This window comes from Lycorma delicatula, chromosome 5 (assembly GCF_047948215.1).
Source record: "Lycorma delicatula isolate Av1 chromosome 5, ASM4794821v1, whole genome shotgun sequence".
Taxonomy (NCBI): domain Eukaryota; kingdom Metazoa; phylum Arthropoda; class Insecta; order Hemiptera; family Fulgoridae; genus Lycorma; species Lycorma delicatula.
The window spans coordinates 31,053,221-31,125,309 of NC_134459.1; positions in this window are offsets into that span (position 1 = coordinate 31,053,221).

The following is a 72,089-nucleotide window of genomic DNA, read 5'->3' on the forward strand; positions in this document are numbered from 1 at the left end:
GAAAAATAAAAACTATATATATTTTTACAAGTACAAGAGTTAACTCTATATAAATACATTAAAAAATAAATGTAGTAATATAACTTTGTATAAAAAATGCAGTGCAAATTTTTACTTTTATTAGGTTATTAAGATCAATCAAAAATGAAACCTTTAGAGGCTATTCTGAAAATCTCTTATCAGAGATGATTATTCCTTGTACAAAGTCATGATGAGTTCTAAGAGACCTCCACTATCATCTCCACATTTAATATTATCTTATGGGTGGGATTATTGCGAAAGCTGAAAGGCGGAATAATTTGCTACGCACCTGTGCAAAGCCTTCCAACCAACATGAAACGAGAGGAGCCGATGAAGAAGAAATTTTTCAATTCTTAGATAGTCCGTTCCTCTATGCCTCTCGATGAAATCCATTTCAAATGTAGAGATATCGGAGGAATTTAGAAAAGGCACCGGGTTTTTGGCTTAATATTTGGTAGAATATTTTTATGCTGCCGCCTTTGGCATTACTTTACATAACTTACTTTTTAATGTAATCCTTCATCTGTAATCGAGTGTCTTCATACAGACCTCTAAAAGTTTACTTCCTGTTCATTCTAAGGTCTTTGAGAGGCTCTTTCTTCGGAGATTACGGGCGATTTTAATAAACAATAACATTATACCATATCATCTGTTTGGCTTTAGAAGCAGCCACTCAACCAATGAGCAAATTCACAGAATTGTTAGTATTATCTACGGAGATCTAGAAATGAAGAAATATTATTCAGCGAGTTCTTTAGATGTGCAGCAAGCTTTAGATAAAGGTTGACTTCCTGGTATTCTTTACAAGTTAAAGTCAAATCTTAACCATTTTATTTAGTGCTACATAGCGTCAATATAGACGTTTTTCACAAGTTCGGTATAACCAGGAATTATCTAAATATATAACCAATCAGTCAGGGATTCTACAAGGTTCATTTTTGGGTCCGATTTTACACTTTATCTTCACTACAGACCTTGCCAGTCAGGAATTTGTCACAACTGCATCCTTTCCGGATGCCACAGCAATCTTAGCGGTTGAAGGCGACACGGCTTCAACTTCAGGTAAACTGCAATTTTCATTGGATCATATCATAGTATGGCGATGTAAATGGAATATACGAGTCAATATTGCTAAAGTCAAATGACGTGATGTTTACAATGAGAAGAGGTGATTGTCCTCGTGTCCAGATATAAATATTATCCAGATAATATTTATCTGTGATAAAATTTATTTGTCTTTTATGTGAAACCTCAAAGAAAATAGGAAAACAATTAAACGTTAGGTTTATGCGTATGACTATAAAATAGGTTAATGACTATAAAATCTCATTTATCTTGTTATATAGATATTCCAGAAACTGATATGGAACTACACTGTACAATTATGGGGAACAACTTGTAACAGCAACATTAAGGTCATCCAGCGATTCCAAAACAAAGTACTTAGGATCACAACGGAGGTGACGTGGTTCGTAAGGAACAACGAGGTCCACGACTATTTAAGGATACCATATATCCGTGAGGAAATCCAGAAGGATTTCCTCAGACTAAATACACTTGCGACGATGTAACGGTGAATTTTTAGGACAATAATGGGGATGTTAGACGACAAAAAAATTTCGTTTGCGTTAGTGTTGGGTGATATGTTGACGACGGGATATGAAATCCATAAACTGGGATGACAACTATGATGTCAATTATTCATGATAGACTGGTTTCTATGTTTTATCGTCTCAAATTTTTATTTTACAATTGGTTATATTGCATTAATATGGTGGAGTAAGGTGAGGAGTCAACTATCACTTGAAATTATTAGAGTTGAATGTGTATACATTAAGGAACATTACTTGAATAGTGTTCAGTCTTGCTATCTATTAACACTTCAACTATTGATCATTTTTAATGTCAAATGGTAAGTTTAATTCTATTATCTCATTTATTACTGTGATTTTTATCTTATTTCACATCTCAAGCGTTGTTCTTGTTGAAATCACCCATTAATGTATTAATTTTACAAAAATATTATTTTTATTTGTTCCGTTATCTATCATTATGTTGTTACACTCTCATTTTGTGTCGGTTTTGAGATGTCACACGTAACATCTTAAAACCGACACATTATTATTAATGTTTGTATTCGGTGAGGAGTAACTTTGTAAAGCCAACATTCATGTTATAAATCTGTCTATCGATTTACTTACGATTTTCTAAGTTTATAGGAAACCGACTATAAATATAGCACATTAGCAAAAAAAAAAAAAGATTATCTGTAGAACTGACAATACATGAAATAAAGAAAACCTATTTATTTGGCGTATTTTAGCTTTTAATTATTTGAAACTCAAAATAAACAGTAAATATTACATAAAATTCATCGTAAGATTATTAAGTACTTTCAATAAAAATAAAACAACTTTTTTTACATCACGTTTTATACTCTAAAATTTTAATAATTTTGAAAAAGATGAAATTTTTAAATCATCTCTTTCATCTTTATAAATAAGCTAAATTACATATCAAATTCAGTGGATCGTTAGAAACATAAGACAAACGGATCACGTTAGACGGCAGAGAAAAAAATGATAAGTTAATCGTAGACTTTTTTAGTGCTGATTATATATATATATAATAATCTAAGGATTTTGTTGTAAAAAAATTTTTACCAATATATTTATGAAAGAAATTAAAATTGTTTCGGTAGTAAAATAAAAATTGGTAATGAAAATGTACGTTTTACTTTTTTATAAAAAAATACGTACATTTTCATTACCATTTACAGATTCTTTTCGATATAAATAACAATGAATTTGATAGTAAATGATAACGAACCAATTATATTTTTATCAGTAGCTTTAAAAAAAAAAAATTCATCGAAGAAAATTCTCCTCACCAATAACGTTTGAATGCCGAAACAAAAATTCCATCAGCTATTCGGTTCGAAAAATGACCGGAGTTGAGGAAATTCAATTTATCAAGCGATGTGAGCGAGGGTGATAGCGAAGGCGAGTATGGGAGAGTGAAAAATAGAAAGTGAAAGAGCAGGAGTTGACTGGGCCAAGAGTGAGCAGGCTAGATTCTAGCAGTAAATAGCTTGATAACGCTCTGGAAAATCTTATCATGCCTTTCAGTCTTGCAACTCAAACCAATTGCTTTACTTTTCTTTCCTTTCCGACTCTAACACAGCTATTCTACCAAGCAAAAACTGTTGAAGAACAAACTTCATTGATATCAATGGTTTTCCTACAATCCAGTAAATTCCTTATATCTTTCGCTGCTTTATATTAAGAGATTTACATTTTATTTTCTGAAGTAAAGTTTGAAAAATATAATAAACAAAAAAATTACAACTAAAATTTTAAGCTATTCTGGGAAAATTAGTTATTTTTTATTGAACAATGAACATTCAACCGAAAAAAAATTACATTCCTATTGCTGTTTAGGTAAAGGGATCAATAAAATGTAAATATACAAAAAGGAAAATAAATAAATGAAATAAAAGAGAATTTAATAATAAAATAATAGTCTATAAATAACCGAACAGATTTTTCTAAACTTTTAGCTACATATAAGTTTATTAAAAAAAAAATAATAAAAATACCAAAAAAAATTGAACAATATTGTTTACATGAGATTCTTTCATAATACCTCTGTTGGTTACCGATTGGAATAGACTTTTATTAAAGGTAACTTACAAAATAAACTAAAATTAAATTTTGAAGCTTAGGAATTAAGACGCTAAGCTCTAATCTAAGCATATCCTATCATAAAGATTACATGTCATACATCAATTAATGTTATATTAAAATAACTGCAATTTTTGTTATAAAATAAAACTGGGTAATAAAAATTCTTTTGTTAAATTAATTTGTGAACTCGCAGCAAAAATACCATACAAAACTATAATTTATAGTCATAATATGGGCGAACACCGTGAAAGGTGACTTGATTTCTCTTTTTTACACAACTGCCCAAAATATTTGTGTATTGAAATTATTAGGGTGTATGTATGTATGTTTGTTCTACGGTAGCAGCTCAACGACTGAACCGATTTAGGTGTATGAACCCGCGTTGGAATCGTTACATTACCGAAAGGGTCATAGGCTCATATATATATTTATATATACATATATATATGTATATATATATATATACATATATATATGTTTAAATAAATAAAAAAAATTTGAAAAATAATTTATACTATATTCAACTACTATATAAAAAGAGATAAATATTAAAAATAAAAAACACGACTTCCGAAAAAAACATTCCTGACGAACATTGCTCTACTGCTGTGGTCTAGGTTCCATCGTGATTTTATATTAACTAGCAAATGCCTTGTTTATATTTTGAAAATCTTAAGACTGGTTGCGAAGATATAATAACATTTTCGAATAACCGTGATCTTTTAGATCGAGAGTGTACCTGATGCGTACAAAAATTAGCTTTTAACCTACTGACAAACACTCCACATGAATTCTGAAAATCGGACGATTATTTACAGAGATAATATAAGAGCAACCAATTGCACCTCCCAAAACAGTGCCTCAGGGGAACTCTGTTTGTTACCAGTTGATGGTGACGATTGTTCTAGCTCGCCCGAGGTGCTCGCATCCCGTCACCATTCCAGTCTCATACGCATTCACCACGCGGGAAGCCCATTATTATTAAATAGAAATTTCTATTAAAAATAATTTTTTTTTAATTTAATTTAATTTTATTTTATTTAACGTAAATTTAATTCTATTATTTTTGTAATATTATTCATTCGACCGATTTGAAATCCAGTTCGCATAGTGATGGAGACTGCAATTTCACAATTCATTCAAGTTTGTGCTCCAACCGGCAAGTATCCACTACTGCATACATACATATATACTTATATATATATATATATATATATATATATATATATAAATTTATGTAGCCTATGACACTCCCGGTAACGTATGTATTCCAATGCGGACTCATATATTTAAATCGGTTCAGCCGTTGAGCTGCTACGGTGGAACAAACATATACATGCATACAAGCAAATATACATACATACACCCTAAAAACATTACACTTCTTTTTGTGCAGTCGTGTAAAAATTGTCTTCCACCGCTCTTTATCCTATATCAAAAAAAATAATTATCCTACATTAAGGATAATTATTTTTCTTAATAATTTTTTTTCATAATGAGCAACATTTTTTTTTTTTTTTTTTTTTTGACAGTCGTGTATTTTAATTTTTAATATTTATCTGCTATTTCGTATATAGGCTTTACAGTATCCAAAAGAAATAAATTAAACATTGCAGTTTCATCCAGTTTTGTGAATACGTACATTTAATGATGTACAGGAAGAATTTACAATTTATAGCCGAAAGTTTCGGAGATAATAGCTGAAAATATTCACTATAAATATTGTTAAGAAATTATAATTTTTCAGAAATTAGTCTTTCAGCTGATTTTAAATATTCAGATGCAATCTATATTTTTCTAATTTTAACTGTAAGGCAATCAATTCACTTGGAAATCATAACAAAAGTTTTGTTTCTACAACTGTTTTGCAATGTGAGATCTATTTTTTACTTTGATTTAAAATAAAGTAGAATTTCTTTAATTCTTATTCTTTTAATTGAATATATTTAAATCAATATTCTCTGAATTAATATCAACAAAAGATTTAATACAACGCTTTATTTATTTTTATTAAAATAAATTTTCATCTAACCTATAAATATTTGTTGTTCTACTCAAACTTTTTTGGCTTTTTTAAGACAAAAATCCACGTATTTAATTTTAATACAATGAAAATTCATATCAAATCGGTAATTTATTTCGCATAATTTTTTCTATAAGAATTTTAGTTTAGCCTCATTTCATCCTTGAAGAAGGTTGAAATTTTCCGCGTAAATGTAAAAGAAAGCGTTTCCGAGACCATGTATTTATATAAACATTTTACATTGTTTTAATCTGAGAATACCCCTGTAATTTTTATCAAGAATTAATTATAATACCGTATTAAAAGTACTGGACAAAACCAATAACATAAATTACAGTGAATTCCTTTAAAAAGTCAAAGAGTGTTAACGAAAAAACACGCAACATTATAGACCGTAAAAAGGAAAGAAGTAAAAAACAAAGTGTTGTATAACGATGTTTTAAACAAATCTAACACAGCATAAAACTGTGACAAATGTTAATATCTTAAAGTTCCCAGGACACAAGTTACGGTTGAATTCTAGAGAGGGGATGAAAAGCACAGCTGATTAAATGGGGAGACGAAAATAAGAACAAAGAGAGAAGAAACACAGGAAAACATAAAATGTTTTATATGTTCACAGCGTGGCTTCTTCAGATTCACCCTTAGTATATTACCATGGTGATTTCAAGCTTAAAAAACACGTGGTTTTAAAATGAGGAGTCTTAACGATGCGGGTTATATAAACAAAACGATGTGATTTATATAATGTTCATATTCTTAGTAATCTGTGAAGATTATTTAAGCAATAAACCTAGGACATAGTGGTTTTATATAAAAATGAACAAACCGCCATTATTTTTAATCAACATTTGCTAACATTATTAAACACATAGAATAACTAATTTTATAATAAAGGTAGAACGTTTCAAAATATTTATAAATTATTTAACAACGTGAAATATTCAGTATATTATCTAAAAAAAGTAAATATATACTTAAAACAAAAAGTTAATCTTTGTTATTACGAAACAGTTGTAATTTTTAGGTCCGGTATCAAATTTTATATCATTTAATAAGCATTTTATTTCGAATAAAAGAATAATAATAAAAAATAAAATAGGAGGACATGAATTATAGCAATTTTATTAACTATAAAAACAACACAGGATATAAAATATTAGGAATTTTTATTATTATTTTTTTTTTATCGTGTATCATTGAATTAAAGAACAAAAAATACCAATTTCTGGGAAGAAATATTAAAAAAAAAGTAGAAATAATAAAATATTGTAGGATTTCTTTAATAAAAATACGTAAGAAATTTATAGAAAAAAGTAGATAACAAAATCGTTGTAATATTAACAAAGTATGAATTTTTATTATTTCAAAATTCTATAAATATTTTTGTTCATAAAAAATTGTTTACCAACTAACTAATTATAAAAAAGAGAAAGCGTGGATAAATAAAATTTATCAAATTTATAAAAATACAATAATAATAATAATGAGAAAATACTTATTAATGCCAACGCAATTCCTTTAAGTTTGTAGCAAGCGTCTAACCTTCTTCATAAAATAGAAAATAAATTAAAAATTTTACAAAAAATAATCTCCTCGAAATGCACAGTAATTTCTGGCTAACGAGGAATTTTTTAGTTGACAAACTGGAAAGTATCCTGATGATAAAAATTCTAATAACCGTAAATTTAACGAAATACGAAAAAAATAGTCAGTAGTAAAAAAACTAATAAGAATGAACTATGCCTGATTGAAAATTATGCAAAGAGGATAGTTAAAAAGATCAATTTCACGGAAAATTTGAAGTTACACTCGTATTTTTAAAAGGTGAAAGCAACTGCCGCAATTAGTTAATTAATCAGGTTGATAAGCATTTTTTTATGTAAGCCATATATACTTATTGATCATTGACCAAGTGAAGCGAGATCCTGTTTTAACTCTGTTTGGAATTTCCTATGTTTATATGTATGTGACGCAGTTTCACTGTGTTTTCCGATTTTTATTCAAAAAATTGCAGCTGGCTTGCTAACAGGCGGAACAACTTATTTTTAACAATTTGTTTTTTAATAAAACTTTCCGCGTCTCAATTAGTGATCATACAGCTGTTTAGAAGAGCTCAATAATTGTAAGCCTTCACGTACTTGTTATCGTGATGAGTCATCACATCCGAGAGTCATTGGACCTAAAATATTACTTGCTAAATATTAACTAGGTATAAATTTACTGCAGATTATACTGTAGATAAACAATAAAAAAATATTAGAGAAGTATTTAATGGACTGTTTTAATTTTTAATTAAACGTTTTTAATCTCTAATTTTTTACGACTCAAAATGATGGAAAAACTTTATTTGGGAATATCAGGAATAACCCTAGTATATTTATTTACCTTAACTACATTCTATAATACTGCGCCTTCAGTCTTGGATCTGTATTTGGTTCATTTGAATTTTTATCTAGAGGATACCTGAAAATAATGCCCATGCTATTGCTAACATAGTAATTTTAATTTTTGCACTAGCTATAAACCATTCCATGCCGTAAACCATGGGCCAATTACATTCCATAAATCTACTTTGCAATTTTTTTACATAATTACGTCTTAAAATATAACTTTATACAAATTTATACCTTCAATCAATGTCTTCTCTTAATATCTAATGAAAGTAAATTTCATCTAAGAAGCCTGAAGTCTGTTCCTGGACAAAGTTTGATTTATATATTACGTGAAGCATTAATGATTTATAAAGTTTTAGCTGGGCGGATAAGTGAAAAATGAAGAGGTGCTGCGGTAAATCGATGAAAAAAGAAGCATTTGGAAAAATACAGTTAAAAGAAGAGACAGACTTAGAGGCTACATATTAAGGCATTCTGGAATAATCGCTTTGAAATTGGAGGGACAGATAGGAAAAATTGGATAGATGGATTTTGACTTATAATAAGATTTTTAATTCCACTAAAAATTACTTATAACGAAAATTTAATTAATGATAACTAGGTAAACCGACGCAGCATTTATAATTACAATTATCATTTAATTATTATTGTAATTTTGAGGGGATGTGCAATCCCCCTCAAAAAAATTGAATTCTGCACCTTCGGTTAGATCGGAATTCTGTATCGACAATTTTATTTCATGAAAATAAATATATATTGTAAAATGTAGATTATAGCTAATAAAACAAGTAAACAAAAAACAGAGTGTATGTACGTTACAAATACATCAATTGGCCTTCCGTGTTTGAATGAACTGTACCGGTACCCTAACATTGCCAGAATACGTTATCACTAGATTAAGTTAACATACCATTAACGCATCTGAAATATTTACTCATTAAATGAGCTTATATTATGGGCTTTCAGTCATTTCAAACAATGCATGCATATGAAGTAAAGCCATTTGTAATTTTACTAATTTATTAATTATTCTTCTTTGTAAGCACTCAAAAACATTTTTTTTATTTTCGTTGGAAATTTCTATATTTTTATAAAATGTACTAAGTTATTAATACTTTTACTGTTAATTCAATTAAAAATATACAGGATATATAATTAATTTTTTTTCTTTATAATTAGATACTAGTTAACGACCAACTGTATTAATTAGAGTAAGATTCTTTTGTTAGCAAAAGCAGTATTTAAGTTTAAACTAATAAGTAATTTTTAACAACAGTTAACAGGAAGGGCGTGACAATTTGTTATACGAAAATAAATAGTAAAATAGGATACAATATCGTAGTAAAAAAAGTGAATAAATAATTATTTACAGATTTAAATTAATAGGCGGATCTATATTAAGAACTAGAAATAACCAGATTCAATTAGTGAATTCTAGAAATAATTTGTTATACTATTCATAATTTCACGAAAAAATTAACTTAAAAAATAATGAATGATTTAACAGATCACTTTTATACAAAACAACCGAAATAAAATAAATAGAATAAATAGAGGGTTTAATTTTGATAGACATAATTTTGGAATATTTTAAAAACGATACCCATAATAACGAGTAACAAAATTTGCTAATAATGCTATTGACGAGTAGGTTAATTGTTGATTTAAGAAAATGTTGCAAGAAACTATATTAAACGTAATTTTAACCACAGAATTAGGAAGATATTTTATAAACCGAGCTAGTGGAAAATTATCATTGAGCAAATGCGATTTAACCTGCTCAATAATAAAAAACTAAACACATATGTTAATAACAAATACATCAAATATCAAATACAAGAAAAGATATTTAGTTGTATTTGATTTATTTACAGAGTGACTTAAGAAAAACGTAATAAACGTCTATAACGTGTTCTTCTGGTGAAAATAAAGAAAAACATTAATATAAATAGGTTCGAAAAACGCTTCCTTGCGAGTGTCAGCTGGCGAAAGATTCCCTCCGTGGGATTTCTGGACCTTCGGTAAAATAAAATCAGGCTGTAGTTCTTGGGACCGAAGTAAAAGAATAAATTTAGTGGTTTATGTGCAATATGCCCTAAAAAAATTTAAAAGTAGGCGCTAAAACATTATTTTCAGAAGTTTTCGAGAAGTTTTTTTAATTTTAGACAGATATATTTATCATCTCAAATAGTGATATATAATGAACTACTCTGCTGCTATTATAATATATATAGATTTATATAGTGTAATAGCAGCAGAATATTGTAATATATAATATAATACGCACGCGTGCGCGTGAGTGTCTGTTTGTTTATTTGTTTCTTTTTATGTTTTTTAGAAAGTAAGTTATGTAAGAGAGTTCTTCATGGCGCGAATAGTAGCGTCTCGGCCATTCATCCGGAGATCCCGGATTCGAATCAAGGTCTGGCATGGCATTTTCACACGATACAAATCATTCATCACATCTTCTGAAGCAATACCTAACGGTGGTCCCGAAGTAAAAAAAAAAATTATGTAAGAGAGATGAAAGTTCCAAAAGAAAAGAGGAAAACGACCTGAGAAAGAATGAAAGAATATTAGATAAAACAGAAAGTGAAAACACATAAAAATTAAATTGATTCGTTCTCTAAAGTGGGTAATTCGAAAAAACCGAACATTTTATTTGTAGGTTGATCGGGTGTTGTTTAATTTTTAATACACAAACAATTACTAAATGGAAATGATTCTAAAATAGTATGTCACTTAACATGGACAGATAATTTATAAAAAAAAAAAAATCAATCAATAGGACTTAATAATGAATGACGTATTGATTTAGGTTGTATTAATTGGAATTTAAATCGCTATAGAATCGAGTGAAAAAAAAATTGACATACAATAAAAAAAAAAATATTATTATTTTTTAATAAAATTAATTTTGATTGGTAAAAATAGTGGAAAGAGAAAAGCTCGGTGTCAATAAACTGAAAAGCATAACAGGACAATAGGGGGTTTGGATAAATGATCCCCGGCCATCATCTGTATACCTACCCACCCACAACTTTATTCTCCTGTTGTGCTCCTTCGGTGAAATGAACGAGGTATATCTAGATATTGACATCCTGTCTGGAAAACACGACAAAACAGGAACGGTAGCGGTAGCAGTAATAATAATAACAATAAAAGAGTAAAAAGGGTTAGGAGAAAGAAGAAACGGGAAATAATAACATCACCAACTCGACTAAAACCTTACCTCAACAACATAACCTGATGGAAGGGGATTGCCCCAAAACTTGAACTTAGTGTTCACGTGTAATCCAATAAAGCGAGCGACTGACTTGACCTGAAGTATCGTAGACATTTCTAATATAAACCCGCTTCAACTACTAAACACATCTCGCCCTAAACATGTAACACAGTCACACAATGACAGCCCCAGGATACTTAAATAGCTAAAAGCCTATCATTTTATAATCGTTTCATATATGTTAACGGGAAATATTCTGCATCTAAAAATAGTTTAATACATCAATTATTGTAACCACGCAAATATATAGGAGAATTCAACAAAGTACGTTTTAGTACAAATTTATTTTTTACCAAAAAATAAATACGTACTAGAGAGAAAAAAATACATATATATAATAAAAGAAAATAGAATAACTACTATTTAATTCTTCTTAATCAGGATATTCAACCGTCATTAAACTGCAATTAAATATCGTTTAATTCGTAAAAAACTTCATGATGTGCAGACTAAAAAAAAAAGAAAAAATTAAACATATGTACTTATTGCAATATATCAAATAGTAGAAATAAAAGCTTTGCTTTTTAATTAAACAATGTAACTAAATTATGAAAAACTGTTATTGTATTAATAAAAAAAAATAATATTACTACAAATATTACTATTTGTAGTAATATTATTTTTACTATTTTTTATGTTATATTACTATAACATAAAAATTTATTACAATACCGATAATTCGATGAGTTCATCAGAGTCACGAAAGGTGAAAACATTTAGTAAAAAAAATGAAAAATTAAAAGTTCATGAAAATTTTGTTTTTTAAAAGGATTTTTTAAAGTTAATTATGCGGTTTTTTATTTTCCATTCAATCATTCTCACGGTTAGTTTGTGCAGGATTACGTAAGAAAAGAAAATTATAATCTAAGGAAACTTGCTTACTAAATTTATTTTAATCTACCATAACATGAATAAAATTTTGTCTACGTTTTCTATGTGTAGAATTGAAATAATTACCAATAGATAGCAAACTCACAACGGAAATTTGACTTTACCATAAGAATTTACTTTAAACCGAATCTTCGGTGAAAAGTTTCCTTCAGTTAACAATCTGAAAATAAATTATATCCAAATATTACAAAAGAAAATTTGAAACTACTTTATTTTAAAGTTTAATTTAATATATAGAAGTGAAAACAAAGATTCCCAACTTTTTAAAAACGGTTTGTATTTTTTTTTAGCAGATGATTTTTTTAACGAAATATTTAAACGTAATTAAAGGAAATTTAATTTTTAAATGAGGGTCCGTTCACCTTCTTAACATTTATGAAAACATTTATTTTATTTTATTTCTGATAAAATATTTAAGTAAAAGAATTACAAGAGACAAAAGTAAAAGAAAATACGATTGTAATCGGTTTATTATGAACAATTTATTTTTAATTGCTGAAGATTCTTTCTCAAGTTAAAGTTAAGAACTGATAGTCAGAACAATACCAGGTTTTGTTCATACCAAGTATATATAACTAAATTGAATCACGGTAAAGCTATTATGAAAAATTTTAGCAATTTAGAGGAATCCCTCTCTTATATAGTTCAAGTACCTATCAAATTACCGTAAATTTATTTGGTTACCTATAAGGTAACCAAATTAATTACATATAAGGTTATTGGATTAATACAACAGACATTTTGTTTATCAATGTAAGCGTGAAACTGTATGGCTATGAAAAAATTCAACATTTTTTATACATTATTAAATAAAAAAGTACCGAGAAATTCTGTAAAGAGTAGACTCGGTTGATAGATGTTCTGAAATACGAAAAAAGAAATTAAATAAGTGAAAATTAAATACAGAAAAAACTAAATTTTCAATATTAAATCATCGCAGAAAGTTTATCCAGTGACAAAAAAATTTTCTGTATTAACAACAATATATACACTGATTCTAGACATCCCATCATCACCCAAATTTATAATACAATCGCAGAGTTGAATCGTCACAACATACAAGTTAGTTTCTGCTGGATCCCTAGCTATATGGGAATCCTGGGTAACGAACGTGTGGATTCCGCTGCTAAAGACGCATGTAGCCATCCTTTTTCACCACTCGTGTTACTACTAATTTGATTATTTCTGTTAAACACGCTCTTTGATGAAGGTGGCAAGGTTACTGGACTGCTACCGTAGATATTAAACTCGGATACATCAAGAAATTGTGCTACCATGGTGCTCTTCTACCCGGAATAACCGTCGAGCGGAGGATATTATTTCCAGTTTACAGATAGGGCAAACTAACCTTGCACATACGACCTAATAAATCAGACAAAAGCACCCGTTTTTGTTCGCTGCTACTGCCAAATAACGATACACCACATCTTTGTGGACTGTGGGTGCTACGCGGCATTGCGCCGTAAATTTAAATTAGGAACTATCGTCTAAGATATTCTAGAAAACAATACGATGATGCTATCGAATATCTTGTTGTTTCTTAAGGTTGTCCATCTGTAAGCGACAGTTAAATAATTACTGAAATATGGTTTTGTAATATACAAAATACACATATAAAATAAAATATATAGAAACATACTAAACACACATCATACAAAGTATGATTGTTTCGGGAGATGATAACGCAAAGGCTTTTTTCGCCCTCCCACCCCAAAAAACACCACTTATCCTAGCGACATCGGATATCAGTTAATTGATAATAATAATAAGATATTTCCATTATATCATGATAAAAAAGAAATTTATCGGAAATCAGCGTAAGATTAAATATTTAATAATGAAACGAAAAAGGCACTACGCTTTACAATAGCAACTTCTAAAATCCTAAAGAAAGCAGTTAGGCTTAATGATCGAGTAAATTATCAGAAATTGAAGTATCTAACAAGTAGCCGTTGAAAAAAAGGAAATACTGTGTGACGAAAGGAATGGAGAGATAACTGCGAGTTCAATTGGTTATGAACAGTGGTTTAACGACGCAAACTTTCTTTTCAGCACAATTATTCTTCACCCCTTTCTAAGAATGAAAATATTCACCACTTTGAAAATGATAATTTGATTATAAATTGTTATACGTAATCGTTTTCGTTAAATAAGGAACTGTAATCTATCGACTAAATTTTCATAAAAATCCGAAAGTGCGTTTGGCGATATTTGCATCACAAACAGACTAAGTGCCAAAATGTTGAGTTAAAAGAGGACGTCCCTTTACTTGGTCGATAAAAAAATACTTATCATTAAACAATTAAGTAAATTTGCGAGATTTACGATTATTTGAAGTCATAAACAAGTAACCTATTATTACTGTAATGGATATGTAATAAAACGCTACCGTTTGCTTTACTCATTTTTTTTTTAAATTTAAACCAGATAAAATTCGTAATACATAAATAATTAAAAATTCCATAAATTTACAAGAGACCCTAATTTTCTTAATAAATAAAAAAAAAAATTACCTACTATAAGATTAGTAACTCTGTATTTAAGATGAATGAATAATAATTAAAGGCAGGTTGTGTTTGTCAGGCAATCTGTTGATTTATGTTCACGCAATCAGATATTCTACTTGACTGCACTTAATATCCCCTCTACTCCTTACTTCATCATTTCCCTAACAGTTAAAGGGTTAGAGATTGCAGAAACAGGCTGTCATTAACGTATGCTATCAACAGAGTTAAGACTAATATAACTTATAAAGAGTTAAACGACTTTCGCAATTTGGTTTCGAATAAAATAACAATTCCAATTACGAATACAATTTAATCAATTAACACAGAGCAACGACCACTCTTACAAACTGATTTAATGTATAATTTTATATAAAGCATATTTCAAGTTGAACATAAAACTGTAATTTAAAAAAAATATATAATAGGTTTTAAGAAGATAAAAACAAAATATCATTCTTTTCATGAGTATTTTTCGTATTACTAATCATTTTCTCTAAAAAGTCGAATCTTACTTTCATTAATAATCAAGTTTCTTAGTCCAACTAATGTAAATCGCAAAAATATCACCACAAATAATAAATTATTATTTTTTAAATACAGAAATTTTTCATATTTTTATTTACCGCTGTTAATTCACCATCCAAATGTTGGAGTTATGCTTTTCAGTTTCGTTTTCAAAATCATTTATTTGTTGTATGAATAAAAATGCACATGTGAGATTTTTTTTAATTTATAGATAATACGTTTCTTTGAGTTACACTAAAAATTATTTAGTTCATCAAACTTTTATATCACCTCAAATAGCACTAGCAAAATTAAAACCGTTTCCTAAGATTTAAATAACATAAAAATGGCATGAATTATGAGAATACAGAACCCAACTACGAATATAACATGATTTTTAATACAATATGAAAAAAAATATATAAATTCGGTGGTATAAATGTATATATAAATACAAATACTTTCATTTGCATGCAAATTAAAAATCATATACAGGTGGTGTTAACAAAGATATAAATTTAAAAAAACATTCTGCTGCAATCTATAGAAATTTAAAAAAAAAGATTAATACACTAAATTTAATTTAATATAACTGAATGAGGAGTAGCATTTATAAAAAATGATCATTTTAATTATATAACAAAGAACTCAATAAGATAAACAAATGGAAATACTACAAAAAATAAATAAATAAATAAATAGTAGAATGGAAAGATAGAAAATACAACCAAAGGTTATAACTGATTCAGGAAACGGCTATGAAAATAACAGATGTTCCAACTGAGTAATTGTTCCGACAAAGAGGAGTATGCCAAAAAGAGTTCTATCTGTCCTCCATCTTGTTAGTACGTTGAAAATATGATAAAATATTCTCTAGCAGATGAAGTTCAGTGAAGGAGTAAGGAAAATAAATTGCTCAATGATTGCACAAATGAAAACAAACGAAATTGTATCTAAATAATATGGTGTTTGTTAAAACAGTGAATTTAAACACTTGAAGATAGATTTTAGTAGTAGATCTTAGTATATTAAGAAAACTAATTTAATGACAAGTCACATTAAGCCAATGAATGTTTATACAAAAATAGAACTGACCAAGCAACTGTTTTATTTGTTTTTACCTAGGGCAAAGTTCTTATTACCATGTTAAAAGATATGTGAAAAAGCGAAAGAAGAAAATGAATGAGAAAAAGAATGAATGAAAAAGACAATCAATGAGTAAATGGAAAAGGATATGGTTTGTTCGACGTGAATCGGTGCAGATACGATGATGGACCATGTTACATTTTGTTCAGCCAATGAAAATGGGTTAATCTAAACTCTAAAAGGTGAAATAGCGAATAAAAAAAAGAGTAACTTTTCCATAATAATATTAATATGAACTAGCCTTGTCAGAATCGCTTCGCTCTCTTAATCGTATAGCCAGAGGTTCCTTAGACCCTCAACGCGTTAGTATACTTATGTTTGTGACACTATTAAATATTTTACAGAAATGTTTTGAGAAAAGAATTATTTGTGTGTAGAGAATATTTTTTTGAACAATTTTGTGTTTTTATATTTAAAATGGGCTTAAGGAGTGAGTAGATACAGAATTTAATAATTTTTAATAAAAATATAATGATTAAGCTAGCCACATTGAAAACAGGAAGTTGGCTTATGGTCGCCGTCTTGTTCGTTTAGTCTAATATATATTCGTGTAAGGTTGTGTTGCCTGTCTAGCTTCTGCATATTGGCACAGAGCAGACCACGTGATTGGTGCAGCGCGGACCGCGTCATGCGCCAAGTGGCTGCGCACAAACTACTCTTTTCAGCAAAACAATTTTTTTTATCGATAAATAATAAGCAAATCCCTTTCTTTTATTAATGAAATTAAATACATTAAATAAATGAAATTAATAAATAATAATTATAATAAACAAATAAATATACAAAAATAAAATATAAATAAAAATAATTTACAGTTAGAAATTAAATATAATCTGTAAATTAATCGACAACGGACTGCTTCTAGCAGAAGAGAGTCGTTGAGGGAGCCGTGTGCAGCCGCGAGGCACACCACCATTGGTTCGCTCTGCGCCAATAGCAGCTAAAATCAAAATGTGAGCACATATGACAAACAAATCCAGGAAACATCATTTTTTATAGAGAGCGATAGTAGATAAAGATTCCGATTCGCCGATAACTTTTAAGTATATTAAAAGACATAATAATGCGAGTTATGTTCCGATGACCCGTGAAACGTTTGGAGGATCTCGCAGTATTTGACGTCATTTACGAATTGACCTGGAGTTAAAAAACCAATAAGCAAAACTCCTTTTCGATCCCAGAAAAATCCCACCATTATTTTTTTCCGACGGGGAACCAGTATGTCCCCACTGAATAGATTGTTTTTAAAATTTCGGTGTGTAGTGAGCCACCCAGGTTTAATCCGCAGTCACAATAGAATCGAGGAATTCTTCAGCCACGAGCTCATAACGGTCGAGAAATTCCTGAGCACAATGAACTCGATTTGTTTTCCGTTCTTATATTTAAATTTTCAGTACCTACTCCTCGCACAATTTTCGAAAAGTCAAACAGTTGGTTAGAGTTTGGACTGATTTTTGGACACATTTCATGAAGTTCGTCCGTAGTCAAACGGTGATCTTTGCGAACTAGCCGTTCTAGTTAGTCAACAAACTTGTCACTATTGATCTTCCCCTCCTCTGCCCATTGTTAATGTTTGTTCTAACGGTTTTAACCACCCAACACTACTTTGTGATTTAATCACGTGATGTCTCATCGCTCTAAACAACAATTTCACGGTGGATGTCGGAAGGATATTCATTTTTAATGATAGCGACATATCAAATAAGGCCTCGCACTCGGGAATTGCCAGATTTACGTTAAGGCACAATTCTGACATAACCAATCAAGTTACTGACTCTCATCTAGGCTTGTTCTCTTCACTTGGATCTCCCTTTCAAGCAGGAGTGCCAACTTTGAAACGAAAAACTTCCCTCGGAATTGCAACCTTACTTTCCGAACATACCTCGTAGATAGGAGAAAAATTTAATTTAAAAATAAGGATAAAATAAAGAGTTAATAATAAAACTACATAAAAACGATAAAAACTATCAATTCAATATTAAGGTACAAGATACCATTTAACGCCTTAAATTCTACTTCTTAAGACGAAGAATTTTATTTTTAGTCAGTGAAATGACAAAGGTTGTATGATGTAAGGAAAGAACAAACAAGCAGGTTATTACAAAGAATGACACAATTTTTGCATAAAATAGATGTTTTAGAATTAAAAATATATAGAATAATTGAAGGAACTTTTAATTTAATATTTAACTGGAATATAACTGTTTATATAGCGAAATGTGGATATAGGAAAAAATTGAAAAAGTTTTGATATAAAACCATGTAAAATTAAATTAAAATAAAAACAATGTAAAAATAAAATTAAAAATAAATCGTATGTAATATATCAATAATATTTTAAACGCTATTTTAATTATTTGCTGTCCTACCGAGAGAATTAAAATATATAAAACAGACTGCAAATAAACCTGATATGTTTCATATTTCGACTAGTCACACGATTCTGAAGATGGATGAGTATTTCTCTTAGTGAAACCTGAGTTTTTTTCAGATGCTTTACTTTTTCTTAAGGGAAATCAACTTTTTCCTATATATTTTTTTCTGATTAATGTAAAATTGTTTGCCAGGAATGCGCTTTATCTTGAGATATCGATTTAAAGACAGAAAGATCTCACTGATAATCCACTACCTTGAGGGATTTTTAAAAAAGAATGCCTGCAAGGCATTAAGAAAAAATCATTTTTTTTCTTTTAAAAAGAATGCCTGGATTTACGTGTTTGTCCAGTTTCTAGGTTCTGTGGATGAATATTTCCATTTCCCTACTCATTCCTTTCCATTATTCGTGACTTTTCTTCGAATTATTCTGTAGATTTTAATAAACACCCACAAACTACACTAGAACCTGTGCTCCTATAACAATTACTGTGTTTTTTATATTTATATGGTTTTATGATAGTAGTTTTGGCAAAAGACTGTACTCTATGATTATATAAAATAAATATATATCCAATCTTGTTAATGTTATACGTTATTAGCAATGCGTTAAAAGTTATCGTTTTAAGTGATCTTACATATAACACTGCTATAATAATAAAATAAATGTAAAAGAATACACTATTAAGATGTACTGTATTATAAAAGTAATAGAACACAAGTAGAAAATTTTAAACATCATTCAGGAAAAGCAAAGCTAACTTGAGAAAAAAAAACGAAAAAATGTTAAGCAAAATAATATTTTAACAGAAATTAAAAGCCCATCAATAGACCGCATACTACGAGGAAGTACTTTATCAAGAAGGTAACGGAGAGGAAAATGAAACGCAGAAGATCGAGTGGAAGGAAGAAGGAACAGATGTTAGATATACTAAAAGAGGGTAAAGACTATAAGAGCAAAGGACTATCGGAATAGGAAACAATAAAGGAAGATAGAAACAACAACGGAAAATGAACACAGAACTTACGGAAAACTTTTAGTTCAAAGAAGGAACTTCATATTAGCATACTTGTATACATTTGATTTATTTGTTTGAAGTTCTGAGAAATAAACAAATTTCTAAAATTATTTATAAGGATATATGAAGTCTACATACAATTTTTGTACACATATTAATTTATAAATGAAGAGAGTAGAGAGACATTAAAAAGCAATGAGAATAAATGGCAATAAATGTAATAATGTAAAAAATTGAAGAGGAAGAACTGCATATTAAAAAAACTAAATTTACGAATTAAAAACATACACTAAACAATTCCTTATCATTAATAAAAGAATAACCAATAGAAAATTGCATTAGAATACAATAGTAAAATAATAATTTTTATCACTATGGTATGTACAAAATATATAATAAATAACATAAATAAATAAAATATGTACATATTTGAACATATAAAAAATGTACATATGTAACATAAAATAAATACATAATATATGACATCGTTATGGTAGAAAGTAAAAAGAAAATTATTGCAAATAACTTCTGATTATTCTATATCATTGCAACGCGCGAGTAGTCCCACGTTTGCAGAGTTGAACTTACGCCAAATACTGCGCCCAACAACATGTTAGAAACTTTGTTAATTTACTATATAATATGTCATATTTTTCCATAGTGCACTAGTACAAACCATAGATAGAAGATACCATAGATAGAGATAAAAAGTACAGTTTGAAAGAGGTGACTCCAATAATCATAGATGAATAAAAGTTGGAAATTTCGTTAATTTCTGATCAGGGGCAGTAAGGTTTTATCAGTATTGCCCTATCTTTCTTTTCATTTCTTCTGCTTTCAGAATATAATCCTTTTTTACTCTCTATGAATCAGCTACGCAAGAGCTACTATAAGAAATATTATTTCTCAAATATGCTCTACTTCAGGAGATGTTAATAGACGCAATTAAATCAGATAAGTATTCAGCTCTCTCACTACGGTAAAACTACTGAAAAGACATAAGAAGCCCTAAAATAAGCTTAATACCACTCACTTTTCCAAATAATACTAGGGACACACTATATTATCGGCACGCATAGGATAAACTGAAACTTTACTTACTTACTTAGACTCTTAACGTCTCGAAATCCAAAATGTGGAAGAAAGAATCACAATAAATAAAAGTAAGGATGTAATCCGATTTACCCATGGATCACGCTATAATCGAAGGATAGCTTCAAAAACTGAAAACTTTGGGTTCCTATCCCACCAGAAATCCCTCAGTTGATTAGATTTTTTTGATTTTTTTTTTTTTTTTGATAATGCAATCAGCACATTATCGATCAACAATTCCTCATTGACCACCATAAATGTAACACTGAAATAAAATAGGGTTTCTTTCTGAAATTAATAAGCCACCCGAGAACGACTCACCTTTTAAAGGAACATTCTTAATTATTCCCGGAAATATGCATTTTATGTAATTAAGATTTACTGTTCAACGAAATTTCCCACTTAAAATTTCCAGATGGTATAAATCTGGGTGAAACTCTATTTTAAACTGTGCAGCACAGTTTAAACTGTCACCAATATCGTAGCATACATCAGTTTTTCCATTTGTTTTTATTTTTCTTTTATAATTTTGATTAATTTTTGTCTTGTCTCTCGGCCAGTGAGATGAAAAAATCTTAAATGATCTGACTTAAGGCATTTTTCACTACACAATATTATAGCTTGCCATCCCAAATTATGCAGTTTAAAATGTATTGCACTTGTGATACGTTAATCTGTTCGTCCATAATATAGAAGCACATTGCAGATGTTAAGACAGATTACAAAATTTATTAAAATGAAGATCTTTATAAGTTCGTTAAATATGTTAATTTAAAAAAGGCATTATTAAAAGAATTTTGTATCTAAATTTGATAAAAATTAATAAATTGCCGTGTTCAGCTAGAAATTGTAATTTATTATTTTCTTTAAATACGTTTGTTCATTTTACTACGCTCACGCACTTTGATAATGACAGACATTCATGCATGATAGCAATCGTCTTTAAAATATTCAAAGTGTTCTTAAGTAAATAAAACCAATAACTTGCTAAACATATCTATATAAACAAATTGGCATTTTATTTCTGTTATTTTTATTTTTTTTACTTCACTAAACTCGTTTTTTTTTGTTGGATGTTTAATTCACAAATTAAGCTTTGAAGTTTTTTCACGGGAAATATGAAATAGAAATTTTTAGCGTATGAAAAATGCTACGCCTGACCTGGATCTCCGGATGAAAGCCCGAGACGCTACCACTCGCCACAGAAATCAGCGATTTAAGTTTATATATATATATATATATATATATATATATATATATATATTCCACACAATGTTTCTTAAAAATAAAATTAAATTAAATAAAACTTACTTACAAATTTGAGTATATCCATCAATACAAAAAGTTCTTACCTGTAAAAAAAAAAAAAAATAATAATACATATGTAAACGTTACAGATTTATTAAAGGTATGTTGGAATTAATTGATTTATATATTATGAATTCCAATTATAAGTTTTTTTATCAGCTACAAGATTAAAGCTTTCAAAAATTTACGCTTAATTAATTTTAAATACATTTCATGACATAATAACCAGTACGATATTGATTTTATATTTAATTCTAATTAACATTGAAATCAATTTATAATGAGCAACTATTATTAAAATAATTAGTATCCAAATTATTCATTGATTTCTAATTCAATTATTAATGCAAAAATAAACCTTTTATTACACCGACATTACTTGTCAGTTTAAAATACACGAGTATATTTAGATAAATTTCTACCAACAGAAAAAAATCAGATATTTTATGAATTGGATGTTAAAACTATAATCAAATTGGTTTGCATAATTTATTTATTATGATGGTAATGTACAAGGAACTCTAATAATTAAACGATACTTTTTGATAATTTTACCTAAAGAAACAATTTTATATAGTAGTTATTTTTATTAAATTATCTTTAAACTATGTTTAATGAGAGGTTCAATAAAGATTTATGGTTGGTGTAATTTTCCAGAGTAAGTAAAACTGTGTAATTTTTCTTATTACTTTTATTATTATTATTTTTTTGCAATAATCTTTACCAAAAAAAACTTTTGTCAATACGGTAGAAAAAAAAAACGCATTCGTTTCTTTAAATGCTTCATATTAGCTGGCATTTTTAGATTAAATCATTTGTACTGGTACACCCACGGAAGATTCTGGATCATTTATTATTAATTTTTTTTTTTTAGAAAACTGATTATTTTAAAGAAAGATGTATTTTTTCAATTCTTTTCGGAGGATAAAATTCTTATCTTATCCTTCTGAACTTAATTAAAATATACCAAATTTTAAGTCAATTGTTTCCAATATGATGACGTATATATCTCGCATAACTCAAAAACGATTACCAGTAGGATGTTGAAATTTTGAGTTAAGGACTGCTGTGACATCTAGTTGTGCACCTCCCTTTTTGATTGCAATCGACTTGACCAAAAATGTCCAAAAAAGCTCAAAATCAAAGAAAGAATTTGGATTTTGGACATTTTCTTAACTGCAGTAATAAGCCATCATTGAGAGCTTTTCAACGGTATATCATAAAGTGATATTTATTTTTATTGGTTCCAAAGTTATAACCAAATAAAATTTTGATTAATGAAATATTTGGATCTTACAAGGGGAAGGCTCATCGGTTGGAATCCGAAAAAAAAATACAAAATAATTCCCAGTTCAGAAGAATAAATGAAAAGATTTGAGTACATACGTATATATGTATACGTTGATGGAGGGCAAAACATTTTAGGTTTATTTAATAAATATTATTAAAAAATTAATCAATATAGTAGTAATATTGTTTCAGTAAGAAAAAATTTTTAATTATACTTTAAATAAATTTTAGAAATTTTTTAACAATAATCTATTAGAAACATAACGATAGCTTAATTAGGTCCTTTCTTATATCTGTAAGTACTATAAAAAACAAATATTACTTCTGTTTAACGTAATAAAAAAAATTTTCCACAATCTCTATTCATTCTGGAAAAAACGATAATTTTACTGCATCATTTCGCTTAGATTTGTAAAAAACTGACTGAATGAAATATCACAAAAATAGAACGACAGAATTCTAAGATACCTATAAAATTACTGCAGAGTACACATAATTAATAATGATATTATTTTGAAATACAGAATTCACTTTCAAATTAATAAAAATATTCCATTAAAGATCTTTCGCAACTAAATATCAGCTGTTATCTGAGTGCATATTCGGTAGCAGTGTTGTTAAAAAAGTGATAAAGTTTATATATTTATTTGAATATATGATTTAGGTTAAGTTGACTTAATATCTAGTTTGTATAAAATTTAACTTGCTTGTTAATTTTAGATTAAGCGTGCTGTTTTTCCAACTTCTAAAAACTTGGTTTTATACTCTGGAATGCTCGTATTCCATGTTCACATTGTAAATATTCGTAAAACGGTGTATGGATAATTTATATATACGTACGTCTGATTTCTACGAAATGATTTTCAAACTTTGTTTTAGTATACGATAAAGGCTACACATCTACATTCTCACACGTTAAATTTTGTGTTTTGTTAAAACACAAATTACAAAAAAAAAAAACAACCAAAACTAAAATGTCACAGAAATAGAAAACTAATTGTCACACAAAATTGCTAAAATTTTCAGGAAAGAGGATACCGTTTCGCTTTTATGAAAACAAACAAAATACGTGGAGTGGTTGAGATATACTGCACGGTCGTTCATTTTTGGAAAATGAAAAGAGACAGAAGAATGACTTGAATATGGTTTAAAAATACTTTTTACTTGCTATAAAAAAACAACATTAATTTTTCCATGTCATTATATACAGCTACACGTTTCTTCCAATAGTGAACCAGTTTACTCATTCCGTCATTGAAGAATGCTGGCGGTCGTTCCTTTGCGGCCTTCAGTTCATTCATACGTAGCAAAATGAATGCCTTGATAATTCATTTTAACTACAGAAAAAGTGAAAATTCCAGGGTACAAAATTTCGTGAGTATGAAGGTGTGGAATAGGTTTAAACCTCAATTTCACAAGAGCCTCGGCAGTTGTACGCGATGTGTGTGGCCGACCTTTTATCAATTTGGAGAATTATCGAATTAAAGTAATGTTGATAACAGCATACACGTCTCCTAAATTCCCAATTACGATAACATTTTAGAAGGTGTTCATAGCGTTTCTATCGTTGTTATCTATTTCTCTATGAAAATATTTTACGGTAGCCCAGTTGTGCAGTAATCTATTTGGGTAGCGATACGTTTTTGTGAGATGCGACTGTCATTTTATACGATTCATTCACATCATTTTTTGGTTCTTCTTCAATCACAGAAACCGATCAACCCCTGCGAGATTCATCCTCAATGATTCGCTTCACCAGCTTTTGAAGTAAGAAGTTTTATCTCCAAAATATTCGCAGTACTTTGATCAGCAGTTTCATTACACATATACGACTTTTAATATTTACATTTTCTGTAATTATAAATTCAATCATTGCATGTTGTTTTCGATCCATTGATATACTAGGCGTAACTGATATAACAGTGGTGACCGACAGAAAATGAGGGAGTTCGTCATCAAGTTTTGAAATGTTAGTAGTGAAGGAATAAAACTATATAAAAAGTCAAATTGAATGAAACTATATGTATAAATAATTTGGTAGCATCATCGCTTTATAGCAATTTTGTTCTCCAGTAACGTTCCAGTATGTACTAGATTTCAGCCGCTCTTCGTATTTAAAAAACTATACTAAACTCATAGAAACTCATAGAACATATGTGAGAAACAAAATAGAGAAAAATTGAGATGTGAAAAAAATAGAGAAACAAATTAAACTCTAGTGATAGAACTAAATATACGGACAGATTGGATTTAACATTCATCCGTAGGTACAAGAATCAAATATAGGCATAACATATTACAGAATAAAATTTTATAAATAACCTCACAGAAACTGGACGTACATAAAAAAAACATTTTACACAGAGCATAAACTAAAATATGTAAATAATATAATGTCGATAAACAGACTAATTTTAATATAAACAATATATTAAAATAAAAACGCACAAACAATATACACAAAATATAATTTTCGAATTCCAAGACAGATCGCTCATTAACAACTGTGCTACGAGATACACCATATATAAATGAACCGATAATTATCTAAATTATCTTTGCGATAAATTTTCCATTTATCTTTACACTATTCAATTAATAATTTTGAAATTTAAAAATACTGTAACAACGATTATTCATTGAATAATCGTCAATCAATTATCAACAAATATTAATGAACTAAATAGTTGAGCTTCCAAATGATAGTTATATACTAAATACAGAGGATTTCGTCTCATACCAGCATACTCGTGTATATACATATATATATATATATATATATATATATATATATACACGCCATGCATTATCATGTTTAGAATGTAAATACACTTGTTCAACTGCCATGAATTTATATTGACACAAGACCTATAAATAGTTAATTCTATCTAATTATGGAGCACTATTATTCGATCTTGTAACATGTCAACTGTAACAAGAGAAACTATCAGTACATTACCGATAACACGTAGTATATTATTATAGTCACAGACAAATAGGTTGTACAGTTAATGCATTATAAATTAATATTAATCATATAACTAATTTCATCACATAGAAATTACAAACTTTATTAGTTTTCTTAATACTATTTTCAATTTAACGTTGTTTTTTGGGGGAGAAAGAAGGGAGGCTTAAACAAGAAAAAAAGCATTTATAATAAATGATATACAATATAGATTGCAAAATAAAACTATTATACTTAAATATATATATATAATAATTATTTAATAATAAATATATAATATATATTTATAATATTTTTATTACATATAATTAAACAGATTTTTTAAAAATATACATATACCAAAAAATTTATACTCGTATAAATAATCTAATAGGGTTCAACATATTTATTTTGTTTTTTGAACTCATCAAATAATTTGTTATGTGAAACAAAAACAAACAGTTAAATTTATTATGAAGGCGGGCTTTTATATAAGGAATATAATATATGTATTTTATATAGGTCCCACTGTGTCGGGGACCAGAAGGCCAATATTCAGTGTAAGAAAGTAACCTTGTTGCTTCTAGCTAGCATCTTTAACAATTCATAAGACTCTTTCATGTCCAAGTTTTTATACTGTAACGTCAAGGCATGTTCAGAAAGAATACAGCTTGTTATAAAATGTCACTTATTAAACTTTAAATTTTAAAAATTTATTCAGTCCGATTTACAAACAAAATGTAAAACGCACATTAATAAATAACGATTCGTAAATTATTTAAAATCATTTTCTTTTTCTGTAAAATTAATTTTTATATAAATACATTAACTTTTAAATTAACTTTATATGTTTTTAATATAAATTTAACTCAGAAAAATATTATAAAATAAAATATATAACACTAGCTAGTCGGTCAAGGCTCTGCCCCCCGGATCACCGCTGTGTTCGTTATCCCCATTGTTCGAAGAATAATACTGATAAATAACAATCAAAGCCTGTCTTTCCTCCAACGTTTCTCTCGTTTTTGACGTAGAAGCTCAATGGGACTAGGGCCTGGATCTCTGGATTAAAATCTTCACTGGAATAACACTATGTATATTGAAAATTTGAAAGTAATCGGTCAGTTGGTTTTCGCGTGATGCTTTGATATCCCTCTCATAATTTCTTCCATTATTTCGAAAACATACCAAATTTGGTGTAAAGTGCCATTTGGTGGCATCAGGTCATTTTTGGTCCTCTATCAGAATATAACATTTATTTTACTAGATTTCGTATGTTATGCGCGCACGCGTGTACACACACATACACACAATTTTTTTTAATAGTATAGAGTATTTTTAGTAGTATATTTAAAACTAGTTACAAACTGTCTCATAAATTACTCTCCTGCTAAGATATAAGGGATAAGAAAATCAATTATCTAGCACAGCATAATGTAAAGAAACTAACTACAGTATAGCAAGAGTACTAGTAAAGATAACATGTAGCTGCTAGATGGTGTAAATATTTCCTTTGATAACTTTTGCTATTAAAATTAGAAAGGGTAATATGAATTTGAAAACGTAAATTATTGGTAGGAAATGATCAAATCTCTTTGGAATCCGATTTCAACAGTAGGGTTAAACTAAGCCGTTAGTTTGAATGTACTAAGTTGAAAATTATTATTTTACATATGTTAGATATGACATCTAATCATATCATATGTTAGATATTATAAACTAACTTCATCTCTTATTAAGCAGGCTGTTAGACCATGTATATTAACCGAAAAAAAGGATTTTAATAAAGAAAATTATTGGGTTCATGGAAAATCTTGCACCATAATTTTTTTTTTTGTAATATCCAGAAAGTGAATTTTTTGCTAACTTTCTTCTTGCTTATTGAAAATGTAATATCTTTATTTTTAAAAAATGAAAAATCATTCATTTATTAGTAATTTACAATTCCAAACCATTAGAGAATACAAAAATGAGTAAATACATAAAGAAACCAAATCCATGGATTTTTTTTATAAATAGCAATGAAACAAAAACTACCGTCAAAATGGTGAAGAATGTTAACAGTTACTTGGAACTAAACCCATGATCTACTCTGTAACTTTTGGAAAAAAAATTTAATCTATATTCTAAAAATATTTACGAAAGGGTGCTATTGAATTTATACAATTTTTCCAGTCATAAATCTGAAATGATTATTAGCCTTATAACTTTAAATATGTTCATGTTCACTAATTTAATTATCAAATAATTCATAGTGAAATTAAGTTCTCTATATTGTGATATTGTGAAAATGATAATGACAATTAAAATGTAAACTTATCCGTGTGTATTTTTGTTTCACGAATTAGCCTTTTAAGGATCACTTGAATAAAATTTCAATGTCTCCCTTTTCTAGTCCATATTTTTTCATTACTTTACTGTGGTTTTCTCTTCTATAATTAGACCAAAATAATTCTGATCTTTTTCTTCTACCAAAGGAACTGTGCTACAGTTTATTGTTTCTATAAATTTCTTTTTATCAGGGCAGTAATTTACTGATATGTTATATTTCTTCAGTTCTCTTTCATTTGTTTAATTCATCTACCTGAAATTTTAAGATGCCAAAATTTATGGAAAAGTTTTTTATTTAATTGTTCTGGGTTCATTCGAATTATGTGACCCTTGAACTTTAATCTTCTTTATAAAATGTAGTTTTAAAATCTTTTGGTTTTTGTTAAAATTGTACTTTTGATATATATACTTTTATCAAGATATTTATTTATTAAAAATAACACAATAATTCAGATTATGAAGAAAGGCCTTATTAGGTTTCCTTTGCCATTTTTAACAGATTACCGAATAATAAAAAATAAATTTTCTATTAATTTATTTAAAATACAATTAAACGATTTTCTTTTCCAGAAACGATATATAGTCTGTAAATGAATTTTCGAATATTAATTAAAAAATTATAAAAAAATTTTAATTTTCTACATCTCCATTTAATGTATACATTCATTTCAAATGATTTACTTGTAGTTTTTTTTTAATACGTAGTATCATATGTTTATCATAAAAGTATATTATGCGTTTATATTTTAAATTTAGATAAATAAATAATTTTAGAATTAATTATAAATTATATAATGTTGTAATAAAATGTGTTATACGATTTCACCAACGTCCTTTGATCCAGCCAAACAAATGATGGGGGTTCCTTTGTTATCTGAAGAGTATCATATTTACCCATTCCCGACGTGGTCTTATTAAGTGTCCGGGGAGTTATTGGGCTGACTGATGATTATGTGTATATACGACCTATCTCACTTTGTTTTTCCTCTATCTATTATTATGTATTTTTCAATAAAAATATATAAATAAAAAAGAGATTGAAATTTTTTATTTTGGTGTATATGTACCCAACCAAATCTTTTACAAAATAAATAAATTTGAAAACTTAAAAATGGCAATTACGTAAATAGTTTAATCAATAATAGCTTGGTATATATTATTTTTATCGAATTATTTTATATTATTCTGAGCCTTTTATTTTAAACAAAATGTCACTTTATTTCTTCAAATTGGTCAATAAACAGTTGAAATGTGACTGAAATTGTATTAATCGGTGGAAAAAGTTCTGCAGTCTGATTATTTTATTTCTATTTTCAATTCATTCATAAGGGAATTAAAAATAATTTAATTTGAGCCTTCATGAGAAATCGGGTCTTAGGGAACGAAAAATTAAATAAATTTTATATATATATATATATATATAATAATTCAACTTTTCATACAAAAACATCATCAAATAAATGGGACGATTTTTAACAGATAACTGATAAAGGAATCAAATTCAAGAGCGTTAGAACTTCTCACGCATAGGGGTATGAACCAAGTAATTAATCTCTAAAGATTACTAATGACAAAAGAAATCTTTTTTTTTGTCTCCCAGTCCATATTAAAATTAAAATAATGATTTGAATGACAGAATAATAACAATCATTAGAGTTTATAAAATTGTTTTCTGCATGCACTTTTTTTTTTTTAAATCATGGGAGAGGGGAATGAGGACAGAAGAGGAGGTTACGTAACGATAAAGGAGATAGAGGATACATTAAGAAGAATAAAAGATGGCAAAGCACCAACAATTGGTGAAATAATCATCGAGAGGAGTTTGTGGTTTACAGTAGCTGTACAGATTGTCAGAAGTATATGGAAAATGAAGGTGATTCCAGAAAACTGGAAAAAAGGAACAATAACCCCCATACTTAAAAAAGTGGACAAGATGTTTTGCAGAAATTTGAGATATTACACTACTTTCACACATGACAAAGCTGTTTAAAAGAGTACTGGAAAATCAAATCAAAAGGATGACTGTGGGGGGGGGGGGTTGGAAGAGGAACAAATGGGATTATGATATGGTACATTCACTACGGATGCAATATTTGCACTGAGACAAATGAGTGGGAAGAAGTGGGATTACAATAAGAAGTTAGTAATAGTAATATAGTAATTAGTATTAGCGTTCCTGGACATAGTAAAGCCATATGATATAGTAGGTAGGGAAGTTATGTGTCAGGTGCTACAAGAAAGAAATATGGATAAAGCAGACACACAAATTGTTCATTTATGTGTGAGGGGGTAAAGAATTGCGTTATAACAAGACTAGGAAGGTCAGATTGATTTAAAATAGAGAATGAATTGAGAAAAGGAAGTGTGATATCTCCAATCTTATGTTCACAGTAATTATGGATGGGATCTTAAGTTAGAAAGGAAGTAGTAGAAGGATCGAGCAGCTTGTTATTTGCAGACGACCTGGTTACATTGGAGGAGTCTGAAAGGGTTGTACAGTGTACAATAAATGTATGTAGAGAAAACATTTAGAAATGCGGTATGCAGTTTAGTGCTGAGAAGAGTAAAGTGATTGTGCAAGACAGAAAAAAGGGAAATTCAATGAACGTAAATAATAAGAAGAAAAGAAGGTAGAAAAATTGAAAGGGTAAAAGAGTTATCTGGGAACAGATTTTTCTGAAGCCGGGTGAACGGTAAAAGAAATAGGTACAAGAGTACAAAACTCAAGTGGATTTTATCAGAGTGCAAGAATTCTGGTCTGGAACAAGGAGATACCATTGCAATGTAAGAAAGTTATATATAAATACTTTATTCCAATTCTTACTTAGCGGCAAAAACCTGGACAGGTAGCAGGGATATGGAGGGTCGAGGGCAAGCAGCAGAAATGAAATTCAAAAGAAGTATACTATTGAAGACAAGATGGGATATGGTAAAGAACAGATTGATTAGAGAAGAACTGAAATTAGGAATATTTGTCGAGATAATTGGAAGATCAAAGCTCAGGTGGTTTATATATGAAAGGGTGGATGACTTTATTCATCCATCCTTTCGTGGTACCAAAACGATGATGCATGCGGAGTAAACAGATAGAAGACCAAGGAGTAGACCAAGAATGAAATGAATAAAGACGGTGATGCGCGAGAGAGGGAATGCTGTGAGAGTAATGGAAAAGAGATGGTTCATGGACCGAGGCAGATGGAGAAATAGGTAGAAGGCCCAACCCGAGGAAACTTAGATTAAAGGGAATTGAAAATGATGATAATGTTTACTAAAAGTATAATTTAAAAAAATATATATATATTAATATATATATATATATATATATATATATATATATATATATATTACATTTATTTTTTTTTAAATTGTAAGAAATTTAACTATATAAAACTATACACTAAAATAATTTACAATTATTAACTGGATAAATTACACATAAAAAACTTAATTAACTTACTTATAAAAATACGAATATAACAAGTGATAAAAGAAAAACCTGAACAGAATATAGGTCGAACTATGTATGAACGAACTAATGTATGTATATTTGCATTTGTATCTATATTTTTGTATATATGGAAATACGAAGATCATTCCGCTAAGGGAATAGCTTTCCTTCTTTCTCTGCTATGTAACCCACTGAATACCATTTTACTCATGCAATATTGTACTTTTTTCAACAAAGTTCCCAAGAGATCTACCAGTATATTTGATAGATGAATATTTTGGTTATATTTTAAAAAATTTGATGTTTTTTGTTTTTTTTTTCAGTATATGTATATACTAACCGAACTTACTTTTTCTAAGCTATATTCAGAATATATAAAGTAGAAATTAATAATATGTGTGCAGCAAATAGATAATATATACGCAATGTACCACAACCGAATAAATGTACGCGACATTAGTAAACGAAAGTCCCGAAAATAACTTAATAATTTAAAAAAACAAAAAGAATCTTATGTAAGGCTTACAAAAGAAAAAAAAAGCAAATTAATTGTTTTTTCATTCCCTTCTTTATTAATCCAAATATGCTGTTATAACATTGGTTTCTATGTAAAAGATCTCAAGCCTGTGTGGAAATGAGCTGACATTCCTCTATAAGTTACATCATTAATTTGTACACCGCAATGGCCAACCGTATGGTATAATTATCTCAGATTAGGCTAAATACGACCAATGTGCTTTATATCTGGTTGACAGCTATAATTAAATACGAGGAATTAAAATATAACTTTCTTTCAATAAATAATGAATTATATACACTCATACTACTCTCAAGGTAAGTAATAAATATGTCTAAAGTAAAATTATAGCGGTTTCATAACTACAAAAAACAATTATATTGACTAGTTACGACGAAATTGGTTTGTATTAGCATACGCGTTGAACAGTGAACAGTCGCTTATTTTTCTTACGATATTTTACCGTAAGGAGAAAAATCCCTATTTTCTACTGGCTTGTGTGCGTAATATGTTACTTAAATGTTCTTAAAAAAAAAAAACATGTGCAATTTGTTATTCAGACAAATTGATCTGTCTTAATCACAAACTAATTTAAAGAGAAATTAATTTTTCATTACATCTCTCTTCGATGCAACGTTACCTGGTGCGTTAAAATAAAGGGTTATTGTTCGAATATGTATGTACAAATTACATTCTTTTACAAATATAGCTGCCTGTTACCAAGAAAGCAATCCACGAAGTCTTGGTTGTTAATCTTCAAGGAAAACACTGTAAAGAGCGGAAAGAATTAATGGGAATAAACCAAATCACAAAAGAAATAGAATGGTTGTTCCAACTTAAATTATATTTAAAAAAAAAAAAAACTGCGTAATTTTTCTAAAAAAAAAATGAGAGTAATTTAACCATAAAGATTCACGGTTTAGTAACGAAATTTTATGTAACAATAAAAGGATTTTTCATAAATAATTCGCACATTGAAATGAAATCAAATAAAAATATATTTGTACTAATATATCCACATAACAGTATCAAAGGACTTATCTCAGTATTATTCTGTGTACACATACACACACCAGTTTTATTACAAAAATAAAATAAGAATGTAAGCGAACCAAACCGAGTTTAAATCAATTCAAACTTCTGACTAAATTTGTGTATATATAGATATATACACACACATATACATCAGTAACTATTCAAACCATACAAAATACAAACAAAACCAGAACATTTTCAATGCGCATTCAAATAAATGTTTAAATTTTACTTCCAATAGAAGCAACCGGTAACTTCATTACAATACAATAAATCAAAACTCGAAACAAAAAAATCAAATAGCAAACATAAAAGTCTACAATAGATACCCAAACAAATAGTGCATTGTTTACTTCGGTTGCTATTAAGAGCTGAATGAATACAACTGAAAGTAAAAAAAAAAAAAAACATAAAAAAATAAAAACAAATATCAGGATTAAATATGAATATAAATAAATAAAATTAAAAATGATCAAATAAAAAATAATTACGAAAAATCTTAATTATAATATTATTTCCCGTATTATTTTTCCTTAATATATCAATGCAATAATAACTTTTAAATATAATTTTATAACGATTTGATATTATATTTCTCACTTTCCCAAGTCAATTTTTTTTTCTCCGTCGATTTTCCCGGCCCTTGGAGCAGGATTCGCGACCAAGCATAAGCTCAGCTCCAGGGATGCCATCGCTTCAAACTACCTTGGAAGAGCACAAAACCCCGCCCAGGAAGCTCTCAAAGGGTTCCTTTCACCGGTCTGAACACCACGCCTCTAACAAAGACCCCGAAAGAGATCCCCCGCCGGGACTACAGTCTTACTTTCCTCCAACGGCACTGCAAAAATTGTTCCTACCCGATCATCGAAGATGAGACGCCGGAGACTCCCACCCTTCCCGAATGAGGCTATCCCTTGCGGGTACCATAGCACAGCTGTGTACATATTCATAGTGCTGGCGCAGGTTCCCATGTCAAATTAAATATCTTTTTATAATGTAACGTTTCAAGTCAAGTTCAGTATTATGCAATTATTTTGAACTAAGTTCAGTGTGTAGAGTAACTACTTATTTGAAAACTTATTATAATGTTGTATTCAAAGTATTAAAATAACAACGGCAGCTATAAGAAGAAATATATGACTCGATAATAGTATCGTACAAATTTTGTTGTTAACCAGCGTCCACCAGCTTCTTAAAAGAAAACTATGATTTGTGATACAAAAATGGATTATTCACATCTAGCTTGATTCTGCTTGATTAATGTCCTGGAGCTCAATGAAAATAAACAGCGCAGCACATCCTTATGTTATTGAATTATACAGATAATACCAGATGAATAACTTAAACCGCTATAAACACAGTTGCGTCAAGTAAGCAGCGATACACTTTTGTGCTCGAGTGGTCACTGTTAGTCAACTGAGGCAAAATATTGTTATCAGTTCCGTCGTTTTCTTGTTGTATATTCGCCTGAAATTTATCGATAGCGTGAGAATTGGATTCATAAACTCTATCCTTCAAATAACTCGAAGGAAAACATTGAAATTACACAAATCTGATAAACGCGGAATCCACCTTCCTCTTCTGACATTCATTCGTCTTTAATAACCGTATAAACGCGAGCTAGTAAATCTTTTTTTAAGTGTGATTTATCGGTAGGTGTTGTTGGAAAAAGCCGTACTCTTTTTTACTATCTTTAACTGAGCGTAGAATTTTTCGGAAATTGTTCAGTACACTTTTTTATTGATAGTCCTGTCAAAAGATACCAACTCCAGTATAAAATTATCAGAAACAGCACATCATATATCGATTACGTCATAGTGAAGTGGACTAAAAAACCTCCGGTGAAGATTTTAAATCTTCTAATATCTGATATTGTAAGAATTAAGATGCTCACATAAATGAAACTGTGACTCGTCTGACATGAAATACAGTAATAGTCTACTAAACATCGATAATGTTTTTAAGCACACGGAAGTCGAAATAATACGTTTTGGTGAGTTTGTTTCCTAAAGTTGTTGAAAAATTGTTACTCTATAATATTTAAAATTTAAATCACGATTTAAACATAAATCATTTAATTCACCTTACTGAAAGTTGTGTATTTTATACGAATTTGTTGTGGTAACTTACTACAGATTTTTTTTCGAACCGGCGGAAATTTTTCTTTGAATATCAGCTATAATCCTAATGGAAGATCGCGTGTTAGCTAGAGACGAAAGTTGAAACATTCATAACCAATAGTGGCGCTAGAAGTAGTAGTACATTAAATGACGTTAAATAATTGCATTTCGAACCGCTTAGCTTTTTCCCCAATATGTAATATTAAAAAATTGCAATTTTTTGCATTTTCCAAAATTTTTTTTTAATAATAATCCAAATATTATACCAAAACCAAAATGGAATAATATTTATGTTTCTCAATTTTTTCCTTAAAACTATTGTAAACTGGCTGTACCGGAAGGTAACTAAATAGAAAAAATCTGTCAGCTAGGAAAAGAATGGTTTTAAAAACCCAATTTTTAGTCTGAACAATTTGTTTACTTCTATTTCATACAAAAATTAAATGGATTTTAGTACAAAAAGTGTGTACATTTTATTAAATTATACAGGTAAAATATTCTAGCAAATTATAGTTTTATATAGCAAATCGGTAATACTAAATTACGCAGCAAATCCAACTGAAAGATGATCAGCTGTTAAGGAGAACTATGCTATTTATAATATTTTGAATTACCAGTACATTATTTTGACAAGTCGGGGAATTGTTTTACGAAATTTTGCCAAAATTATTAGTTTTTTTTTTTTTTTGTAACCTCCGGGACCACCGTTGGGTATTGCTTCAGAGGATGAGATGAATGATTTTTAGCGTCAATTTAGTAACTAATATAATTATTTGTCACATTTATTTTTATTTTCATAAACAGTACTTAAAATTATATTACATAAAAATTTGATCATTTATTTATTTTTTATAAAGATTGTTCCCACCTTACGAAACAAATACTTTGTTTATGAAATACATAATTTGTTTTTGTTTAATGATTTACTATAAGTTAAAATTTATTAATTATCAAGAAATAAATTGTAAATATAAAATATATGCTTAAAAAATGAAAAAAAAAATCAGTTTATTACACAAGTGTCTCTTCAAGATAAATAATGATTTTATTTTTTTTAATACTCTTGGCAGCCTGTGGTAGGCATAGTATCAATTAAAATTTAATACTCCCTCTTACGAATTGCTTTTACATTGAGTAAAAGTAACTGCGTTTCTAATATAAGAACAAAATCTCTAGCACAACAACAACAGAAACTGTATTACTGTCCTATTAAACCTTCAGACCTATCAGGTAATGCGTTTTGACAGTATAAAAATTGTACCTTTCGCCGAACGCAATTTAAATAATAATTATTTAAAACTCAATCACTGCTTCATTACGTATAAATCTGCGGAAGAAAGGAGCTTACCAATTATCTAAAAATCTTGAATTTATCCACTTTCTCGGTCTATCAAAACCTGAATCAGGTAAACTTATAACTGATTGTGATAAAAAATACTCTGATTTTACAATATTTCATGAAGATCAAACCAGCTACCACGAAGAGTTCAAAAAATTATCCTGCGTATAAATATATAACTGTTAAGGTATGTATAATCTACATAACTGTTAGGATTATGGCACATTAATGTTAAAAATATGTTACAAGGATAATTAACTGAGTTTTACAGCTGCAAAAAATAATACGACCATTCCTGAGAATAATAAATGTCAGGGTTACAAAACAAATTAACTCTTAAAGACGTTCCATTTGCCAAATATTCGAATATTTTTTAATATATCTGTATGTTAAATTCGTTAAAATGGGGGAAATATCCAGTTTTAAAAATTATACCTTTATTTTTTATCCATGCCAATTGTTTCAGCCAACATCATTATCTAAAAGTATCCAACTAGTGTCTTTTTAGCTCAGCTGCTTTAAACGTGTTACACAGATAAAAAAAAACGGATTATATTAGACTTACTTACTTAGATTATATTACTGACTTATACTCAGAAGGGGAAAGAAATAAAATTCGTTGAATGATCTCTCATAATAAAAGATAAAACATTCAAAGCAAAAGTGCAGTCCGCACACAATTATGGAAAGTATGTATATCCATTTATGGATATTCTACTTAACATTTATATTTAATTTATAATTATTAGAAACCTTATGACACTATACATACTACATAATTATTTTTACGGTAATAAGTTGATGAAATCTGATAGTGTGATTAACCTAAAAAATCATACTAACATTGGATTACCAATTTTTTGAAAAGGGTCGTTTTAACTATTGTTTAAAAAATATTTAAATAGTTGGGAGTAATATAATGCCTCGATCTCAAATTAAACATTAAATTGAAACTAATTAATTTATTAAAGTAATATACAATCTTATATTTTTCTCTTTGTTTTTTTTTCTTTTTATGAAAGAGCGGTCCTCAACAGTTATGGTCATTAACCCAGCGGAAATTGGTAGCGTATGAAAAGGTGTCATCCCTGACTGGGATTCGAACCTGAGACCTCCGCATAATTTCTTTATCTTGCTTTTAATTTTATTTTACTTTTTCGATGATTAGTTAAAATAATAGCAGGAGGTCAGCAAGTTGATTTCAAAAACACATTTTTCAGAATCCTTGTAAAATTATAAACGCCTATTAGAATTAATGAGGTCATTTGTCAACTCAAACAGACTGTTCGTTTTACACAAGTAAATTCATGCTCATATCTCTTCCGGCACTGTTACGCCGTTACATCAACACTATTTATTCACTGTAACAGCATTTAGTTTTTAGCTTCAATAATTTATTTCTCCTGTACAATTCAATCTTTCATTAATTAGTTTAAACAAATAAGTAATTGATAAAGGAAAAATATTTTTTTTAAATAAAATGTTAAGTACAAAAAGTGCAGAAAAAACTTTATTTATAAATTACAATAAACTATCAATTAATCACTAAAAATGTTTAAAACTATATATATATATATATATATATATATATACATAAAGCTGATCTCGTGGCTTGGGTAGGTAGTTCTCGGCATTTCGTGCGGACATCCCAAGTTCGAATCCCGGTTAGATATGGCATCTTTTCATATACTACCAGTTTCCATCGGGCTAATGACCAAAAGCTGTTGATGACCATTCTTTCATAAAAAAAAAAATTTTTTCTTTAAATTTAACTTAAACGTAGCGTAAAGTGTAAATACAGCCGTGACTATATTTTGAACTTTATCAACCTTTAACTTGCCGTCCATTAATTTTCCAAAATAATTTACAATGAAAATAACTTAAAACATCTCTACGCTTTCAGGGATAAATGTAAGTAAAAAATCGGAGTATTTCAGGAAGTTTCTGTCGTAACCTATGACTTACAAAATAATATTAATTTGATTAAAAAGATATTAAAAAAATCCATATAAAAATAGGTTTGAAAACACTTTGTTTTCAAATTACAGTTAGCTATAAATTTCACCCAGATTCACCTACAAAGATCAACTAATTCTATACTAGAACTCTACGAACATAAATTATTGAGAAAAATTGTTGGTTTTATACACAATATTACATGAAAAATATTTCAATAATGTGTATTAGAAGAGTTTTATGTAGTGTTTTTAATCTTTAGAGAAAAAGATTTCGCAAAACGTTTTTCTAGCTGCAACTCGAGAAAAAAATCCTTCCCAGACCAATACTTACATTATTTTTCTAGGAGGATCTTTTTAACAGAAACCTTTGGAATCAACTGTATATTCAGGTGTCCCAGGGATGTTGGTTAAATGTTAAAGCGATTGATCCGGACATAAAAAAAAGAACAAAAATTTTATGAAGACAAATGCTCTATCTTACCTCATTATCCTTCTATCCTAAATTTAGTGTATTTTCAAGAAATTTAATGAGATTTGGTTTCAGATTCATGGTTAAACATATGAGATATCGCTGAAATTTTTAAAGTGGATATCAAATATAATGCGTGAAAACAGCTTTAAAAATGTAAGACTATATAATTTTTGCAAATGAGGCGTCGTTTTATTCACAATAAAAACTTTTAACATTTATCTAACAAAATGTAATTGAATAAAATTAATATTTACGGAACTATTATTGAAAGAAGAACCCGTTAAAGTGACCCGTTATTTTGGAGTTTTCAAAGGTAAAGTTTTCAAATTTAATTATTTCTATAGAAGTTGTTGTTGGGTACATTTACACTAAATTTCACTAAAACATCACAATCTGTTCTTAAGATTTAAGTATTTATTGAAAACACAAAATGGTGGAGAGAGGGAATATCAACGTAGAGCATTTGTCAACATGAATTTTTTATTTATTTTTATCAGCTGAATCAATCCCTTAAGTCTCACCAACTTCACACGGGACACTCTGGTTATGTATATAATTGCGGTGTAACAATCCAAAATTTAGTAAAAAAAAGATTAAATAATTTTTTTTTTTTCAATTCTTTTCTAATTAAAAAAAAGTTGCAATATTACATTTTCTTTTTTTTTAAATGCGTATGTTGAACAAGTTTTTCTAGTAATAATTTATAAAAAAAGTTAGTAATTCACTCACATTAAACGTTGACACATACTTTAAAATCATAAATATTCCTTAAATCTCTCATTACTGTACAAAAAAAGTTCCCAATTTTTTAATAAGATCAGAAATTAAGTGTGGAGATTCAACAATAACGATCATGAAATCCAGTAATTATGCAACTGTCTACAAGTATCGAATTACCAGAACTGGAATACGTGTCCGGAGAGTTATGAAATATTATCTGAATCAATGAATCATAGTAATTTGAATTTTGATATATATAATTATTGTACTTCATAGCAGGGAAAAAGCTAAAACCCATATTATAGAAAAATATATTACAGTGATAGTGTTTTACGGAGGAGAAAGAGTTGCACCAAAATAATTCATATAAAAAATTTGATATATAGTATTATTTAATGGTAAATAATAAATACCAGAATGAATCCTGGTTAGAAAAATGTGTATGAATAAAAAATAAAATATGCACATATTAACCGAAAAGATATGGTTGACTCTAAGTGATAGATATATCATCTCAAAAGATGCAATTCTAAAAACAAACTGCTAATTCGGAGATAGTAATTAAAAAGATATTTCTTTTTTGTTTTCTTCCTAACAAGAATTTAACATTTTTCGTGTTACATACGGTATGCAAAGCCCTTCAAAATGCTCTTGATAACAGCTGTACAGAATTTATTACTCTTAGAGAGAGCAACTTTATTTTCTCCCTAAGAGTATACAACAAGCACGATCCATCTAATAGAAATCTTATATTTTATTGTAGTAATATTGAATATATAAAAATATTTTAATGTATTTAAATACATTACAAACTCGTTAAATTATCTGAGTTTGTTCATGTATGTATATACTGGTTTATATATACTAGCATCCCTCTTTGCGACTTCACCCAAAACATTTAAACATTCTTATAAATGCCATATGCCTTGCGGGAGGCGTTCTCCGAAACAACCTGGATTTCGGCATTTAACAGCCGAAATATATGCCTTGAGAAAATTAAACAAAAAAAATCTTTTATCAACTAAATAGAAGAATAAATTGCTAAAACCTTCAGCATACGCTGAAGTATAAAGTTTTATCTCAATAGTTAGAAAAAATCGACGGAAGTCAGAGACGAAAAATATTTTAGAAAAATTATTAATATGTTTCAAAATCAGATATGATGACGTAAATAGCAGGACGATATCCAAAGACTTTTTGTGTCAATTCAACTGCGAGAGCGGCTTGCCATAAGGAAGGAGCATGAGAATTTAGCGACTCGCCACCTGGCGAACCGAATGAGAAGTGCAACATCGTAATGGATTATTTATTATTTACTCGTTTTATTAAATACATTTTCATCTTAACATAGCTTCTGACACTCCGGCTACACAATCAAGCGATTGTTAAAATTTAGTAGCGATTACTTTAGCGGTTCTTAAAATTTTTGCTATTGTACAAATAAACTTTTCTTATTTATGTAATAGAAAGATATGTGTAGTAATTACATTATCGTGTTAGTCACGATAATATAATTCCGTTAAAATAAAGTCAGTATTTGCTAAACTCACTGGCTGATCATCTTCCGCGGTGAGTATTGTCAGTTCGTGTCAAGCAATGGCTTCTGAACAAGGTTGCATGATTTTGTGTTGTTTGTTAAATAATTGATTAATTAATTAATAAATCATACTGTATGTTGTTAAAAACATTTACAGTAAAAAACTAGAGCATAATTTAAATGTTATTGATAAAAATTAGATGAACATACAGATTAAAGATTTACTATAATTTTTTTCCCCCCTGCCACCGGAACAAGAACCCAAATTAAGCATGAAGACGGTTCCGGGAGGTGCCTTAGCCTCTAGTCGCCAGACGAGGGAAATACCAGACTCGGCTATGCCGTTCCCGGCCACCATCACCCAGCAACCGGGACTCGGTCCTTTGTGCTTCGCCTCTAACGGGGACACCTCCGGAGCGACGGCCCCGCCGGGATTCAGTCTTTTAGCTCAGGGGCTCGAGAGTCGCCGCACTTCATCACAACCTTCCACCCGTGCAAGCACGGGCGAATGGAAGCTCCGTACTACGGAGCTGTCCCTTACCCCCTCGCTTTCCGATATTTCAGTTGCAGTATTCCCGACATCAACCGCGTCACAGTATCGAACTCCAACAAACTTCGTAACATCGTTCCAACGATTGTCCCCACCTCAAGATACGCAGTTACGGCAGTAGAGTCGTGGCGTTCCTCATCCCACCACGGCCACTAGAATATCACGTGTCCCGGCATGTCTAACTCTCGACAGTAGGGGCAGAAGAGCTCTTCGCTCTTCTTCGTCCATACATGTATGAATGAAAGACCCATGGCCGGTCAGGAATTGTTTCAGCCAGAAACCCAGTTCGCCAAACTTCCTCTCGGCTCACGGCTCAACGTGCGCGAACAAACGATGAGTCCACCTCCCTTTCGTGGATGCCCACCTGGCTTGCCAATCCCTGTACACAGTAGTGTTGTCATCGTTCTTAGATACATCCGGATAAATTTGCGCATGCGCTACCACCAGCTGCTGAAATGGCGGCATCCCAGTCACCACCAGCACTGCCTCAGTCGAAACAGAGGCATATGTCGACGCCACCTTAAGAGCCATATGGCACTGAACTCCCTCCAACAGTCTTCTGTTACGCCCTACCACCATGGCTTTCTTCCACACTGGTGCGCCATAAAGGAGAATTGAGTTCGCTACATGCGCGTACAGCCTCCTCTTTGACGTACGAGGCCCTCCAACGTTCGATATTAACTGACTTGACAGTCTGCCCAGCTTTCTCAGTCACTGCCTGAACGTGATGAGTGAATGACCGCCTATGGTCCAACCACACTCCAAGATACTTGGCGGCCTCTCGTGATTGGACCATCGCTCCCTCCATCGAAATCGGGAAAGGCACCAGTCGCCGCCTTTCCGCCATTGGGAAAATAGAGATTTATCGCAGGACAGATGGAGTCCCACCTCGGTCATCCACTAATGACTATCGCGATAACGGCATTCGCGGCACGTGTCACCTCCTCTTCGGGCTAAATCATCAGCATAGGCGATCACCCCGCGGGTATCGCAACCTGAGGACTTTATCGTACACGATATTCCATATGTGGGGACTCAAAACGGAGCCCTGGGGCACCCCACACGTGGACCGGAACCAGAGATCAGCGTCACCAAGCTTGTATACCAGCTTTTTATCGTTAAGATAGTCTTCCAACATCCTCCTAAGATAGCCGCTCACACCCCACCCCCTCAGCGCCAGGAAGATGGAGTCCCAGCTGAGGGAGGTAAAGGCATTTTGGACTATAATATTTACCTTGGAAAAAACATGTAATGGAAAAAGACGCTACCACTCGTGCTTTCATCTGAAGGTCCCAGGTTCGAATTCCGATTAGGCATGGCATTTTCACACGCTACAAATCATTCATCTCATCCTCTGAAGCAATACCTAACGGTGATCCCGGAGGTTAAAACAAAAAAAAATTAGTATACTACCTACTAAAAAGAACATGTTATTCTATAATCTTAATAGATAATGTTCGAAATAAATGAATATTATTTTATTAAAATAATGATGATCTAAAAACTGTGTTGTGAGCAATTCATTAAAAAAAAATTCTATTATGATCGTATTCAAACTGTAACTGACACTAGCACACTTAAGAATTATTAAAAATTTGAGCTTGTTCGTACAGTTACACATAGACTGAATAAATTAAAGAGAATACCAAAAGAAACTTTAGTTTATAAATTTCATTTCAGAAGAAACTTGTTACAAACAATAACAGAAAACGTCAGTCACTTAAATTTAAACTTTCGAGTAATTGAAAAAAGTAAATTCTACAAACTTTTGGTTTAAACACGCTGCTTACTCAGTAATACAGTTATTCCAATAGATGCATATAATTTTTCTAAACAACTTCATGCAGTTCGGAGGTAAAAATGATTTTGATCGAACTATTTATCTTGAAATGTTGACAAACGATCGATATAAAACAAACATAGACACTTACTACTACTATTTACAAACATGTAAACATATTTCATGTTTTGAATAAAACACGTAACATATTTTATTCAACATTAATATTTATTTTTATTTTCAATTTACTATAAATAGACAATAAATATAGACATTTACTGTATAATCGCTTTGTTTTGAAGAAACGTGAGTCTTGAAACGTGACAGTTAAGATAACTAACAGTTTCACAGAAATTCTTCTTTCCCTCGTAACCATTTAACCATTTTTCCATCCTCTTGTTGATTGAAATCAAACGTAAGTAAATATCGCAATAGTTACATACTTTTAGTTCAATGGAACAACAACTGGAATTTTTCTATTGAACACATTGTTCAATAGAAAAAAATCCTTCGTAGAAGCAGAAAACACAATTATATAAATAGCCCTACACGTCAACAGATCGTGGAAAAGGTTTTAAAAAATAAAATATTTTTTTTTTAGATATACTTAAAAACTAATTTTTTTATACAATTAATAAGAAGTTGAAATTGTAGTACGGGGAAAACATGATCTTTTCGTAAATAATTTTCTGTAATTCCTACAAATTTCCTATGTGTAAACTCTCTCCAATAATGCAGGAATTGTGGTATTAAGATAATTTTTTCAGGTATTTCTAAGATATACCTTTTCAAAGGCAAGTTTTTTTTTCTTTTGTTACAAATAATAAATATGCATCTTAATATCGTACAATGAATTTATAAATCAATCAATATAATTGTAGTCCTAGTGTTTTAGTTGAACAAGTTTCAGAAAGATATACTAATTATTATAATTTCTGTGAAAAAATTTAATTTATCGAAAAATTGAAATAATTAGAGAAAAATCCTGAAAGTTGAAAAACATCATTGAGATTTTTATTTACAATAGAGTTCAGTTTTTCTAAAGAACTAGTGAACCTATTTACAGTATGTATTTACATATCCATGCATATTTATATATATATATATATATATATATATATATATAAAAAGTGTGTGTGTGTGTGTGTGTGTGTGTGTGTGTGTGTGTGTGTGTGTGTGTGTGTGTGTGTGTGTGTGTGTACAGATTGTTCAACTTAAAAGAGTTCATCACTTATCAATCAGTACTTTATATTAAACGTATATCTAGTACAGTGTGTGTATGCACGCGAGCGCGCGTTTGTATGTTAAAAATATAAAAATAATGATGAAATCAAGTCAATACATGTCTAATAAGGAAGTTTTTTTTTTTTTTTTTTTAATTCCTTGTAGGAAGTTAGGGAAGTATGTGATTTTTGTAAATTTCGGTTTTCAGATTTCAACGGGAATAACCATTTTGATAATCCCTGAATCCATTTTGACTAGTTTCGGCGTGACGTCTGTATATGTGCGTTTCTACCTCGCATATCTCAAAAACGATTAGTCGTAGGATGATGAAATTTTGGATTTAGGACTGTTGTAACATCTAGTCGTGGAGCTCCTCTTTTGTTGCAATCGGCTGGACCAAAAGTGTCTAACAAATATTTTTTGTTAGGAAAAAGAATTTTTCCTAACTGCAGTAATAAGCCCTCATTGAGAGATTTTTAACGATATATTAACTGGTACTTATTTTCATTAGTTCCAGAGTTATAGTCAAATAAATTTTAATTAATGAAATATTTGGATCTTACAAGGGGAAGATATACAGGTTTGAATCCGACTTTTTCTCTTTTTTTTTTAACCATTTTTTTTATTTATATATATTGACTTATTAATAATTATTAACCTCTGATTGTAAAAAAAAAAAAATTACGAGAAATAATAATTAAATAACAAAAAAAATATGAAGAAATATCAGAAGTTATTAATGAAATAACATTTTTTGCACTTTTCATTTTAAAAAAAATGTGTAAATATAATTTAATAGGCGTACAAGGAAGACATGTGAAGTCTACATTAGATTTTTTTGTTAAAATATGATGGTTTAAAACCAACATAAAATCTAAAATTTTATAATCGTTTTTAGGGTAAAATAAAATTTTAACAAATAAATCTCTAAATATTTAGCCTTCCACAGATAGAATACTTTATACCTCATCATTTATAAAGATTATTGTAATACTATATCTTAACATTATGATCAATCAGTTACCTTTGTATCAAACAAGAATAATACATCTTAATAACTAATTAACAAAATGTACAATTTAAATATGATAAATCTACGTTAGGTTAAATATGAAAAACTCATTACGAAGAGAAATTACGTTTTTTTACAATAAATACATACTATTAATTTTTAGCCAGTAAGTTTTATAACGAAACTCAATGCATAAATCCACATATGAAACAATGGCAATAATTTATTTTCTAAAAATGTACTACCTACATGGTATTCCTTATTTCAAGGTAAAATAGATTTAAAAATTAATTATATACAGGATTAAATGACCAGGTAAATAAATGGCCAGGACAACTAGCTTCTGATCACCAGCTATGAAAATGTTAAGAAAGAATATTTTCTTTGGTAGACAGTTTTTCCTTATTGGTTTGTTTATTCCAAAATTTTTAGCGGAAGTAAACCTGACAACTAACTAGCTACACAATTTCGTCCTTTGTGGATCAAAATTTGAGGCTTTTGAACCGAGAAAATCAATAATGGTAACCTCGTGTCGGTTGTCATAACCCTTCAATTGGTTTTTCGTTTCTATATATTCAGAAATTGGAACCACAAATCACGGAAGCGTAGTTAAAAATTCTGTTACATCGTACCATTTCAAAAGAAGGCTTTTCGCTATCAATAACTTTGAACAAATGGTTCGAGAAATGACATTCCACAATCATTTGGGAGCATCTGTTTTATTTAGTCATAAGCAATAATGCTTCACTGTATGAATATGCTATGCATTATGCCAGTAATAACCTATTGTATTGATGCCACAGATCTAAATTTTTTTCCAAAGAAAAAGATCCTTTTGGTAAATGCAAAAGTATGATTCGGAACTAAAAACTCTTGAATTTAACAAGCATAAAATTCTGGACAAGCTATGTACGATACCATACGTTATATTATTTGAGAATATACGTCCTGTAACACTTTTGAATTTTATCTTTACGACAAATTAAATGGGAGTTAATAAACTTCACATATTTGCATCAAGTAATTAAGAATTTTGTATCAGAGAAAGAAGCCCAACTCTCTGCACTTGAACTTATGCTAGCTGAAACTTCATCATGTTCTATAAATGAATGAACAGTATATAGCCCACTTGTGGAAAACACGAGATATTATTATTACAGAAAACTCCTATCTATCATCTCCCGCATTGCAGGAAATATTATTATTCCTTCTATAAACACATTATTTTGACGATCTACGGTCATTAATTTTGTAGCGTCTGATATATGTTAAATATAAAATTACCATATATAGAATTTGGCACCATAGAATGGTTTCTATCCATTCGTTAAAGAGAGAATATACTTTTCAATATTTTATATGCTCAGCCCAGAGGGTATAGAAGTTGGACCTGAACGTCATCTGTATGAAAAACTTGACCTCCCCCGGTAGATAAAAAATTATTATTTAATATTCCTCTTTATTCGGGAAGGTGGAGAAGAATTCTTCAAAAATTTTAACAGCCATTTCTTTTAATTTTTGTTTGTTGTCACTCTTACGCGCGTATGTTATGTTAACGTAAATAAGTAAGTGTATTATATTTTAAATGTAACGTATATTTTTTTTTTCTGACGGGATTGATTCTTTAAATTACGTTACGCAAATAGAAGTGCGATACAGGTATTCGGGTTTGATAAAAAATAAATTCTATTTTAAAATATGTAACAAAATTCTACGTAATTCAATCTAGAAATAGTAACAGGAATACGAATATTATTAGGTAACCCTGTTTTATATTATAAGTATAAAAAGTATAAGGAAATATAAATTAAATTAGAAATTAGAGTAACAGAATTAACAAATTGGAATAATATTACCACGATTTTGTTGCTATTAACTTAAAGTAAGATTTACGGTGTAATTTAATTGCTTGGATATAATTTTAATGAACTTTCAGTACATTGTTTGAACGAATTTAATTTACATAAATAGAAACGAGCTAAACTACCACTTACAAATACAAATTTCTTACTTTTGAAAACAAAATATTAACTAAATTTATAAGAAGTTAAATAGAAATTAACAAAAAAAAAAAATTAAAATAACATAAACGTCTTGAATCTAATACAAAACCCAAGGATAATATTTTCGTATACGTGAAACATTTACTGGTATTTTATTAAAACGAATATAGTTATACAGTTATATCGATAGTAAATTACTGAGTTTTTAAATTTTTTTAAGGGAACGATGATTATTTATTTAATTTATTTAATTTTTGTAAACTTTAAAAAACAATACATACAACTAAATTTTGCGTTAAAAATATCAAAAGTACAAATTAGTAAAACGTTTATTGAATATATATATATATATATATATAGTATATATCATGTGCATAAAATATTTTTCAAAATAATTGAAAATTTGTTTTCGTTAAAAAAAATAATTAAAAATCGTATTTTTTCAAGGAAAAGTATTAATGGAGGTAAAATAAATTACCATAAGTTGGAAAATATAGGAAATAAATAATTGCTTGCCATTGTTTTGTGCATAAAATAATCCAGAACAGAACACGTACTACCAGCTCCGGTCAGCCACTGAATTACCTCCAGTGTATTCACTTATCTCTAGTGAATTAACCGATTCGCGAGCACAAATTAAGATAAGAATCATTGTAAACAATTCATTCATTAGCTGGATATTAAATTCAAAGATAACATAAATTACTTCAAACGTGCTTACCTCCCTATTTCTAAAACAAATTTGAACGTGATCTGTGAACGATATAAGTAGATAGAAATGCCATAAGATTACAGATAAATGGCTTGAACAAAAACCCGAGGAATATTTAAAAGTAGCATAATTATTTTAATCAATTTATTATTAAAACTGAATGTATATTTAAACATATTTTATTTTAATGCTATAACGAATTTATGAATAACATTAATTAAAACTTCATAAAATTTCTAACTATATTTTGTTATACAATAACAAAATAAATATAAACAAGACTCTTTTAAATTTCAAAACCGAGAATTTGTCATACTTTCTGAACAAATAAACTCTTATAACAAATTAAAATGCAGGAAATAAATCGCTATCATCAAATGTGGATCTTACAATTTGAAAAAAAAAATTCTTAGCAATATTCGTAGAAGTACAAGACTTTATGAAAAAAAAAAAAAACAGCAAGAACATCTTGAAGGAAAATAATAGGAGACTTCGAAAAATGAAGTTACGGGAGCATGTTGAAAATTAGGTAGGTTGAAAAAAGTACTACATAAAGAGTTCTTAAAACTAATGGGAGAGGAGGGAAATTGAGGTAGTATCTTACAAAGCGATGAACTAGGTGTCGTAGGAGATATATTAAACTAAGAAGTAATATATCATTTGGTAATGCAAAGTAAAGTGTAAAATTTGTTTAAGAATAAAAAGATTACTTAACAATACAAAAAAAACATACAGAAAACTGATGATATGGTAAATTTAATTTGGTTATATGATTAATTAAAAATAGAAAGCAATGAAAAATAACTTTAAAACCAGTAAAGTAATCGTTAACATAAAAAAACAAGTGGTAATGAAAGTCTCATTATATCCTACAACAGACTTTTAAAAATCTGTATTTTACTTTGAATGTATTACAAAATTTAAAGCACAACCGTTTAATTTTTGTCAATTATGGTGTTTGAAAAACTATCTATTTTGTAGTATTTTCATTATAATATCGCTTGAACCCGTAGTCTTTAATTTCACAAAACAATAGTTTCGATTGTTCACTATTACCTACGATAATTATACATTACTAAACTTTTTTTGTATTTAGTAAAAATTTCAAAAGGCTTTGATTATCTTTTTTCCCTCCTATTCCCCTGGGCCGGACATACAATCAAGTAAAGCTCGGTCCAGGAGAGAGTCCTTAAATTGAAAGGGAGCCTCCCCATCCATCGGCTGTAAATCCGGCACGCCAGTTCGGCCCCGCTGGTTGGATCTTTAGAGCCTGCCTGGCAGGCTCTAATTAAATCCCCAGGCAGGGGTTATCGGGCCCGACTACGTCGTTCCCGGGTCTCCACCCAGAGACCGGGTCACGGTCACTAATTATGCCTGTCTCAAAACGCCAAAGGAGGAACCAGGCCCGACTATTCCGTTCTACAGGAACGATGGATGGATTCTACAGGAACGATCCACGAATTAATTATAGTGAGAGCCTCATTACCCCGTGTCTGGATCTCTTCTTTAGTCTTGCCGCCCACTAGAACGGCAAGATCATCTACGGTGACTACCTTTAAGAAAAATTTATAAAGATTCTAAATTCAACAAAAAATAAAACTTACACTTGAAGAGTGTACCAGTGACTGACTGATGAAAGGCGAGAAAGATTGATTCTGTATAATTTACAGATTTAATTATGTAAAAATAAATTATATTCATTGTAAAAAAGATGAAACACATTTACTGTATAAAATAACTGTAGTTCTATATATATATATATATATATATATATATAGTATAAAAGTATTAGTCTGGGGTCAAAAACGTACGTACATATAATTTTATATATATATATATATATAAAGTAAAAACGTCTTCAATTCTTTTATTTCTTGTTTAAATAAATCTTTAATATAACAAGATTTATTTAAACAAAAAACAAAAGAATTGCAGACGTTTTTACTAAAAAATTCTTATTATTCAAAGAACTACCTACTGCAAAGAACTACTGCATTAAAAAATATAGCGGATTAAAAGTGGCATTATGAATAAAAATATATTGTAATTGTAACATTAAAATCATAGTGGTAAATAAGCTACGTAATATAAGAAGGCCTATATTACTAAGCCCAATTTGAATTAATAATTTAGGCAATAATATATTGAAATTAAACTATAAGATGTGGTAATAATGTTTAAGATTATACCAGCTTAGAACTAGGCGTTAACGCTATATATACATAATATACAGAATTCTCTGTCTTTATTCCTTGAAAATTCAACTGAGGCAAATTCTGAACCAGTATCTCGACCCACAGTTCAATATCCGGCTTCAACTTTATGTAAGTCTTCCTAACATAAACCCCGAGTTTCTAGGCTTAACTTTAGAGGTATCAAACAGGAAATAGAATTAAATATCATAGATAAACACGAAATGAAATTATAGAAACCGCTTAATTATATTAATAACTTAATATATAAAATTATAAAAAAACTTTGTACAGTATATTTCTACATGAAATCATAAAAATATGAACTTTATTCTAATTTCGTTATATCAATACTGCATTGCAAACATTGTTTGGAAAGATAATATATAACAAATTAATATATAAATAATTGTAGAAAAAGTTTACGGTGAAAAAAGAACTAAAAAGAAAAGAAAAAAATTATTAAACTATATACATAACAGACAATCTTCGTTGTGTGTGTGTGTGTGCGTGTGTCCAAATAACTTAAAAATTCTTAATCGAGTCCCCTGAAAATTTCACTCTTTTTTTTTGTGTGTTTTTTTTATTTCACTGATTTGATACAGTTCTCCAAGAATCCTTACCTAGTGCCAGTTGTTTCATTTCAGTATACCCTCTAAATCTACATTCCTAACAATTTGTTTTACATATTCCAAACGTTGCCCGCCTGCAATTTTTTTCCCATCTACCTATCCATCTAAAAATAAAATTTCACAGTATATTTTAAAGTTGTTAAAGCTTACTTGTATAGAAACCTTATCATATTTATCCGTGAAACTGTGCTGCTTTGCGCATTTGACACTTGGTAACATCGGACCTCCACCTATCCCTCCAATATTAAAGCGACTATTCCAGTATGCCTTCATATGTGACTAAATCTGTCTCGTATTTTAACTATATTTTTCCAAATGCTTCTTTCTTCATCTATTTACCACAACACCTCTTCATTTGTCGCTTTTCCACCCATTTGATTTTTAACATTCTCCTGTAGCACCACATCTCTAAAGCTCCTAATCTTTTTTTCTCAGGTACTACGATCGTCCAAGTTTCACTTCCATATAAAGCTACGATCCATATATATATTTTCAAACATGTTTTCCTGACGTTTAAATTAATTTTTGATGAAAGCAAATTACTTTTTTGACTGAAAACTCGTTTTGGCTGTGTTATTCGGCATTTTATATCGCTCCTGCTTCGTCCATCTTTAACAATTCTCTTTTTCAAATAACAAAATTCTTTTATCTACACAACCTTTACTCTTCCTGTTTTTATATTCAGTGGTCCATCTACATTATTTGTACTACATTTCATTACTTTAATTTTGTTCTTGCTTATTTTCATACGGTAGTTCTGCGTAGGACTTCATCACTGGCATTCACTGTTTCTTCTAAATCGTTTTTACTCTCGGCTAGAATTACTATATCTCTATCTCCATACTTGAACCCTAATTTTTTTAAAATGCTGAACATTTTTTTCGAGTTAATGTTATTAAATGGTTTTTCTAAGACTACAAATGTTATGTTTGTAGGTTTGTTTTTCTTTAATCTTCCTTATACTATTAAACTGACCACTAAAATTGCTTCCCTTCTCCATATACTTTTCCTGAAACCAAACTGGTCTTCTCCTGACACTTCTTCCACTCTCCTTTCAATCCTTCTGTACAGAATTCTAGATAATATTTATGATGACGAGTAGTTAAGCTGATTGTTTTGTATTCATCACATTTATCTGCTCCTGCTTTTTTGATATCATGACAGTAACACTCTTATTGAAGTCTGACGGAACTTCCCGTTTTTCACAAAATATTACACACCAGTTTGTGTAATCTATCTGTCGCTTCCTCACCTGTACTGCGCAGTAATTCTGCAAACATCCCAACTATCCCAGGAGCCTTTCTGTCACACAAACCTTTTAATTCTCTATTAAATTCAAATCACATTATTGTATCTCCCTTTTCATTCTCTTCGGCTTCCTCTACTTCCTCTATAACATCAGTTTCTAATTCATTTCCTCCATATTACTCTTCAACATATTCCAGATTCCTATGACTTTTTCTTTCGTTTTACAAATCTGTGTACGATCTTTAACAGATTTTAATGTATGTACTACAAAATTTTCTATAACTATCCTGCATCCTAATTTATTTTACCAATGATCATTTTTCTTTCCATTCTGAACACCTTTCTTTAATTCACTCTTATTTCGCTAATTTTCACTTTTTGTTAATAGTATTTCTTAATTATCGATACTTTCTTTTACCTTCTTCATCACTAAGAATGTTTATCCATTATTACTAAGAACGTTTATCCATCAGCTGCAATATATCGTCCGATATCCAAAGTTTTCTACCAGTTCTCTCTGTTCCGCCTAAGGTCGCTTCTGCTGATTTAAGAATTTCCTTTTTAATATTCTTCCATTCTTCTTCTATATTTTCGACTTATCTTTTTTTACTCAGACCTCGTGTGATGTCCTCCTCAAAATCTTCTTTATCTCCTCTTCATCAAGCTTCTCTAAATTTCGCCGATTCATTTGACAGATTTTCTTCAGGTTTTTAAACCCCAACCCTACATTTCATTATCATTAAATTACGGTCACTATCAATGTCTGCTCCTAGATATGTTTTGCAATCGACGAGTTGATTTCTAAATCTTTCTTTGTTTAACCATGATATAATTTATCTGATACCTTGCGGTATCCGAAGAAAATTATAACCTAACTTTTATAATTTAAAAATAACAATGCGTCCAAAAATACAAACTATTGGTCGTCACAAAAAGAGAATGAGAGAATACAGAAGAAATGAAACAGAGGAAGAAAAAGCACAAGGAAATGAACAAAATCAATTACCTATGTCAGTTATGGGCTGACATCATCACCAGAATGTGATAATGATCGATTGAATCAACTGGTAATATTTGATCGTATTGCATTTCAGTATAATTCTGAAAACCGCGAAACCGTGAAATCAGTGTAGGAAAACCTGGTGATTTGTTTAAATATGCACCAATGGAATCGCCAAAAACATTGTATAACCCAGAGCACTGCAATGATTTTAATTTATTTAACTGACATACGATTAATATTGTACATTTTATTATTTTCTTAATTTTTCAAATATAATACAAAGTTTTTTTAAACCGTGCACTCAAATTTAGCAATTGCAAAACGTTGCCTGTCCGCTAGTGATAAATCAAAAATAAATTTTTACTACAATTTTTTTTTTGTGTACAGAGTGCTTCGTAATATGTTTTCAATAATTCTCTTGCCAATAAAAATAGAAATAGTTTATCTAACAGAAAAATAATTTATTTCATTCAAGAAAGTTTGGTACATAATTCTGAATGAAATATAAACCGGTAGAATCTAAATTAAGTGTATTGTTAATAATTTACGGAAAGAAGAAATTTTAAAGTGAAAGAAAAGAGATACATATCTATGAAAGAAATTACTTGAAAAAGGTAGAATTACGTTGAGGATTCGTACCTTAAGGCATCTAATAACAGTCTAGTTGTACAAGGAAATGTAAAAGGTAAAAATTATAAAGAAAACAAGATTACCGTACATAAACCAGGTTTAATGGAGAGGACGTTACCTTCGTCGAATCTCCTAATTTTCAAGTCGGCTTGATCCTGTAAATTCTATCTTTTAATGTCAGTTCTTTCTATTTTCTTTCGCTGTAATGCGTGTAATATTTTTAAACCGATTTATTTTTTTTGGTTTATGATTTACTAATCTTTTAACTAAAAAATTCAAATACACAAGTTCAGGTAAACTTTGATCAAAAATAAATAAAAATTATATTGTTAGTAAAAAACCGCTTTCGTAAATGGTTAAAAATATATATGGTCTCACGTACGGTTACATTGATAACCCAACATTTTCAAAATAAAAAAATTATCTTTATCTTTTGGCTCCTTTTTAAATTTTTGATATAAATTATTGATAATACTACGTAATTTAAAGGAACACCAACAATGAAAATAAAGTTTTTAAACTTCAAACACAAGAAAACTATAAATGGAAAGTATTTACAGAAATGGTTAAGTTTCTTCTGAAAGGTCGCAACTTTTCGTTCACGAAAAAAAAACGTACACTAACATATAACCGGTTATCCCGCTTTCTTACGCATTCTTCTTTATATAAAACTATTTTCACTATTAAATATTCATTAATTGACATGATTATATGTTTTTACTCTTTTTTTTATAAAACGTAACTACCATTTTTGCCTTCTCCGACAGCAAGCAGGCGTACGTTTTCTCTTAATTCGTCAGATAACGCAAGCTATCCGTGTTCAGCAATCATAAAGAAAGTTGTCCAAGGAATTCAAGAAATGCCTAAATATTTTTCTTAGAGAAAAAGAAATAATATGTACCCTTTAACGAGATACAACAAAAATAAATGATATTACAACCACCAAAAAACCAGTTTCACTGTGTAAGTGTTAGTGAATCTCCTCACAAAAACAGAATTATATAAAAAAAAATAGTATATAATGCAAACCCCCCCCCGAAAACCCTTGCAGTTAGAAAGTATCACTCAGAAAACAGTTTGCCCCAAATTCGAAAAATAAATTATATATAGAGAAACTAAGTATTATTTTCTACTCTCAAACTTCTCTAAAATACAATTCTTTGCATTAAATACACAAAAAAAATATTTAATAAATAAAGTCGTGCAAAAATTTACAAAAATTAACTTGTCATGGAACTGTTCCAAATATAACAAACAAACGGTTTAGAAAAAAACACGAAATAGAAGAAGCAAACTACTCAATCGTTAATAGCAAGATCTATTTAGAGTAAAATTATTTCGGTATGTATAATTTTGTAACTGAAACAGTCCCGTGGCGAGTGAATTAATTTTTTTTATTTGTACGACTTAATTTATTATTCTTCTCTGCGTTTGAAGCAAAGAAATGTGTTTAAGATAAGTTTAAGAGTAAAGAAATAGTATTTAACTTATTTGTCCATTTGTTCTTTTTTTTTTTGAATTCGTGGCAAACAATTTTTTTTTTGAGGATACCTTCATTCACAATGTGACTATTTTTCGCGGTCTATATTATTCGTCGTTTTTTTATATCATTCCGTTTTTGTGATTAGGAGTTTTACAGAAACTTTTAAAATGAAATTGCTTTTTGGTGGTTCAGAATAACAAGGTAATCATACTGATTTTTGGAACAGAAGAGAAGTAATTTTTTTTTTAAATCTTGCAATTAAAAATACCATATCTGAAACGAAGTTTATAAAACTCCGATTCATAAGAATATAGAAAGGATTTAAAATTCAAAGTTCAACAAAGAAAAGAATGAAGATATCCTTTTATACTTTTAATTATTATAGGAAATATTGTAAAACTAAAATCAATTGTATAAAAAAAGATGTGAAAAAAAATTTTAAATAAATCTAAATAAAAAAGAAACTGGAAAAAGTATTATTTCATACAATAATAAAATAATATAAAATAAAAACAATAATGGAGGAAAAATAAAAATAAATAAAACATAAAATTTTAAATGATAAATCGACAGTAACTTTACATATTTTATTGATATTATGTAAATTTGTAGCCAGGGCCAGGATACGTAAGTATTTTTCTATTTACAATATATGCAGTACAGTGGAAAATTAATACATCCAGTCAAATTAATATGAATCACATTTTATAATAGTGAAAGTTACCGACAAAAATTATGCGCAATAGATTTTATTTAAAATTGTACGTTGTACGTACTAAAAAATTAATAATTAATTGGTATCATAATAATTTATTAAAAAATAGAAAAGAATAACGTTTACCACTATTAAATAGCAATTTAGAAAATAAAAATAATTACACAATAATTTTTTGTCATAAATTTGACGAATATGCAGATTTATTTATTTTTTAACAGTAACAATTATTATTAAAAAGGATTTGCTTTAATTTGAACTCCGCAATAATATTGAAAAACTACACTTTGAGAAAAATAAATGAAAATATTATTTCATTAAATGAGCGAATATGTATATCACTCTTACATACGGTTCTAATCTCACGTTAATTTGCCTAGTTAGAATAAAACCAAATATTATGTCAATAAAATTAGCTTAATTCAACATATTACTCATAAATATGTTACATTCCATAAAAGGAATTGTTTTAATCAATCTAAAACCTGCGACAAGTCTCTCCCAAAAATAATAAAACCATTCTCAAAAAAAAAGAAAAAGATCATACCATAGATACGGCTTACAGGAAAAGTGAGAAATAAGTAATATTTAGAAAAATATTACATTACTGAAAAGAATTTTAGGAATTTAAGAAGAATCTTATTCTGTAAAGAATTTAAATAAGTATTAATATAACAAACGATTTTAAAACTTATTTAACATTATATTGTGATTGTTTTCAATAAATTACAATGTTTTTTTCTATCTGTTACGACTATCTTCTACTTCAATCATAATCTTATATAGAATTCAATTTGTAAACAAAAAAGGTTATAAACTTTTTAACAGAGAGTGTGTGTGTATGTGTGTGTGTGTGTGTGTGAGGGGTATTTATCATCAACATTCGCTTGGTTGATGATAAATTCTCCCATGTGCTGGAAGCACATTATGAGGTAGGATACGGAATGGAAGTTTTCTAAAAAAAATCCATGCTTGACCGAGATACAAACGTGAAAACTTCCAAATAACAGGCTGAAACGCTTTTACTCTGTCACGGAGGTTGAACAAAACATCTACTATGATAAGTATATATTTTAATTCAAAAGACGCAAAGGAAACTTAATATATTGAAATTTGTTAAATGAAATTCAATCCAGTCTTTTTGAAAATACGGTGGAAGAAGATAGAAATAAATAATGTAAAACTAAAACGAATCTTCAGGAGGGTATTCTGATGAAAACGTAACACGATATTTTATCCAAAAACAAGAAATGAAAATTAACTTCTATCATCGATTTTTTAAAATTCCCTTCAATATGCTACGAAGATATACCTTTTCGAATGAATTTTTTTTTTTTAATAATACAATTAAAAGAGCATACCTTCCAAAATTTTAATCAGAATATAAACATTATTTATTTAAATTTAGAGAAATAAACTTCTTCACTGAACAACAGAAAATATCGCTTAACTTCAAAACAGTAGTGATGTATTAATTTATTTACTTTTACACTACCTCTTTCTTATCGATATGATACATATAAAGCGACTGGAATGCTAACATTAATTATAGTAGCTTTTTCTGAGAGTAATTACATTTATTATACAACCAGTTCATGTGTATTTAAATAAATATGCAGCTGTCTTTGGTAAGTTTTACTTCACATGTATTTCAGTGGACTTAGAATATTGATATGTAAGCAATTCCGCTCAGTTAAAAAGCCCACGGGAGATCAGTTCATTCTTCATTTTCCTCAATAAGTACAGGCATATGTTAGACAATGTAAGATACAACGTATTTTTTGGAATATCATGACGGTTTTTTTACCATGACTGTTTGTGCCACGTTAGGTGGCATCAAGCACAATTTGGCATCTAAAAAATACGATATGTTACTTATTTATCTTTTTCTCATTCAACATACCGCACGCGTCCAGTTTATCGAATACATGAACAATTCAAACCGCACTATGACAAATTTCAATTACAAATCTTTAAAACAATTCCATTTAAAAAAAAATATAAAACAAGCCAACTTGGATATTTTTGTGCAAAACTTTAAAAAACGGACATTTTAAATAAAAAGGTAAAAAACATCATAGGCAGTGCTAAAAATCTGAAAAACGGTATACGAAACTAATAATATCTTGATTTCTGGAACCTCTTACTGATTTTACGTTCTCATTCTCCATAAAAGTTGTTAAAAAAAAGATAAATTAAGTACGCCGTTATAAAAGGAATGACAAGAAAAATCTTTATGTAAAAATAATTTTAGTTGGAAACGGGTGCTACAAAAATTATGTTATTTTTTAATATTATAATAGTTTTTATATTATGAGAATCATTAAAATATAAAATTTTGGAGAAATTTGTAAAGTATATATACGTTTTTTTTAAAAAAAATAAAAACTAATCAAATCTTTTTTTAATTTCCTTAAAAATCAGTAAATTTAAAAAAATATATACTGACGTCAATAAAAAGAATTATCGATTCCCAGTATTTTATTCACTCTCAATTAGGGCGCTGAAAACGTGTAATTGGAAGCTGCAACTTGAGAGGATTATTTTTCAGCTTGAATAAAATAAACATTTACACCTCACCTATTTCGACAAAACACTTGTATCTAATCGTAAAACAGTTGGCCCCATACAGTGATCCATCCAGTGATGCAAGTCCCTTCAATTTTCCCTCTACGTATGCTAATAAATAAAAAGCAGTGGAAAACGCCAATGTAATTCAATACATTGAAAAACCCTTAGAATATCCAACAATAAATGAACATATATTAGGCTGATAGATTTTCATAACCATGGAAAGTAGTAATCTTTTTATTATAAAATTACAAAAAGCTTTCATAGCTTATTTTTTTACTTCTTTGTACAATGTAAAAAAAGTATTGTGATCGCAAAAAATTCGATTTTCAGATTTCAACGGAAATATCCATTTTGACCATCCCTGAATCCATTTTAACTAGTTCGGCGTGACGTCTGTACGTACTACGTATGAACGTATATATGTAAAAAAAATTTGGATTTTGGACTTCTTCATACCTGTAGTAATAAACAATCATTGGGAGCTTTTCAACGATATATCACAAGTGGACTTGTTTTCACTGGTTCCAGAGTTATAGCCAAATAAAATTTTAATTAATGAAATATTTGTATCATAAAAGGCACATCGGTTTGAATCAGACTTCACCTACTTTTATTATTTTTTTAACTTTTTTTTAAATTTAAATATATTGATTTATTAATAGTTATTTACCTTTGATTGTAAAAAAATAATTTATGACAAATAATACAATAATAACAAAAAAATCAGAAGTTATTATGAAATAAAATTTTATTTAATTTTAATTTAAAATAAATATGTATGTATAATTTAATAGGCGTACAAGGAAGTTATGTGGTGTCCACATCATATTTTTAATAAAAATACAATTCTCTTCAAAGTATTAATTTTTAAGAATCGTTAAACAAAAGTACACTACAATGAATTAGTATTTTATTATTTTTGTATCTTAAATTGAATTATTTTAATTTAATTTTCATCATAAAATATCCAAAATAACTGTTAAAAATTATTTAATTATCAATTAGCACCGATAAATTTTTTAAGTGTTCTAAAATGAGATTTTATGTTTCGCATAAACAAACCCCCTATTCTCTTGTTTTCAAGTTATAAGATTATATAAATTACTTGGCTTAACTTAATTTTGAATTAATTAACAGATAACAGCTGCAAATTTTATAACACGTAATTAAGCTTTTAAATACTTTCATAAAAACGCTCCTAGATGATATATAATGCTCCTAGGAGTATGGTTAACCAATCACGCACGTGTATGTGCGCGCGCGCACGCGCGTATACACACACACACACACACACACATTAAATTTTTTATTATTTTTAATTACAATATACGTACTTGTTTTTCTTTATGTATTTTATTATATTCAATGGAGTTGTCTTTAAAAATATTTCGTATTTTATTATTCTTATTTACAAAAGATAACAAAATCAAAGCCCAGTTAAAGTAAAAGAAAGTCCAGAAAACAAAGAAAGCTATTTCTTATCGGCAATGATTTATTTAAATGGCTCACTATTAATGTGCGAAGCTTACCAACTGAACAAATTCTACGTTCTGAAATCAATAACTCCATACAGTATATATACAATGTTAATAAAATGTATAGCCTAAATCAGTTTTTAAACGGTTTAGCATAGAAAAATAAAGTCTAACAAATACTCCTATGTCGAAACATTATATGTTTTTTAATATAACACCACAAAAACCCATTCATCCATGAGGAACAACTGAAAAATTCCAAATGGAAAGGTTAAGGGAGTAAGAATATAAGTGAATAATTTTAAAGGAATCTAAAGCAAAAACTTTCACATTAAGCAACTTCGGCTTATGACAACTCTAACGAAAATAGGGGTCATTTAATATTTTTCACTGATATTTTCAAAAATGAGTTATAGTACATCTCAAGTAGTAGTATCATACTACAATACATGAGTAAAATTGATAATTTAAAGGAAAAGAAGTTCATAAATTGTACATTTATAGCGTTTCACTGTTAAACTGTTATTAAAAGGTTACTGCAGAGTACTTTTGGAACTAGATAAGAAAAAACATGAAATTTTTCTGCCATTTTGTGACAGTCCGAAGGTTTTTTATTTCAAAATTATTGTTTTTCAATGCCCTTAAATATGATAAATTACAATACTACCATTTACGTTTTTACTTTACTTTAATTTTCCCAGTCACCACTCCCCTGAAAGTGCACTATAACGCACTTTCAGGGGAAGCTTGGTATGTGGTGGTTTCACACCAAAAAATAGATGTTTCAAGTAGAGACGATTTGTTACGTTTACTTTTTCTATCTTTAAAGATTATAAAGTTTTTTTAAGTATTCCTATATTTTTAACCCTCCGTTATATATATTTTATATATATATATATATATATATATATATATATATATATTACTAACGTAGTATAATTTTTCTAACATTTAAATTAATTACTTACTATTCGATTATAATACAATACTAGATATAAATCACAACTCGGGATGTAGAAGTATAACAATTAACTAGTATCTTAACGACACTGTATTATGGTGAATATATTTGTTGTTATTTATTTTAAATTTAATTATTATTTATTAGAAAATAAACTTTTTGCATGCATGATTACATACTACTCACGCTTTATAAAAAAATTAATATAATATTGTCAGATTAGATAATATTTACTGTCAGTATCACAATGTACATGATTATTCTGTATGATAATAAGTCTTAACAACTGCTAGGAAATAATCGTTGTTATTCAGTACAACGGATAGGAAATCGTGATAATCCCTATTTCTGTCTAATCATTCGTAATATAGGTTAATTAAGGGATGCTATTGTCTATTTCTCTATATAACATCAAAGGATATTCGAACACGGTCTAGGAATTAGCTAGGTTTTAGCCAAGATAAGTTAACTTGAGCTAAAACAACTGTAATGAACATGGATGAACGGCTTCATGTTCGGTTAATCATTCATAATACAATCAACGTTTATTGCCAAAGTTGTAATGAATTTCTTAATATTCATAAATTCAGTTTCGTTGAATTTATCAGATACTACATAAACAATGATATAACCATCCCTCAATTTTTCTTAACATCAAAACACAGTTAATAAGACGTGAACATTGTACACTATACCGAATATTTTTTAACATTTTAAAAGCATTTATTTATTATTTTTACTTCCTTGTACGAAGTAAAGGAAATATTATGATAACGAAAAATTTCGGTTTTCATATTTTAAGGAAATATCCATTTTGACCATCCCTGAATCCATTTTGTCTAATTTTGGCTTGATGTGTGTACATAGCTGCATATGTACGTACATAACATAAATTTTATTAACGTATCTCGCGTAACTAAACGATTAGCCACACGATGTTGAAATTTTGAATTTTGGACTGTTGTAACATCTAGTTGTGCAGCACCCCTTTTGATTGCAATCGACTGAATCAAAAGCGTGCAAAAAAGCCTAAAATCCAAGAGAAATAGGATTTTGAACTTTTTCTTAACTGCAGTAATACGCCTACATTGAAAGCTTTTCAAGATATATCACAAGTGATACTTATTTTCATTGGTTCCAGAGTTATAGCCAAATAAAATTTTAATTAATGAGATATTTGGATGTTAGGGGAAGGCACATCGGTCCAAATCAGATTTCATAAATTTTTTTTTTAATTTAAATATATTGATTTATTAATAATTGTTAATCTCTGATTGTAAAAAAAAATTACAATAAATAATTCAATAATAACAATAAAAAAAATATGAAAAAACCAATAAGAAGTTATTAATTAAATAAAATTTTATGTACTTTTAAAAATGTGTATATGTAATTTAATAGGCGTACAAGGAAGTTATGTGATATTTAAATCATTTTTTTTTTTTTTTAATAAATAAAAATAAAAGTTAAGAAACACAAACTTTACAGATACTACTAAAAAAAAGAGAATATTAATAAAAATCAACACACATTCAAGTTTGATATAAACTATCTTTATAAAGAATTTATTCAAATAAATGTAAAATTCTACTTACACATAATTATAAATTATTAATTTTTTTTCATTGATTTACCGACTAAATATTCCAGAAGAATATGCAAAGAATGCAAGATAAATTAATTTTTTTTGTATCGCAACTAAATTATTTACATCGGGTTCCAAGAAGGAACTATAAATAAATATAATTATAAAAAGCGCTTGATGAGGGGTTTCCAATGAATAATCAATAAAACATACACACATAACACAATAGTTCAGATATGATATAAATATGAGATAATTTACAACACAATTTGAAAACAACATAATTTACTTATGAAAGGAATTTAGGCTCTTCATCGGGCATAGAGAAATGACCATCATTTAATGGGGTCCTCCCAGCCCAAGAGTCACTCAGATTCTCCCAGGTCCAGCACGAGAAGGCGTTTGAGTAGGCGGACATCCTTGCTATTGTCTAGTGAGATTCAGGGCTAGATAGTTCCCATGATTACCTAGCCGTTGTTTGAATTGTGAACTGAATCGCTTAATTTCTCCCGGACATGCGGAAATTCCAGTTGGTTATGAATTTCTTCGTTCCGAGCAGACCATTCGTTCCGGCGCCTCTGTAATCATTTTCCCCAACTTATTCTGGAAGCGTTTTATAACCTCAATGTTGCTCTTGCTCCTCATATCTCATAGCTGTTACATACGTCAAAGTGGGTTCAAAATGGTCTTACCATATACGGGGTTTTCTCATTGTCGTTCATATTAAAAGTTTGTTGGACAGCGACAAATATGAATTCTTAATTAGTAAACGTCCAATAAACCAATAAAACTCAGTAAACCTGATGTTTAGCAGTTTTTTTTCTCTTTCATACAGTTCTTTCATGTTAAGCGATTACCAAGATTAAGCCCGGCCTACCAGTATTCTTGGTCAGAATGCGGTATGAAAAAGTCGTCTAGGATAAATTTAAAAATAAAATAAAAAAATAGAAATCGGATTTAATAAAAATTCATGTTATTTATCTAAAATATAAAAATACATGAAATACCATTAAGGTAAATAGGTGAACATACTAAGAATAAAAATAAGTAAAAACAAGTCGCAGAAAATATTATTGAAAATTATTTGAGCAAATACTTTACATGCACGATAAACGGAATCTAGAAAATGTGGGGATTTTGTTTTTAAGATTTAATTCATATTATTAAAAAATTAATCGAAAAAATAATGTTTTATTTGTTTTTTAGATGGTTCACTAATTAAAAACGGCTGCAGAAACTTAATAAGGTGTTTTCTCGTAAGCCAATGCATTATGTTGATTTTCATAAAAACACTTCTGTTGTCTGGTTTGATAAAGTTAGATGTTATATTTTTTTTTTTTTTTTTTAGAATAAGTGATAATTATTTTTTGGAAAGATTGTAATTCGTAATTACAAAAAAACACGGATAATAGATAAAGAAAAAATACATGGAAAACATGTAGTGTTTTGCAAAATTAGTTTTTTTTCACGTTTGACCAAGTTATTTCCTTGTCTTGTTCTTTTCACTTCTTCCAATACTTTTTGACTTGTCATTCCTTCTCTTTTTCCAATATCTTGGACCCCTTACGCTGAAATCTTTTCTTGAAATCCTAGGTCTCCTTTTCAGTGTCGTTTTGATCTTTTGTCTTTCGGTAATATTTTTTTAATGGGTCTTAATTATTTAATGTTTTCTTGAGTATATTTCAACCAGTTTATTAAGTTTTTTTAATGTTAATGAAGAAGTCAAAGATTATTTAGTCAATCTGTTTTCGTTCATCCTTCTACATTTTTTTATGTAGTTTTAGAAGCTGGTTCGTGTTTTCCTCATCGTGTAGGAGAATATTTTGATTTCCCTATTTATTTCTTTGTATTGTATCAGTTTTGTTTCGTTGTTTTAGAATTTCGGCCCAAGGATTCTTCTTTTTTTATTTTCCAATCTTTCAATCTGTACTTTGATGCGTTTTTGCGTTTTTGACGTACAGAGTGTCTGATTGTATTAACATATTATAGTGTCTCAGTTTGTAATTCCAGAAAAATGACTATTTTTTTAGATATTTTTGGTCACCTAAAATACTACTTACAACTTATGGATTTTACTTTATATCAATTTCTTTTCGTTGCATTCTAGTTTATCGGTTCTATTAGATACAGTACCTGGAATGTCTGTGTTATCCATTTATTTTGTTAATCATTAATATATTTTATCGTAATTCATTTTTATGTACGAGTATTTTTGTTCTAAATAATGCTGATTTCTAAATAGCTATCGCTGAAGAATGTTTAAATATCGCATTTAGATTTGTTTTACGATTTCCGAGTGTTTTCTCTTTTTGATTTGTAACATAACTTATTATTTTTATAAAACCTATACAATAATTTACCGATACTGTAAATCTTTAAAGCAAATATTTTGTTTAGTTTTTAAGTATTTTAATCATTTAAAAAATAATAAAATAATTCATGAGTACGAGAATCATAACATGAGTCATATTTTATTTCAAATATCTACGACAAATGTTTTTTTCCTATATAATTACTCTCATTCATGCTTTCTGAGTTCTATATTTAATGGGGCGATTTTTTATTATTATGACAACTACGTTTAACAAAGTTTTAATAAATTATTGAAATATTTAAATAAAAAAACCTGTAAAAAATATTATAAAAAGACTTGTGTTCATAACATATCACGTTTTATTACTTATGTTACAAAAAATGTTCTACTCGTCACATAGTTTAAAATTTTCTTTGTATTTACGTTAAACATTTGAAGTAACAGACTCTTTTATTTCTGGGTGCCCTACGGCTACGAATGTAACATTTGAAAATACACAAAATTATAATAAAATTCCTTTATTTATTATAGAATGAATCGTTTAGTTTTTAGCAGTCCACAAGAATAAAATTTTAGTTAGTTAATAAAATATTTTTATTTCTGAAAATGTTTTTTTTATTTAGTAGTATACTGTTTTTATTTCATATACCACCACCCGCAATGAATTTCTACTTCCAAGTTAATCAAAGAATAAAAGGTCTAATAAAACAGAGCACTCCCGTAAAAATAAAATTGATTTTATTTTAATTATTATAAAAATAAAAGTCAAATTGATGCATAATCTTTTTAGTGATCCACAAAAATTATTAGGTTTTTTAAATTTATAAGTTGTTTTATTGTTAACTTTTCTTTCATGGAAAAGTGATGGCGTTTATTCCTTTCATCGTGAAGGTTCCTAGTTCGAATGCCGGTAAGAACTGTAATTTTTCACACGGTACAAAATAATATTTCTCATCCTCAAAAGAACGAAAGTTAATTTTAATTCGGTTTTAGCCTTTATTTACCGAGAAAATATAAATATATTACATTTTGTATTTTTTATTTTAGAGAAATTCTTTTTTACCGAGTCGTATTTTATAGTTCCAATAAATATTTAACATTACAACAACAAAATTTTACTAAAACAGTTAATAATATAAATAAAATAGAGAGATGTTCGAATGTATGACTATTTAAACTTATTTTTACGAAATAATAAATTTAAAAAAAAGAAGAAATCAATAACAACAACAAGACAATATACAGAGTGTCTCATGAAGAAATAAAAAGAAATTCAGGGTGTTTTATAAATGAAAATAAAGAAAAACACTTTTGCAAACTCTGTATATACAAAACGTGAACAAAGACACTTCAATCTCAGATATAATAATAATAATAATAACTGAATCACCAATCACAATGATTAATTTTTGCACCGAATTAAAAAATTAATGAAATAACATTAACAGTTGATTCAATGTTTAATTAAATTTGCAGATAAAAGTTATTTTTAATTGATAATTAATATAGAAAAGAAATAAATGTATCAAACCTTTTTACTAATTACTAATTAAAATAATTTTGCTCAGTAATTTTACTTATAATGTAACAATTTGTCAACAAATTTTAATACCGTTTATTTTTACCGTAATTTACTTATTCAAATCATAATTAAGATTAAACTTACGTATCAACTTTATATTCTATATAATTACCATTATGTTATAAAATGATTTGATAAAATACTGAAATAAAAAGAATGTAAAAAATTTTTATAAAAAAAATTTGTGTGCTTAACTTATCAAATTTTATTTATGTTACGAAAAGATGTTCTATTAGAACTAAAAGATGTTAAACATAAAAAATTAAAAGATGTTAACATAGTAAAACATTTTTTTAAATTTACGCAAAACATTTTAAGTAGCAGCCCCTTTTATTTCTGAGAGAACTAAGCCTATAAAATTTGAAAATGCGCAAAATTATAAAAAATTCCTTTATTATAGAATGACTCCGTTCTCCCTTATTTTAAACAGACTCCGCTCACACTGATTCCTTAGTGAGAACGTATAGATAGCTATAAAATTGTAATATCAATCCACAGACATTTCCTAGGCCAATTAAAAATATTTAATCCTTGGAGAATAGTGAATTCGTCCCATATACCTTTAGTCTAATAATATAAAACTCGAACACTGCTTTTGAGTGGGAAAGAAAGTGAACCCGTTTAGATACGCGTTCAAAAGTACGAGTACCTAGACCTTGTATAATATTTTATAGTAGTATTAGTACTAGTGGTACGAGTAACCTGAATCGGGCGGATGGTTTTATAAATTAAATCGCATAAAACTTTCAAATCGATATATAGCTGATTAATAGCATATAAATGAAAAACGGAATACACTGTAAAAGCAGATATATCTAAGGAAATATTTAGAGCTAAAGCAATAGCGAAAGAATAAAATGTTAAAATTCTATAAATGGTTCACAAATTCACTTACTTTCTAGTGGCTCTTCAATATCCGGATGAAAAAAATCTTATTTGCACCGTATATTTAAATAAGTATTACAGATATGTAATAATTAATAATGTAATTAGTAATGTACGCCTATCCAAGGTAGGATACTCCGATGTAAGGAATGTTTTGATGAACTTAAGACGTTTCGTAGTGTACTTTGAAATATTAATTTTTTTTGGATTGTTTCTCTCTTCTAAGATTGCTGTGATGAAAATATCTACTCCCTTTTACTAATTTCTATTTTTATTTTTAATTTTATTACTTTTTCTGATGATATCATTAAGATTTTAGCACCACGACACCTCTGAAGCCGTTAAGAAAACAAAGGCGTTTAAAGATAAGTGTGCCTTAATATTTGACAAGTAACAGTATCACTAACAAAGACGCAAGGATGGTTTTGCTAGTACGTATAAGGTAACTGCACAGACAGTCGACCTAAAGCAGAGGTATTTATCGAATAAAGTTCTGATTTTTAATCTCTTTGCTACTACAATCAAAAGTTTTCGTAAATTAAGAGAGTTCAGATGAGGAGTACGGTCGCAATAGATTTTTAGATTGAGAACTGACTTCTTCCACTTATAATGTCTTGTCACAGTACATTACTGCTTACATTGCAATATTAGTAGCACCTCAGATACCGTAGGTAACAGTTATGTGTTACTATTTCTAAGTTGACGAGTAATACATACGTTCCTTTAAAAAAAAATGTTTAAACCTTTTTAATATACTGTATAAATATATATATATATATTGTTAAAATATATAAAATATATATTGTTAAAATATATAAAATATATATATGTTAAAATATATATATATATATATGTTAAAATATATATATATATATATGTTAAAATATATATATATATATATATATATATATATTTTAACATGACTGATATATGGCCTGAATAACAGATTCCTACCAATTATTATGAAAGTAGGAGAAAGTATAATAATGGGAGAATCCAGAAAGGGACAATAAAAGAAACCCTTTTATTAAAAGGTACAGTTCCGTTTAACAATTGTCTTTTTTATACTGCTCGCTGTCACACAATAAACACCTGTTGTACTGTAAGAAAAGCTACCGGACCTGGTTATAGAATTCATGGGAACGAAAGCCTCTGTACTCACGCTTTGAGTTGGGTCCGATCCGGCAGGTAAAGAAGACAGGAGTATAAATATCCTTGGGAAACTATACAGAAATTAGTTTTATAAGGAGTTCAGTCCAGCGAGACGTTTCGATGTCAGTCCCGCGAGGGGAGGCTGCGAGATATCAGCTGTGCAAAGTCCAGCAAAACGTTACGACGTCAATTCCACGAGGGAGGCTGCGAGACGAGGCGTTACGACGTCAGTCCAGCGACGAGTTGTCCGAGATGTGAGTCTGCGAGACGTTAGAACGACAGTTCTGCGAGAAGAGAGAGCGAGACGTTTTGACGTCAGTTCAGCGAGAAAAGGCTGCCAGTTTTGTGAGTTCCGTGTAATTCTGCGAACCACTCAGGCGAGAGCATTCTACAGGGAGGATAGTAAGGGAGCGAATTTCCAGTGTAAATTAGGTTCGATATGATTAAGGTGACGACACGAGTAATTTCAGTAACTAGGAAATACTATCGGTAAGTTACTGTATAACTAAAAGAGAAAGAAACAATGTACTAAATTTCATTCATAAACTGTTAGGGTAGTTTTATTTGTGGACAGCAAAGGTATTTACAAGTGAACTTTATACGATTGATTATTAATATGACTAGTGGTTAAAAAGGGTAAGACTAGCAGTTTCTTTTGTTAACGGGTCTGAATTCTGGACTTCTAGTTACCTAGCTGGTGTAAATTCCGAACGATTATTTATTTTAAACTCTCTGTCTTGTGTATAATCTATATTTATTATTTACTATGGCATTTATGACCATTTGAAGTGTAATATTATGATTGTTATACTTTGTTGATTACATTATATATTATGCTTTGTTTTTCTTTCATGTTTACTGTTTTGATTATGTAATGTATTATGTATGTATTAATTGTTTGCGTTTTTTGTAATTGATATGTAATATTATCGTTTACTATTAGGTTATTATTATCGTTTATTACTACTATTATTCTAATTATTATTGTGGTTGTAATTACTATGATTAATATAAGTTTGTTAACTATTTTTTATTCTTGTCACTTATTTTATTATTATTATTGATTTGTCTGGTTGTAATTATGAACATGTTAAACAAGTAAACTAAAATTATATAAACGTTATAAATTGCCAATCTCTCAATATCCTGATCGAGCCGCGAACCCGCAACAATGTATATAAAATATATATTCCTTAATAACCGTACACTATCTTCTTAGCGAAAGAACTACATGGATTCTCGAAATGATCCGTTATTACCTTTATATTTTCAGCTTAAGAATTATAAATGATAGAACGTTCATTAAGATTAACCTCTGTTGACAATCATTCATTGGAATTAACAATAGGAAAGGAATTAAATCGCGATGATACGAATAAATATATATGATTATGGATAAATGAATAAAAGTGGTAAGGAAAAAAAAAATAATTTACGTGATACGGTCACAGAAATGAGTGAATCTTACATCATTTGAGATAACGTACTTCACGTAAAAATACTCATTTTTGCGTGAAGTACATTCTCATTCTTTTATAATCACGAAAAATAAATTCATCAAATCTATATTACTATATATTAAAGTTCCGTGCTGAAAGAATAGAAAAGTTAAAAGTGTGAAGTCTTTTAATATATAAAAGCGTAACTTCTATATCATTCAATTTCCTTTTAGATCAAGACAAGTTTAATGTATAAGTCTTGAAGCTTAATTTATAGCTTTTATCATGATTGTTGCGTGTTCGATTCACCCTTGTATAACGTTCCCGTTATTTCTTAAAATAAAAGATTACAAGTTTCTACCTGGCTTAAATTTATTTGAAAGTATATCATAAACTAAAACAATGTTTTATTACAAAGTATGTGGAGAACTTTTGAAATAAAATATGTATTATCCATATAAAAAAACAAGTTTTAAACGAATATTACAGGAAATATTTTTATAAGCCACTTAATAAAAAAGCTTAAATGAATTCACTCGATTTCTGGTACATCTGAAGATTTAGTACAGGACCACACTGTACAAGTGAAAATAATTATTACCTTTGAAATTTAATTTGTTTTACAGGTTTTTAAATCAGTAGAAATTCAATCCAGTGCGGATTCGGAATTGAGGTATGATATATTCAAATGACAGTGTTTTGAATAACTTAAAAAAAGAAACGGTTTTTTATGATTCAGAAACGATCCTCTACCTTTTATTAAAACAGAAAAAAGGATTTCCTCTACTTATATCTCATTTAGAATTATATAATAAGAATATTTAAAGTCAGGAGACTGATAGAATAAAAAAATTAATGTTTTAAAACTCTATTTTTAATAAGAATCTTGCCCTTAATAAAAATACCTCTGTCATCGTTGTATGGTTATTTTTACAATTTTCAGCTAATCGTTTGAGTTTTAATAGCATCCAT